This window comes from Lissotriton vulgaris, chromosome 3_1 (genome assembly GCF_964263255.1).
Source record: "Lissotriton vulgaris chromosome 3_1, aLisVul1.2, whole genome shotgun sequence".
NCBI lineage: Eukaryota > Metazoa > Chordata > Amphibia > Caudata > Salamandridae > Lissotriton > Lissotriton vulgaris.
In genome coordinates, this window is record NC_141689.1 from 1,289,691,924 (window position 1) to 1,289,764,012 (window position 72,089).

Consider the following 72,089-nt stretch of genomic DNA (forward strand, 5'->3'; position numbering starts at 1 on the left):
ACAATGGAGTTAGGCCCAGATCTCTGTACTGGGGTGAATGTATGACATTGTTCTGCATTCTGTCCATCAACTGTTGTTTTTGCATCTGTATTATGGATGCCAGATTATTCAAAAGAGTTTGCATTATTTCGTGATGCAAGAGATAATTGTGCTCTTTCAGTCCTAACCCAGACCCATGACCTTATGTGACGTTCTGTGGTGTATTTCTCTGCCACATTGGACCCAGTGGCATCTGCCTTACCAGGATGTTTAAAATCTGTAGCTGTAACTTGCATGAGTCTAGAAAAAAGTGAATCCATTTTGATGCGACATCCTGTGACAGTGTATGTTCCACATTCAGTTGTGATCCTGTTAACAAGAACCCATACACAGTACCTAACTTCTATTCGGCTGACTAAGTATGAGCAAATTATTCTAGGTGCAGACAATGTGACTATAGTCAGATGTACTATTCTGAATCCTGCAACTCTGTTGCTAGATTCACATTTTGAAGAGGTAACGTGAAAAGAAGAACATGATTGTATCAACCTCACTGAATACAGTACTGAACCACTACCAGACATACAGGAAGAACCTTTAAAGGATCCAGAACATGAACTGTTTGTAGATGGCTCATGCATGCGTAATGAGGAAGGAGGATTTAGTGTTGCTTACGCTGTGTGTACATTGGCTGGTGTAGTCGAAGCTTCCTATTTACCAGGAGTCAAATCTGCACAAATAGCCGAATTAGTAGCTGAAATCAAAGCCTGCAAAATTGGGAAAAATTGGAGATTGACCATATATACTGACAGTCAGTATGGTTACGGGGTTGTGCATGATTTTGGCCAGCTTTGGATGCAAAGGGGATTTATGACTTCTTCCGGAACCCCAAAAAGAAAAATGGACATTTTGTAACAGAATTATTTGAAGCATTTCAATTACCAAAAGAAGTGGCCTTGGTCAAGTGTGCTACTCACCATTCTGGAAATGACAAAGTGACATCTGGTAATCGTTATGCTGACCAATTTGCCCAACATTGTACCAAATACAAAATGGCAGTAAACAAGACAATCGATGCCTGTGGAATCAGCTGCCAACTTATGCTATTAGGGGGCATAGGAACATGGGAGGAAGTGAGAGATCTACAAAATGAAGCAGAACCCAAAGAAAAGGAAGAATGGGAGAAAATAGATTGTCAAAGTAGATGGTGTGATAATTTACTTAGATGGGAGACCTGTGTTACTTGATTGTATGCTTGCACCTATGGCTAGAATTTACCATGAAGACACACACAAAGGCAGAGATGCAATGATAAGACTGTTCCAACAGGATTGGTTAAATGCGAGGTTCAGAACGTAGCAGAGAGTCTTTGCCAGAGATGCTTAATTTGTCAGCAAATGAACCCAGATAGGCGAATTGTCATTTACCCAGGAAAAGTTGGAAAAGCAGAGGGTCCATTTATAAGACTTCAAATCGATTTCATACAGTTACCTGCTTATCGAGGATCAAAATGTATCCTTGTCATTGTTTGACTATTTTCCAAATGGGTGGAGGCTTACCCGACCAGGAGGAATGACAGCCTAACTGTAGCCAAACTCTTGTTAAGAGAGCTTATTCCTAGGTGTGGTTTTCTAGTAACGATTTAATCAGACTGAGGGTCTCATTTTAATAATGAAATAATTTGATTAATTTGTGAAGCATTCAAAATTGAGCAGATGCTGCACTGTGCATACTGCCCAGAGGCTTCTGAAGTGGTAGAACATTTAAATGGCACAATCAAATCAAGATGTGTGAATCCACCCCATTGGAGTGGCCTGATGCTTTACCTCTTGGCTTGATGGGACTCAGAAGTATTTTAGACAAAAACACAGATTTGAGTCTCTATGAGATACTCAAGGGGAGGGCAATGAGACAAGCATGTGTACCAGGACACAAGCTGTTAACTATATCTGATGATTCGGTATTGGAGTACTGCAAAGAGTTGGCTGACCAAGTGCATTCTATCTCTCACCAGGTTGGGGAAGACGCTGTGGCCAGACAGTCGACTTAAGCACATGACCTGAATCCAGGTGATTGGGTAGTGATAAAAGATCACACATAGAGTTGTGCCTAGCACCAAGGTGGGGAAAACCGCATCAAGTCATATTGCCTACCACCACAGCTGTAAAGTGCGCAGATTTTCCAAACTGGATTCATGCGTGCCATACCAAAAGAGTGACTGAACCTTGACGAAACAGAAGCTGAAGGTTGTACAGCTGAAGGATCCTAAGAAATTGATCCTGAAGTAGCTGATAAAGAATGACCTAGCACCAGTCATGATGAATGGATCCCTATAATCGATATACCTGAAATAACAGTACGAACAAGAAGCCAAACTATTTAGACAGACAGAGTGATAATGAGGATGAGATAGGAATAGAAGAACACACTCAGATTGGAGAAACCAAAGCAAATAATGAATCTGAGGAGGACCAGATAAAGAAAGAACAATTTACTCAGACAGAAGAAAACAGAAACAGCCCTCCTGTGTCTGAGGAGGGACAGATAGGCACTTGAGAAAACACTCGGGTAGAAGACGATAAAGAGATTACAAGACATGAGCAGAACCAGATAGGTATAGAAAAACGAGTTGAGGAAGAAGACGGAGAACAAAGCCAAAGTCAAAGCCAAATCCAACAAACTCCTGAATAGGGCCAGACTAGTGAAGAATAACCCATCCAGGCAGAAACGGCAAAGGTAATAAGCGCTGGAGCAAGTCAGATAGAGAGGAAATTTGAAGCTGAGGAGAATCAAAGTGTGCCACAAGTTAATGAAAACAAAAGGACACTTTAAGACAATAAAAGCACAGTGCCAGCTAAAAGACTCAGGAAAGGTGATACTTGGCCTAGTATTATCAAGAGACTGAAACATCGCCTTAAAACAATAAGTGAAGAAACAGACCAAGTAGATGAAATTACAAGTCAGACTGGACCATCCACAGAGAAACCCAGAATGAGAAGTGCACGCTTGAAAATACTGAATAATAAATTCAAGGGTCCTGAATGGACACAAATGATTCTCGAGGACTTTGAGAATCTGGAAATCAGTAATGAAAGTGAGGAACCTAATTGCTGATCAAATTGACGAAGAAGTGAGACCAACTTGAAAATAAAAATTCACAGTTATATTCTGTGTAAAAGTTACAAAGAGGGGTTAATTCTCCTTAGTCAGAAATGGCTGATAGTAGAGCTACTGGAAACCCGAAAAGAAATTGCATAAAGACTTGTTGTAAAATATGCATATGTAGCATATTGATAGTGCTCATAGCATGGCTAGGATTGACAATAGCAATACCTTACTTAATGACAGCAAGTAAACAGAATGACACTAGTGCACATGCAAAGGTAGCTAACCTTAAACAAGGTAGAGTAGAATTAGAAGCACCTGTTGAGATAGATTTACACCATAGTATAAAAAGAAATGAAACAGTTTTAAATGTTTTCACTAATCTGTTAGTACAATATGTAGAAAAAATGGAAGTTAGTGACTGCTATATATGCATGATGTTACCTACATCAGTAACAGAAGGAGTGACATATCCTCATTTACCATTGGCATATGGTATTTCATGTAGCATGTTAGCAAGTTTATTTTACAGAACTGAAAGTTAAAATATTATTAGTCTAACATAGATGCGATTTTTCCTGAAATTCCCTAATGCAGGAACATGAACCCTGTCCTTAGTAGTAAAGATTCACAGTTTATAGGTAAATTTTTCTAAAAAATAAAAACAATAGATATAGCTGAAGCACATAAAGAATATTTAACATGTAGGTTACATGAAGAAGAACAAATATATTTGAATCTAGTAGAGAAAAGGAGACAGGATTTCCATATAAGGGCTACTGAACTGAAACCTCAGATACCTAAGTGATTTGAGAGGGAACATTTTATGGCAACTGGCAAGACTCATGCTGCTATGTCCCTTCATTTTGAAAAAAGGGGAATATCTGTCTCCATAGGTTAAAAACAGAGTATAACAATGTATTTATTGGTCCCAGTGAATGTGATCACAATTCCTTGATAATTGGGGGTTGGGGACTAAAAGGGGGAACTGATCCAGTATTTCCTGGAGTCTATTATATTTGTGGGAACAAAGCTTATTTTAAGCTGCCTGATCATTGGTATGGGAGGTTCTATTTTGGAATAGTATTCCCAAAGATATACCATGTTAAAAGAATCACTGGAAGCAACGAAGAAAATAATGGACTACCACAACAGAAAAGAGCTCGTTTTTCAGAAATCGTAAGTGATATATTTAATGCATTGATACCTTCAGTGGGAGTAATTCTGAATATGCAAAGAATTTGTAAATTATCCACAGTGGTTGATCGCTTATCGACTGACACTGCTGGAGGATTTTTATTGATTAATACAGAATTAGTTACTATAAAATCGACTTGCTCTTTATAATATTGGCAAAAGAGGGCGGAGCCTGTAGAACATTGAAGGCGCAACATTGTCGCATCTATATACCTGACAAAAGTATTGAAATTGGGAGATATGTTAAAAATAACACCCATTTGGAAGAAGAATGGAAACCACTGGAGGTTGATAGTGCATGGAAGAGACTAACTGATGGTCTCTCCTCTGTAGGTAGATGTTTATCTAATGTAGGAAAAAGTATTGTAGGTCGAAAACTGATGCCAATAATGGGAATAGCCCTATTTATATTAGTGATAATGATTTGGTGCAAATGCTGCAGAAACAGAAAGTGGTATGCAGTAAATGAGAAAGAAAAGAAGCGAAAATATAATGAAATTCAACTTGAAGAAATGAAAGGGGATATTTACAAAAGAAGAAAAGGTTATCAAAAGAAAAGGGAAAGAAGAAATTCTAAAGTAATAGAAGAAATTGAATTGGGAAATTGCTAAAGTTGGCATCTGGTTTCTGTAATTAGTGATGGTATAGAATATCATCAAAGAGGGGATTGATGGTGCAAGGTTTCATCCGTAAAGAAGCTTGCTTGGACTCAGTCCTCTCGAAATAAAATGTAACTTATTAATCAATATGTGTTTGTAAGTAATAATACTTGCACCACATGACATTTTAGTATCGAGGGAAATCTTTCCTATGTGCTTTACTAACAGTAACCTGAGTGTCCTAAAATGGCCGCCGAAAACGCAGGAACCTTTCTGTGCATTCGTCTGCTACATCTACTTAGTGTGACATATCTATGCATGTGGTCTGAATTCTTTGCAGCTGCGCAGTAGTGCCTAAGATGGCCATTCAAACTTCACATCCTAATGCACATGCTTCTGCTTGAACTAAACTTTGTATGTTCTGTTTAAATAATAATGCTATAGTTAAAATAATGGGGTTAGTGTAGAACCAAGTGGTATACAGTTCATTCATTTATTTTTGTATTCTAACATGTCTTTCTTTGACTTTATTAATAGTTCGTTTTTGGACCTGAAGTGTGTCTGAAAATTCCATTTTGAAATCGCTGTACATGCGCAAACAAATACTGGAATCTTTGAAAGCCCTGTCATTGTTACCCGCGATGTGCCAGGGAATCTAACCCTGTGACCCGAAGAAAGGAAGAAATACTGACTTCATTTAATACATTGTACATGAATTGAAACTAATATTGCTGGGTGGAATAGAAATCATAGGAAAGTCAATTATGGCCGGGAACATTGATCAATTACATTGAATAGAAATGATCTCATACTGGTATGGTGTGATGACCTCTCCTCATCTTTCAGATCAATCAAATGAAGGGGATACACGAATTTGCAATACTGGGGGGGGGTGGTACATACCCTGGAAAATGGTATATCTAAGGTAGGTTCAGTTAGTTAGATTGTACGACTTGTCACAGACCTGTCACTGACCCAACTTATGCTGAAGGAGATCGTGGATGCCGCAGACCTCAGAGGGCTGGTCGAGCACTCTGAAAGAAAAATCGGAAGGTTGGTGTGGGAGAAGAATCTGTCATCTCCAAGGGGAACGAGAGTAGCTGCAGAGAGGGGTGTGACACTGGCTTTGCACTTAGAAGAGGGTACCTGTCCTGTCTCGCACCTCTCCTGTCCTGTTGGCACCTGATTAGTTGGGAGTCTTTTCTTCTCCCAGCCCTTGGACAGGGGTTGGTCCTCTCACAATTCTAGGTAAATATAATCTGTGTTGTATGTCCTAGTACTGTTCCATTTTTTCACCCTTCCTGGGTACCAATGTCTAAAAGTAAAATTGCTAAGTCTCACAAGATTCTTGCTTTAATAATTATATTCTTACTTGAAAATTCCTTAATTTCTCTGGTTTGGTACTTGGCTCACAAAATATTTAATTGATAAAGTGTTAAAACTTCTCTGAGTCTGTGGTTATTTCATGAGTAAGGTAAATGTTATTCTAACACTTTTTGATCCATCAGATTTAGGAATTAGAGAATAGGTGACAAGGATTTGGTAAGTTATGGTGTACAGGTATAATTCCTAAAGGTGAATAAAACTCCGATAGGTAGGTTAGAAGAATTGATTACCGGTTCAAAGTGTGAATGTGTATGGGCCCAGGTGAGTATGGTGTTCTGAGCCGGTATTCTCGCACCATCATAAGAATCCCAGATACCTCCTTGCACCACTTGTAAATGTGTTTGTATTTATATAGTGCCTTCTACCCAGAGGTCTCGTAGCGATGTATTCATACCGCTGTGGAACCCTTCCTGGCTTTCCTGTGAGATGTCCACTCCTGGCCACCCCGAAGGTGAAGCCAGGCATCCAAGCGCTGCTGAGGCCGTTGTGGAGATTAAGCAAGCTATTGCCCAGAGTCACAGAGTGGGACCCATGATTAGACTAGGCACTGAGGTGAGAATTATCAGGTCCAGGGAGATTGAGTCCAAGAGCCGCCGAGGCGGGAATTGAACCCTGGTCACGGGTCAGACCTCTGCATCAGGGTCTGCCACTCTAACCATTGAGCCACGCTTCTCCACATGATGAACATACTCCATATATCCGGGCAGGGGGGGGGGGGAGAGAGGCCTCAGGCCTGAGGTTTAACTTAACTCAGTCCACACAGGTTCCACTAGCAGGTAGACATTATGACATATCGGCGATGATTAACCTACAGATGGCTGAGGAACACTTCAAGTATCTTGGCATGCAAACAGCTGCCAATATACAGCAGCCATGGGATTTTTATATACCATCTCAAATTTCCCAGGTATGCCTTTATAAGGAGATGTGACGCTGCCATCCTTAACGTAGCCCTTTTTAAAAATGAGAATTATTTTGACCCCTGCCCAATTGTGTGGAATGGGTGCCCCCTTAAGAATCGCTGAAAACAACACTGCAAAGTAAGTACTCCGAAAGGTTTTCTCACTCAAGAATAGGTTGTCAGGGATGTTATTGTGGACTATTTCCCTGATTGCCTAAATTATTTTCTCGACTGAAATATCCTTGGGCATAGGTGGTGGACCCTGAGGAGACAATCGTATCACTTATGACCCCCCTCACCTTGAATGCTATGCAGATGACAGACTTCCCCAGAACCTAACTGTCTCCCAGTGTCATCTTGTTGATCTCTATTCTGCATATATAAACTGGAGAAATGTGCCACCCAAATCTCATGCTGTAATGTTATTTTATATGATGCTGAACCCATCCCTGCTACTCTTTGTTTCCAATTTCCAGAAGAAACAATGATCGTTCAATTTGGCAGCATCTAAGAAGGCCTCCCATGTTCCCTGCTCCCATTCCTGTTTGAACCTGAATAGTGCCAATTTCTAACATAATCTAGTGGCCTAATCAATGGTCTATTACTCTTTCTGATCACAAGGATCAGAGCGCACTTTGATTTCCGACATACTTTATTATACTAGGGTTTAGGGCTTTCCCTTTCAACAAAGCACCCTGTTTAAGCTAGAAAAAAGCTCCCCAGATTCATATACATCCAAGTGTGTGTCTTAATTATCACCCATAATGACCCAGGAGCATTCCCCACACAAATCAGTGGTATCATGCCTTCCATACTTGTAGCAACCATCCTATAAATCTAACTAATTGACTCCTGAGAATGTTTTAATGTACTCCATTTAACTCTATGACTTTTACTAGTGACTCTCATTCTGCTATCAAAGAGCTCCCCTGGGGTGTTATATTGTACATTCAAAAGTAGCTTGAGAGTCAGGCCATTGTGGTCACTAACCGATCATGATAAGACTATCATATCCACCAGGAATGGCCAAAGCTCAATGATCAACATAATATAATCAATTAAGCTGGCATGGTTCACCCTATTAAATGTGTGATTGCCTATTTTATCAGAGACTGATCTGCCATCACAAGCGCATAGCCCCTGGTTTAATGTAAGGTCATTGATTTGGACTGCAAGGGGGTGACCATTTCTTAACGGAGGGAAATTCCAACTCCGGTACAGACCAGGTAGCTTCTTCATTTGCTGTCAAGACAAGGCTATCGATACTCAATGCTTTGAATTGACAGTTAAAATCACACCCTAAAATTTTCATTCTAATAGCTGGAAGTACATATAAATGCTCATTTGGACGATCTACTACAATATATTCCAAATTATTGCTAGTGGGTTGGTAGTGTACATCAAGAATATGATATACCATATCTGAGTAAGCAGCCAAGCTGAGACATATGATGTCAGGTGAGTCCCCTATTGTCGTAATTTGACAATGGCCGGGTTAGCGCTTAGCTTTTGCTACACGTTTTTCTCTTAACTTGGCCATATTAGAATACGCTATTTTGTATGTTACGGCGGCCATTTCAGGGAATGAGCGGCCTCGTGGTCAGCATGCCCTTTATTCCTTTGTCCGTGCCGTTGACCATCCGAGTTTGCCCAGTAACAGGCTATTTTTAGTAACGGTCAAGCCTGTACATGCGCAGTCCCAATTGACCAGTCACCCCTCAGGAATGTTCCGCCAAACTGACCAGTGGAGTTGTAACCCCTCCCATGAGTTGGCTGTGCTCCAAAAATGACCATATATGTACATAAAGCTCTGTAACCTTGTACCGCCTACCTTTTATTACCTGTAAAAATGTATAAAAGAAGGATTTGCAACAACGTTCGGTGTGATACTTCTTGCATTGCCGAAGGGTGCTGTAGGAATGTACCACCACCCCATGGGGTCTTAATAAACTTGTCTTTTGTACTTTTTAGTTTCCGTGCCAACAGTTCTTTGGTGTAAGTGGGTATTTCTGCGGAGCATGTAGGCCTTGGGAACCCAACACCACAAATTGGCGACCCAGGTGGGACTCATCGGCGACTCGGATGCCCGAAGGAGAGGTCGCGACGAAGGATTGGAAACTCGCCATGGACGCGTACGCTGCCACCGAGTGACCCGAGTCTTGGCACCCACGGTGTTTTCTTCCTTTCCTTCTGATCTGACCTTCCAGGGGGTGCCGGTCTCCGACTGAGTTCTTGATCGTCTGCGTTGCTGGATAGTGCCGTTTGGCTGATTCGATTAAAGACCTTGGCAGTTGGAATCTGGACTTTGAGATTTGGGTAAGATTTTTGATCGGTAAGGTAGTCTACGGACGCTTACTGAAGTTCTGTGATTGTGACTATGATTTGAGTTAGCTAACATTTTGATTTTGTGAACTTTGAACCTATATGTGTAGTGCACTTCACATAGGCAGGCATGTAGAGATGTTTCTCTAACTTTGTTGTGTTCTGAGCGGCACATTGTGTGAAGTACTTTAAGTGCCATTTTTATGGTATTGCACTTTCGTGGTACTTTTTGAACATGCCTGTTTTAAGCACGCTCCGAGGGATGTGCTGTTTTGGAAATGGTACCTCAATTAGGTTAGCGGAATCACAGCCGGCTCCCCCAGAAGGAACTCCAAACCGTGAGATGTACGTGAAATTCGGCCTTCCCCCTATACTGTACAGTAAATTATGGCATAAATATACTAGAAATGATCCCGAGTTGCAATGGCCACTACATGGGTCGTTTGATTTACAAAAGGTTCAGTTTGTGGAACAATGTTTGTTTCAGCGCAGGTCTAGACAGAATATGTTTGATTGTGTACGAATGTGGGAGAAAGCGGTGAGTGAACGTATGAAACGTGAACAAGAGCAGCGCAAGGCTGCTCGAGATAAGGCTTTACAGCTTGAGGAAAAGGAGGCGCAGGAAAAGAAAGAGAGGGAGGCACGGGAACGTAATTTGCAAACGACCGGTCAATTTCCTATTCGACGACCACTTTATCCTGTCCTTACTAATGAAATTGATGATTTTTCGTTATTAGATCGATCACCGCCTCCGTACGTTCCTCCTATGGCTCCGACTGAAGATTCTGATGATGAAGGACAGGATAAGTCGGGAAAAGGGGATAAGTCCGGTGTCAGGTTATCTGCGGAGAAAGCCGCGGACTTGCGTAGTTGGGCCTGTAAATTGAATTTAAATTACGTAACTGTGTCTGACGTTGTGGCTGAGAGGGGTAAATGGACAGAACGAGAACTGATGTGTTTTTTTAATACTCTTGCTGACGAAGTTGTTACTACATTTCGTAAATATTCAGAGACTTTAGAACCTAAGGCTGTGTCGGTTCATCGTGAGAATTTGGATAAAGGTTTATTTGTTCTTGCAGATGTCGATACATTTTTCAAACAACTGATCACACTACGGGATGAGACGTCCAAGTTGCGGGAAGAAAAGAAAAAGGAGTCCGCGCCGGGGCCAACAGAGCAGACTAAGCAGTGTTCTCTCCGGGGTCCAGATAAATGTAAATGTAAATGTAAATGTATTGGCATTTATATAGCGCACTGCTTACCCGTAGGGTCCCAAGGCGCTTCGACCGCTGCGAAACCCTTCCTGGCTTCCCTGAGAGATGGTCCCTTAATGGGTATCTCCAGGGTGAGACCAGGCATCCCCGGCGGTCTGGTGGGGCCGTTAGTGAAGATGAGGCAAGCTAATGCCCAGAGTTGCCGAGTGTGATCACTGATCAGAGTGGGCACCGAGGCGAGAGAATTATCGAGTCCGCTGACCCTGGTCCAGAAACCTGCCGCGCCGGGAATCGAACCCTGGTCCTGGGCCGTCCTCTGCTCTCGGGTCTGCCGCCTCTAACCAGTGAGCCACACTACTAACGTGCATGTTATGCCTATGCGTGAAGCTGCACCTTTGTATGTTCCACCAAAAGGGGATGGTACAGATGAGGATAAAACATTGAAGGATGCGAAGGGGTATTTTATATATAATTGGGTGTATACGCCCTGGAATAGAGCAGATGTTATGGCGTTAAAAAATTCTTAACCCGACCTTCGTAAAAATCCAGCCGCATTCTATGAAGGGGTGGAGGGGGCCATATCCTCCTGTGTTATGACTCTTGTTGATATAGATCTCTTTTTTGGGTTAATTCTTCCGCCTGATATGTGGAGATTGATTCGTAAAAATAATGATGAAACAATGCTTGGGGGAACGTGGAAAGAAATAAACCAGGCTGATTTAGACAGGGAACCTGCATGTAAGCCATGTGATTTGATTCTAGGCCTCCCAGCAGCTATCTTAACTAAACTAAAAACGCTTGTTCCTTCTAAAAAGATTGATTGGACCATGCTAGCTTCGTGCAAACAAAGTTAGATGAAACGGTATCAGATTTCTTTACACGCTTCGAAGAGGCGTTTCACGATTACAGTGGTCAATCGTTAACCGATGCTACGGGTAGGCATTTGTTTGTAGATAAGTATGTGGCTAATCTCCTACCGGAGATTGCAAAACAATTAAAGACGAGTGAAAGTTCCTGGGCCACGGCGACCACTGCGTCTTTGTTAACCATGGCTCAGTATTATGAGCGGCAGGAATTGGAGGCTAAAGAAAGTGTTGATAAGAAAGCGAAGGAATTGAAAACGAAGATGATGCTGGCACAGGTTCGTGGAACGCAATCTGGAGGAAATGATAGAGGTAGACGAAGAGGGAGCAATGCGTCGTATGGTCGTACGGATATAGCGGAGGACCAATGTGCCTATTGTAAGGAGTTTGGGCATTGGGCTGAAGATTGTCCGGTACTTCGTGAGCAACGTAGTCAGCGTGGTCGAGGAGGTGGAAGGTCGAGGAACAGTTATTCGGGGGCGAGAGGTGGCGGAGGTGATCGTGGTAGGGTTGAAGAGAGGGGCCGTGGCCAGGATGAACGTAATACCTTTGATAGACGGAACCAGTATCAGATATCAGAGGGTGAAAATGTGGAGCATCAGGATTATGTGCATGCATAGGACTGCGTAGGATGGGGTACGGAATCAGTTGAAGTGCCAGTAGATCAGAGAGGTCCATATGTATCAGCGGGCATTTTGGGTTCTACTGATCAGTTTTTAGTCGACACAGGAGCTACTCGTAGCGCTTTGTCCAAAAACTTGGTTCCGAGGGCTCCCCTGTCTGGCGAAACGATAACATGTATAGGGTTTGATGGCACACCCTCTCCTAGCCCATTATCACAACCTCTTGCACTTTGTATTGACAAATTCTTTAGTTGTGGTCCATTTTTGTTGTCACCTCACACCCCAGATAACATTGTGGGCATTGACTTGCTCAAATATTTTGGTGTTTTGGTGCAGGGGCAAGTGGGAACCTCGACCTGCGGGTCTTCCTAACATATTATTATGAAAACCATGAAAACCATAATATGTTAGTAATAGACCGTTTGCACCTTATCAATTACAGGTGTGTCACTACGGTCATCCATATTTTACGTCCATCCCGGAGCAGGAGGACGGAGGCCACCCATTAGTAATTTGTGGGTAAGCAATATATATATTTGGAAATTATAATTAAGTTCCTATATATATTAAAAATTCCTGACCACTACCTCAATTTACCCTAGGTTACACTTTGAGAATTCTACGGTACAAAAGCTTGTGCTACATCTGTCCTGAGGAAGACCCGCAGGTCGAGGTTCCCACTTGCCCCTGCACCAAAAGACGGGTCGAAACGTCGACGCCCCCCTTTTCTATGTGCAAATAGGACCACTCTTCAGCCAAAACATTATACATGTGATTTATGACTGTATAAATGAAAAAATAGTAGTAATCAATTGTGGCCTTTTGCCAAACAAGCTAAATCTTTTAATACGGTTGCAATACATCGGAATTGTTTAAATTTCTCCCACTTGTCACAATTTTTCTTGAGGCTTACACCCCTTCTCCACAATCACCACCTTGCTCTTTTTTCTTTTTCTTGCACTTCTTTAGAAGCTGATTGCTCTTCTTTTTACCGTTAGTAAGAATAATGTATATAAATGTATAAATGTATATAAAACATCAAGTCTAAATGGAGTAATTTATTAAACTCCACCACTTTTCTCAAATAATCGTTGGTTTTGTGTCAGGTATTTTGTGTTTGATGCTGGAAGAAGCATCAATGATTGATTCAACAGAGCAGTTCAATTTAAGAAGCTCACTAAAATAATCAACTATGTGTATACTTTGTTGGTTGATATAAAATTATTTCGGTTTGGACCACTGTTTTCCTTATAGCATTGACTACCCAGGTCTTTGAACCGTATTGGGTTACCCCATTCCAGTAATGGCTACCATGAAGAACGGCACCGACAGACTTACCTGAACAATAGCTTCATTCAAATCTTGCATCATACTCATAATATGACGAACACTTCTAATTGCTGGGTGTGTGGGATGTTGCCTGGTCATCAGAAGAAAGGGGGCACCCCGCTCATCCCACTCCCATTTTCTCATAATGGTTCCTGTAATGCCTGGTATACTCTCCTATTCACTTTACGATGGCCAACAAAAGGGGGGGTGCTTTTCCGTTTGAATAAAATATGTTACCATGACAGGGATGGTTATCCACGAGCTGAAGGTACTCGATTTGAATGGGAAGAATACCGCCCCGATAATATGTCTGCACCCCGAATTTACAGTAATCAAAGGAATATTAATATGTCCAGCACACATGTTATAAATGTTATAAATACTAAGGCTGATCTGTGCATATGTAATAAAGGTACACTCCCGGTTGGAAAAAGTGAATGTAACACCACACTAACATTTGACAGTCCCAATGGCATCTCGTTTGTGGCATCCCGTAATACCTACTTTATTTGCGGAACTAAAGGTTATCATCAGCTCCCTTTAGGGTGGTTAGGTACGTGCTATGTATCTTTTGTATTGCCTCCTGTATTCATTGCCCCACCAATGTATCACAATGACTACGTGCTTTATCACGATTTCGTGTTAAATCGAGTTAAACAAACTGTAGTTCTGGATGACATTGACCAGACCGATACCGCCCTACAACAATATGTGGACTTTAATTTGGGACTATTTTCCTTTGTGGGGGCTGCTTTGAATAGTCGGAAAATACGACGACTGACTCGTGTTGTTGAGGCCGTAGCTAATGACACTGCTATTGCATTGGGAAACATAACGGAAGAACTTCAGATTTCTAGAATCGTTAGGGTCCAGAATCGCATGGTTCTAGATGTGGTTCTAGCTGACCGAGGGGGGGCATGTAGAATCATCGGAAGTAGCTGCTGCGTGTACGTGCCTGATAATTCGCCTTCTGTTTATGATGCGATCTCAAAGCTCCACAAGATCGCAGCTGAAATACACCCGGACAATGGTACTTGGACTCTTTCGGGGTGGTTCTGGTCGATGCTTACCACTTGGGGTTGGAAACTGCTAACGATTTTATGTATCATTGTTGGGATACTGTTCTTTGCCTGTTTATGTATACAATGTGGCCCTGCCTTATGTTCTATGTGCTCATCGGCTTGCATTCCATCCCGACGAACTCTTGCTCAAAATGAAATGATTCTTCATAAAGAAGTTGCTCAAATAATGTTAATTGATATCGAAGATGAGTATCCCGACTACGTCCACTATGAGGTAGCTTCAGCTAAACGCTAAAAGGGTCGTCTGTCGTAATTTGACAATGGCCGGGTTAGCGCTTAGCTTTTGCTACATGTTTTTCTCTTAACTTGGCCATATTAGAATATGCCATTTTGTATGTTACGGCGGCCATTTTAGGGAATGAGCGGCCTCGTGGTCAGCATTCCCTTTAGTCCTTTGTCCGTGCCATTGACCATCCGAGTTTGCCCAGCAACAGGCTATTTTTAGTAACGGTCAAGCCTGTACATGCGCAGTCCCAATTGACCAGTCACCCCTCAGGAATGTTCCGCCAAACTGACCAGTGGAGTTGCAACCCCTCCCATGAGTTGGCTGTGCTCCAAAAATGACCATATATGTACATAAAGCTCTGTAACCTTGTACCGCCTACCTTTTATTACCTGTAAAAATGTATAAAAGAAGGATTTGCACCAACGTTCGGTGTGATACTTCTTGCATTGCCGAAGGGTGCTGTAGGAATGTACCACCACCCCATGGGGTCTTAATAAACTTGTCTTTTGTACTTTTCAGTTTCCGTGCCAACAGTTCTTTGGTGTAAGTGGGTATTTCTGCGGAGCATGTAGGCCTTGGGAACCCAACACCACACTATAACCTCCTTCAACAAGCCTGAGACAGTGGTTTTCAGCCACAGTGTAAGACCCCCGGAAGGCCTGCCCACCCTGGGGATATGGCTGCCTTGTAAACATTCACATACCCTGTATGGTAGAGGAGCTGCAGAGACCATGTCTCTTGGAAAAGTCAAACATCATATTGGTCAATAGGGGGCGTGGCTTGGGCGCCGATGGCGATGGTCGCCTGAGAGCTCGGCTCCGGGACTGAGCCCGGGATTATCCTGTAAATTGGAGGCCGTGGGGCACCCTAACCCCCGCAAACTGTTGATCGGCCCAACTGGAACCTGCTGAGGCACCTGGCGCAGCCCGGACGAGTGGTGATCCGCCGGAAAATCGAAGTTTGTGGTCCCGAGGAGAGCGACCCAACATGGCGCCCGGACCCCATCTTCCCCTCGGACGGGACCATTAGACTGGAGGAACATCGCTGGTTACAGCGCGCCCTCCACCCTTTTGTCTTCCTGGGATGTGAGGATCTGGACTTTGAACTGATGGGACTCTGGCATTGGAGATTGCGCCTGGATGGTCGGATGCCCCCACCATAGTGGACCTCGGCACACGGACGCCTGGAGGCCCTGACGGTGGCGCCGACCCCCTACACAGCACTTGGCTGCATCTCCCCGATCGACCCGATCCCATGGGAAGCACAACCCCCTGGCGCCACAAAGTCTCTGGTGGTGTGGGTGGCCCTCGCTCCGGGTCCTCGTTAACCAGACGGGCCTGCCCGGCCTGGCGCCGAGTGTCTCCGCCTCCTCCTCTTTGCTCTCCTACGACGCGGTGGTGGCGCGAGCCGAAACTGTGGAGGTCCAACGGGCCCTGGAGAAGAGGATCGCCAGCCCTCAGCCCGAGGGCCAGCAATCGGGAGAGTCATAGCCGACGCCCGCACTCGGTGGCGCCTTTGCCTGGGTCCACACTGTGCGCTTCCCGCGACATGGGGAAACCAAGGGGGGCCAAGGGGACTACCCCAGCCGCCTCTGACTCGGAGGCCCCGGACAAAGAGGACCGTGGAGACCCGGGGAGTGCTGGTGGAGCACCATTGCAGCAACAGTTTGACCGCGTCCTGGAGGCGATCGCGACCACACGCTCGGCCCTTCAGCAGGACATTGCCCAGGTGGCGACGAGCCTGGGCCTCCTTAGAGCGGATCACGGCAAGCTTTCGGACAGGGTCAAGGACGTGGAAGGCTCGGTGAAAACCTTGGAGCCGGCGCAGCGATTCTTGGCCGCGACAATGAAAGATGCCCTGTCCCGGATTTCTGCCCTGGAACAGCGAGCGGAAGATGCGGAAGGCCGTAACAGGCGCAACAACATCTGAGTGGTAGGCCTGCCGGAGAAGATCGAAGATGGCGACATGGTGGCCTACTTGGAAGCCTGGCTCCGAGACACGGTGGCCCCGGAGGGTTTATCCTCCTTCTACACCCTTGAACGAGCTCATAGAGTCCCAGCGATGCCACCACAACAGGGCCGTGCACCGCGTCCGGTGGTGGCACGCCTATTGCATTTTCGCGACAGAGACCTCATCCTCAATGCCGCCAGACATAATGGCCCCTTTAAGGTGGAGAACAGCCAGGTGAACATCTTCCCGGATTACACCTATGAAACCCAACGCAGGCGGTTTTCATTCTTGGCGGTCAAGCGCGAGCTCCGGAGCGAGGGCATCCAATACTCGCTCCTATTTCCTGCAAAGCTCCGCATCATTGTCGATGACAAGACTCAATTTTTTGATACCCCGGAGGATGTCTGTAACTGGCTTGAACTCTATAGAGCTGGGAAAGATGGTTTCACCTCCGCATCTCAGCTAGCGGTGGAGCCGGGACAGCGACGGCGGTCTAAGAGGATACGGAGTCGCCGGGGCCGGTCGGCGGCCCTTCAACTGCGGAGACTTCGACGGAGCGGAAGGGAGTATTGGAGGTGTTATCTGCACTATCTGGTTCACGAGACGGTACCATCGAAGAAGAAGAGGACCCTGGTGACGAGGGAGCACCGACGGACTCGGAGGACTCGGTGACGGATAGCGTCCACACGCCGGTGATCACACCGAAATCGGTTGAGGACCTTCTGGATGGACAGGGTTGACGGGGTGAGCTGCATCCTTTTGGGTGGGGGCCCGAAGCGGGGGTGGCGGGAGCCGATGGTTGATCATGATCTCCGGAGAAGAGGGGGTGGGGTGTCTTGCTCTTGCCCCGAGGGTTTCCGATACTGTTTTGTGCTTGCTTTAGTCCTGGTAACCAGGGCATCGAGGGCCCACTGCCACCGCCCAGCCCGCACCTGGCCCTTAAGGCCTTCCTACGGTGGCGACCGCAGGATTAGTTGGGGACAAGGGGATTTCTGAGGGCATGGTTTGGATGGGAACTGGATGGTGCTATTTGGGTCCTGTTCTGGGGAGGGTGGGCAGGGGTTTGGTTAGAATAAGAGTTGTTGAGTTTTGGTTGGGGAAAATGGCCGCCATCAGTGCTGGGTTGATTGTTGTTCGTTCTTTGTTGGGACCCAGATGGGGAGACTTTGCACAAACAATATGGGACAATGGCTGATGTTGCTAATGTGAAATGTATTACGTGGAACGTACGGGGGCTCCACACCATGTCTAGGAGGCACAAAGTCCACGCTTATTTAGTGCGTAGGGGAGTACAAATGGCGCTGCTGCAGGAGACCCATCTGAACAAGGCGGAAGGGGCGGCGCTACAGCGTAGGTGGAGGGGGCAGGTCTTTTACACATCGTACTCCGCGTATGCCAGGGGGGCGCTAATTTGGATTAGAGCTGGGGTTCCCTTCCAGGTCACAAACTCAGTGGTAGATCCAGAGGGGCGCTACGTGGCCATATCGGGCACTCTGGGGGGGAGGGACCTAAACGTTTGCTGTGTGTACGCACCCAACATGGACCAGATTGCCTTCCTTTCCAGGTTATCGGGCTCGTTGGCCCACTTTTTCACTGGGCCCCTCCTGCTCGGTGGGGATTTCAATTCAGTAGTGGATGTGGAGACCGACCGCTCGCATCCGCCCCTCCCTGACTCTCCGGTCCGCCGTGTGGCTAAAGGTCGTGGGGACTGGCAGTTGCGCTGGGGTCTGACGGATACTTGTAGGGCGCAACACCCCGACACTAGAGATTATTCCTACTTTTCGGGCCTCCACGAGTTACACGTTAGGTTGGACGGATTTCTTGGCTCGACTGAACTGGTTTCAGCGGCGGTCCGCTCCGAGTATTTGACTAGGACCATCTCGGACCATAACCCCCTCCTGCTGGCCCTTCGCTGGTTTCCTGGGGCGCCTGCGGTGCCCACCTGGAAGTTACGTCCCGAGATTCTCGAGGACACTCTATTCAAAGCGGACTTTGGAGACAAGATCGCGGAGTACTTCGCGTCCAACAGGGGCACCGCGAGCTCGAGAGCGCTGGAATGGGACGCTTTTAAGGTGGTGGTGAGGGGTTATTGCATCACCAAGAAGGTAGGTATGAGGCGGGTTATCCTCGATGACTTAGATATCGCCGATCGGAGGCTCCGTGAGTTGGAACTCCGCCGCCCCGGACACCCTGAACTCCAGGGACGCACGGCAGAGGCGAAGGAGGCGGTGGCGGCGGAGGTCGAGCGGCTGCGCTGCTTCGACTACAAGGCCTATACGGTTCGGTCCCTCGCAGAGGGGGATAGGTCGAGCGCATTGCTGGCGTGGCTGGCTAACCCTACGCGCCAGACCTCACTGACGACGTCCATGCGCATGGCGGACGGGACCGTGGTGCACACTCAGCCTGAGATTCTGAACGGCTACCGGCACTACTACGACCATCTATATCGCAGTCGTTCTGCCAGAGACCCTGACCTTCTTGAGGATTATCTACGGCCCCTGGAGCTCCCAACGGTGGAGCCTGACGTAGCGAAAGCCCTGGGGTCCGATATCGAACTGGGGGAGATCCGCAGCGCCATTAAAAAGATGGCGCGGAATAAGACCCCGGGCCTAGATGGCCTTCCTGTAGAATTTTATGCAGCCTATGCTGATCTCCTAGCCCCAAGATTGGTGATCGTATATAGAGAGGCGAAGAGGCTTGGACGGCTCCCCGGCTCGATGCGCGAGGCCTTAGTGGTTCCCCTCCTCAAACCGGGGCGGGACTCGGCAGATCCGGCGTCCTATCGTCCCTTATCGATGCTGACAGTCGATTATAAAATTCTGAGCAGCATCTTGGCCTCGAGACTGCTGGGCCACATGAGCTCCCTGGTACATGAGGACCAGGCTGGGTTCATCCCTAAGCGTAACACGACCATGAATATCCGTAGGTTGTTCCGCTTGCTGGGGGAACCGCTCGTGGACGCTCCGTGCCCGGTGGTCCTATCGGTAGATTTAGAGAAGGCATTTGATAGCCTGGAGTGGGACTACCTGCACACTGTGTTACGGCGGTTCGGCCTCGGCGAGGGTTTTATCAGATGGACCACGGTCTTATATACCTCTGTATCGGCCAGGGTTCGGGCAGGCCCGCTAATTTCCTCACAATACCCGGTGGAGAGAGGCACGAGACAGGGCTGCTCGTTATCCCCACTTCTCTTCGCACTGGCGGTGGAGCCTCTCACGCTGCTACTCCGATCGGGGGCCCATTATAATGGCTTCTGGACACCGTCGGGCCCGCACTACATTTCGTTATACGCCGATGACCTGTTGCTCTTCCTTGAAGACCCGGTTGTTGCCCTGCATGGAGCAGCGACGGCGCTCACGGCGTTTGGGGAGGTCTCGGGCCTCCGGGTGAACTGGGCTAAGACATGCCTTTTCCCGGTTCGCAGAGGCACCCCCAGCCCTGTTCTCGATAGAGAGATTAGATGGGAACCTGACTGCTTTAAGTACCTGGGGGTGTATGTCTACCATGAACCATCTGACCTCCTAGACGGGAACATTGCCAGATGCAGTCGAGCGCTGCGGGGTAGTATGGACTTCTGGGCTACGTTACCGCTTTCGATGGCGGGGCGGATCGCATTGCTCAAAATGGTGGCGCTTCCCCGGTTGCTGTATTATTTCCGGGCACTACAGATCTGGATTCCGCCGGCCACGTTTAGACTCTTACGGTCGATGATAGTCGGATTCCTCTGGGGCTCGGGCCGCCGCAGAGTGGCCCTCAAGACCCTGATGAGGCCGAAAGCTGAGGGTGGGCTTGCGGTGCCGGACTTTGAGAAATACTATCTAGCGGCGCAGCTCCAGACCTTCACCCAGGAGATCGCCAGGGAATTCCGGGGCCCAGAGGACAGGAGAGGTACGGGGACAGCCAGGCATGTTCTCTCCTTCATAGCGCTACGACAACGCTTGGCCTTGCAAGACCTGTCGCTGGAGGAGAAGACCGTTCGCCTGTGTTGGAACCGAGCCCACGCCCGGGGCCAATTGCGATTACCGTATGCGCCTGAAATACCTTTAGGGATGCTGACGGCCTTGCCCCATGGTGGTGATTGGTCACGGTTGGCGGACTGGGAGGACGCGGGACTGCAGTTGGTGGGGGACCTCTATGAGGATGGGGCGCTCTTGCCCTTTCAGGAGCTCATTGACCGCTTCGAGGTTCCCCGCGGAGACTTCCTATTGCACTCGGCCCTGGTCCGAGCGATCCAGGCGCACTGGAAATGCGGGCAAGAGGAGTCCCCTACGTCTCCGGTGTGCCAATACGTCATGATGTCTGCGGGCACGGTGAAGGCGGTCACTTGCCTCTACGGCAGACTGATCAATGAGGGGCTGACCCCCCTCACGACCTTGAGAGCCCGTTGGGAAGCGGACATAGGCAAGGAGATTCCGGAGACGACCTGGTCCCAACTCGTGCGGCGGGCTTGGAAGGGCACGCGCCATGCCCGCTTTCAGTTGGTCCACTAATACGTACTCCATAGGGCATATCTGACTCCGGCGAAAATCCAACAGTATTTCGCCACGGGCTCGGCGAACTGCCCTAGATGCCCGGCGCCGGAGGCGGACTTCCTCCATATGTTGTGGGCCTGCCCGGGATTGTCCTCCTACTGGGAGGAAGTGGGGAAGACCCTGGAGGAGGTGACAGGGAGATCCTTATCGGTTGATGCGGCAGTGGGACTCTTGCATTGGTTTCCACATACCCCCAAAAACAAAATTTCCAGTAAATTCATTGATTTGGGGCTTCTCCTAGCTAAACGAGAGGTGACCAGGAACTGGAAGGCACGGGCTGGTCCGACCGGGAGCAGGTGGCACAGCAAACTCTTGAAGTGGGCAGCGGGTGAAAGTACGCTGAGATACCAACTAGCTGGGAGACAGCATAACGAGAAGGCACAGGAGGCAGCGCTAGAATGGGAAACATTAGTGCAGGCCCTCAGGGATTATTGCGCCCCCAGCGACTCTGACAGTGAGGGAGCAGCGCGCCCCGAGTCCCGTTAGGCGATTGCAATTCATGTTTCTGATACTCTCCTCATGGGTCCTCTCATGAATCCTATTGCGGCTGCTACCATACACTGATGGCGGGGTTGGGTTGGGTGGGGATTGATTTGGGTCATAGTGTTTTATGGGAGGGGTTTTCTTTGGGGTTTTATAGGCTTGTTTAGAAAAGCAGATGACGGGCAGTGAATTATCCGGACCAGCTTTGCTTCCCTGCTGTACCCCCATTGGATTTCGCCGCCCGACCGTTGGGTTGTGGGCTGAATGGCTGTATATGGGTACATGCTACTGGGGGATGGTGGGATGCATTTCATTGATTTTATTGGATCTATACTGCTGGTCGTATATGTAACAATTTGCTAATTCCTGCAATAAAAATATATTTCAAAAAAAAAAATCATATTGGTCAATAAAATGACACCACTCTGGAATGACTAATTTAGATGCCGGACCAGCTACATTCCAGGCTATAAGCCTTATTAGTGGAGTAACCTCATTGGGTCAAAAATCAATGATGGGGGGAAAATAAATTATAGTACATTCTGCTTCCTTAGGCTAGAGCAAAGAATCAATGGGGGAGAATGAACCACTTGTCCTGTGTTACCAGGGTCTATGAGGACGTGGGGCGGGCCATCTTTGTTAAAAACCCTCATATGCGAACACAGGCGTAAGGCGGTATATCTTGGTTCTCCGCAGTTAAGTGTCACAACAGCATTATCATTGGGTCTTTTCCTTAGTATGTAATGCTGACCTCCACCTGGAGGAAGACCAACTGGTGTTACAGTAGTGGCCAGAAATGAAAAGATAAAAGGGGTGTGTTTTGTGCTCAAGTTTTATTCTACGAATCATTGGTATATGAAATTAAAAACAAGAACGTGCGTCTGTAGGCCTACTTATTAGCTTTACGCACTGGAGATTATGAGCAACATGTTTCAACCTTCTGGTTACTCTAGAGGCTTTTGTCAGGATCAGTATTTTAAAAGCCTATTGTGTCTCCGAATTATGAAAAAGTGGGCTACTCACCACTTTCGTATTTTGTACAAAGATAAATTGTATCCGTACCTTAAAAGAGTGGGGCTTTCGGCCCCATCAAAGAAACTGGGCCAGATGGCCAGACCTGTTGCGGTGCTGCTGCCACTCTGACTTGTGGTGGATCAGGTTCTTTGGGTGAAAGCTTCTGATCCTGACAAAAGCCTCTAGAGTAACCAGAAGTCTGAAACATGTTGATGATACTCTCCAGTGCGTAAAGCTAATAATTAGGCATACAGACGCACGTTCTTGTTTTTAATTTTCTATACCTATGATTCGTAGAATGAAATACCAGAGTCTTGGTACAAGGAATTTTAATTAACTTATTTTTATTCACTTGAGCACAAAACACACCCCTTTTATCTTTTCGTTTCTGGCCACTACTGTAACACCAGTTGTTCTTCCTCCAGGTGGAGGTCATCATAACATACTAAGGAAAAGACCCAATGATAAAGCTGTTGCGACACTGAAGGGCGGAGAACCAAGATATACCGCCTTACGCCTGTGTTCACATATGAGGGTTTTTTACAAAGATGGCCCGCCCCACGTCCTCATAGACCCTGGTAACATAGGACAAGTGGTAACCTCATTGGGGACAGCCCTGACTGAATCAAACAGGGATTAAAATAAGGGAACAAAAGGGCGGGTTACAGTGGGTTCTAAGATTCCTAGTGGAGATTAATTAGTAACTTGGGATCTTTGGCTACTTTGAATCACCCCTGAAAAAGAGGAACCATAAGTTCCTTTACGGGCATCAGGGTATCCTCTTGCTTCTGTGACACCAACTGATTCCATTACCATATCCTGCGCAGCACTAGAAGAGAGACAATCATTATTCTTCAAACCAGATAGCAGTGTAAATCTGTTACTAATTGGGACAGCATGATCCCATGCAGCATTGATTGATGGCTAACAGACCTTCCTCTACTCAACTGGCTGGGAGGAATTGATCTATAAAAGAACCCAAGTGGAACAATGCTAATTACATCATCAGACTTGCCTAGTCTACATTCAGTTTTAATCAATCAATGTGCCAAGTCTGTATATCTGCAGTTTATGATCAGACAGTCCCCTCCAATGGTTTTGGAGTTCTGATCAATCCACCAAATTCTACTTACTAATAGGATATCCTCATACTCCGCATTGGAACATTTGGTATTCAGGGATAGCCAGTGGCACACATTGTGTTCTTTAGTTCCCAGTGACTTTCCTTTCTACTGCCAGACAATGATAGCACTCCAACTAAAACTGCCACGTAAGGGCAGCAATCTGGAGATAGATCAGTTTGGGCTGGTGCAGACAATGATGGAAATGTGTCATCCGGTCCTGTGAAATCTACCTGCTGCCTCTATTATCCTCTTCTTGGTCCTGTTTCTCCCTACCATTGCAGACCCTGGAAATTACAGATGGACACACCGACAATGTGGCTAACCTAGATGGATTTACAGATAGAAAGGGAACAGATGGAACAGCAGGCAACTGGGATGGCTGGGATTTCTAATCTTCTAGATTTGTGGCGATGTTTTCATTACTTCGAGTATTGGGACACAGTTGACCAAAGGGCTGCTTAACAGTTGGGAGTGCCAGCAGAGGCTCAACTTTAGATCACATGTCCCTCAATGTCCCCTCCAGGGCATGCAGTCTATCCGGTAGAGGAGCAATGGCAGATCTCAATACGGATTTTATTTGATCCATGACACTGTCCCGACCCGGTATTGTTTAACCTTCTTTCCCCCTTTCAATAGGAGCCAATGCTGAACCAACCTGTAATGTGCTTGGGCCTGTTAGTTTACTATCGTGGGTGAGTGGATTATCAGTTGTCCTAGGCTTTTTGGAGTGGCCAGTTATTGTGTCTTGTCTTGGTTTCCCGTTTCTCCTGACCACTGTCTTACTAGGGGATTTTACCACATTATCCTCCAAGGTTGAGGACCATTCTGTCATCACTGGTTCACCTGGGTTATTGACCTCAGACCCCTCTGTACAGCACCCTTCCCTTGGCCAGTGGGAAGGGGTTCCCTACAGCTTCAGACATAGTTGGAAATACACAGTCTATGCAGTCTCTTGCAGGGGACACCATCAATGAATGATCCCCACTCTGCTGGGGAAGACTTTGCACCTCCCCCCGAGACCAAGGGATAGTCGCTGCTCCACCAGATCAATCTCCTTGATGAGGATGCTCCCTGTTTGGGCCAGAAAAGAGTCCAGGGTAATACCACTTTATGGTTTAATAGTGGTGCAGTCTCTTCCACTGGCCTCTTTTTTCATACCCATATATCTGGGCTGAATAAGGAAGCAGTTAGCAGACTTTAGTGTTTTCAGTGTCTTCCACATACAGAGCACAACCGATTAGGATAATTTACCCTGCACACTTTACTCTGTGTGCCATTACCACGCAGTTGTTTCACAGCAAAATCTTTTACAACGCATGGCTTTACAACGCAATCCATTAGAACGCATTCCCCATTGCAACACAATTTACTATTCTACATCCATGGGGGCGTTACTTTAGGGCAGGCGTTGTAACAGTTTGCAGTGTAAATTCCTGGGTTGAAAAACATTTTGTGATGTAAAAAATGTGGGGTAATGGCATGTGGAGTAATGCATGTGGGGTAAAGGATGTTTACACGCACAACCAATTCAATGTGTAAGAGAATTGCGGGAAGAAACACCAGCTCACTCTGGGACTTATCTAGTGCTTGCTCTATCACTCTAGAGCGCAACCCATACAGGATCTTGCCCTGCCTTGCAGATAAAAGACTGAGGATGTAATCTTATCCTAGTCCGCTAGACACACACAGTTTCAGACGGCAATTGGGAGTCAGAGGGCATTTGAAATAATGGCCAAACCGATGATGAGCTCAGAAACAGGTAGGATAGCAGTATATCAAGTAACAGGTAGCAGGTAAAATAGTAATGCAACACAACAATACCACAAAGTGGCTACACAACTTTGTTTGCCAGTTGTACCACTTACCTCCTCCCCAGGACCTACTGCTGCCTCCATCCACACAGAAGGTACATTGGCTGATAATGATGATAAAGTGGTACAGCAGCTAGGTACAACAGCTAGCTCGACAACCTGAGGGGGCAAAAGGCGTGAGAAAGTCATGAAGAGCACAAGACAAGGACTACCGTAAGGACCACCACAGCATGGCACAACCCTCACCATATGCGCCACAGCTTCTCCACTCCACCGACCTGCGGTACACCCGAACCTGCTTGCTTCCACAAGCGAAGCGAGTCCGGCACAGTGACAGTGAATGGAGCTGAGCGGGAATGGCATCTGTATCAGGCTGTTACTGACTGCTGTTGCAGCAGTGGGACCCTCAGGAGAGGAAAGAAAGTCAGTCAAGTGCTGGCTACAGAAGAGTCAAAATGGCCGGAACCCCCCAGCATGTCTCCAATACTGTTGTACTCAATCAGCCATCAAACAGCAGTGCAGAGAGGTGCAGGGCCTCCCTCACGGCTCCCCTCCTCCTGGCAAGCAGCTTGTGACTTATGTGGACAGGCACAAGCACTGCATTGAGGTGTGAAGGGAAGGAGTGCTGTCCTGTGCTAGATGTGCTTCTTTGCCTCTACTCCATTCGGCCACTGGACGAAGGTTTTCATTGACAGAAGCAATGGGGTCTTTATTGATGGAAATCTCAAGGTCTGCCTGTCTTTGAATAAGGTGGGCAGACCAGGGGTTTTGCAGGAGGGTACTCAGTTGCCTTTTAAAAGAGTGCACTGTCCTTCAAACTCTACATAAGAACCACGTTTATACTGCTTGTTTTATCATCTCTGTAGCATCAAGATGCCCACATTGGTGAAAAGCTCCTGCATCTAAAAACTCAACAAATCAATCAATCAATCATAGTCAGTATGTGTCCAGCAAACCTACAGAACTGTAGGCTCTGTCCTAGGCAGTTGAGCTATGCACTAGAAAAGCCAGCTCGAACAAAGGTCATCTTGCACTATGAATAAATATCCTAACCCCTTACCAGAGTGCCGGTTGGCGTCTTCAAAACGTTATAAGCCCACCATTTCGCCGTTCACAGCTGCTCCAGGAGTGTTGTTTGGGATGCATCATTTTATCTCCTGCTAAATTCTTGCAAGTGTTTTTCAGTGGCATTCTCCTGTAGAAATGGTCTACAGGAAGATATGTATCCAGAACAGCTCCTTCTTGTCTGGGCATGCAATGGCATGGTCACGATGTCCCAAAGATGTTGCAGAACCGAAAAAATGGTGGACTCGCACAAGTCAGGGTTCTTGTAAAAAAGATAACAATATTGAGTCACATTAGTCAAGGCACTTTGGTATATCCTTTCTTTGGGTTCTATAGTGGGCAGGAATCTTTATCAACTTCTCATGTCATTACTTTATTTCAACGACAACGGTGAGGCCCTGTCAAAAGAATTTCCACAATGTGATCTGCTGCACAAAACTAGGCTTCTTCTTAACCACCTACCTTTGACAGTCAAGGAAGTGTACCCCTCGACCAAGAACGTCTCTTCGAGGCTCCTCCAGATTGTCCTTCATTAACCCTGAAAAAACAGTTTGGGACTTGGTGCACCTTATGTCACGATATCGCCGGGATTTCTATTTCGAAAATGTTTATATTGGCCTTCCATTATTCCATACCCAATTTGCTAATAAGTCTTTGATATGTCGTCAAACAGAAATGCTTACTGTTTGAAAGTGCAGGACTGGAAATCACATATTCGACATGGACTCTCAGCATGCCAATCAGGGCTAATGCTTTGTACCACCCAGCAACAGAATATACTTCAGTTCTGTGCAGCGGATGACAGGACCCGGTGCAAAACCCTACAGGTCTTATATTGAGTCCTTCATGCGTCCCAGGATAAAGATGTTATCCAAGCTTCAACACAACTTGCATTTTTTGTCTTGGGCAAGTAGCCAAAGAGAAATCTTGCTTTATACATACATAGCACTTGCATTTACAGGCTAGGGTTGGCTACCTGTGATAAAAAAAATCTACTGAAAACTGGCATTTCGCCTTTACTTGCCTCCCAAATTGCCTGTACATCATTAGGTTGATCACTTGTGGGCACCCCTCACTCATTGAAAACCCACGTCTCATATCCCATCCTCGAGAAACCCAGAAGGCCGGGAGGCTTAACTTCGTGCATGAGGGGGACTGGACCACGTTTTGAAAAACTATTCTGAAAATATGACAAATGACAGGTGTTTTTACTCTGCTCAGCAATTCAGATCAAGGGCGGTTTCCCACTGTTTCTGTATGTCCTGGGGTAATAACTTTGAGCAAAAGACGGATACACCAAAGTTAAATGACATCTTCAATTGCTTCTGAAACCTGTATTACTTTCTAATTTGTCATAGGATGGATGTGTATAGTTAAATGAGCAATACACGTCAAAAAGTTATTGTACCACAATTTAGTGATATGCGCTGGAGTTAAATAATTGATTGTACAGACCATATCTAAGAAAACTCACATATGTTTGGTGTTGCAAACTCAAAATATCTAGGATAATATTTCTACTGGTAGGGCTTCAGAATGTATGTTTGTCCGTTTGAGGAATACAAGAAAATATTTAGCAATTTTGATAAAAATTAAAAAAAAATCTTCACATTTTACAAATAACTCCACGTGTGTTAATGTAGGGTGTGTCCAATTCGACAAACCTTACATTTCCCAGAATTATCAATTTCCATGAGTGCACAAAAACACAAATAAGGTACATGTGTTTAAACAAACTAACTCTGAAATAAAAAATAAAAATAAAAGAATCTGGCACATGGGTGCACACACACATCGACAGTGAAGGGCTACATTAATTGTGCACCATTCTTGGAAATAGTTAAATAATGTTAACATTTTTGGAGAGATATTTACATAATCTCTTATTTTCCTTTAGGAATTTTTTCCTCATGATACATGGTCAAGATCAAGAGCAAACCCAAGAACAAGGTAAGACGTGCATAATATACTTGTAAACGAATATTAATCAACAAACCGGGTAAAGTTTTCAGAAATTACTTAATTCCCTTCCTTCAGTAACTCCATACGTATTATGCATTGAGAATGAAAGAGGAAATGTGTTAAACAAACAGGGGCAGGTACAATTGGCTTGACATTTGGGCAGAGTTGGCACTGAAACATTCAATGAGTACATTGACATACATTATACAGACAGTATATATAAATAGGCAAACAGACTAACACGTATAGGGAGGTGCAAGTGACCTACAAATACCCATGAACATTAGGAGAAGCACACAGACCTCCAAACATACCGACACACACACAGACATAGTCCATGCAGACAGTTATACTGGCACCTAGGGATACTTAAAACCAGACTAGCACGCTTCCACTCACACAGAGCACCAGGCACACAATCATTTCTGCTAAAGAAAACCATGCCACTCAATCACACAAAGAATCCATGCTCTCAGACAAAGAGGCAAAGGGGCAGATTTATGAAGGACTTGCGCCGCAGGTGCGTCACCTTTTCCCATGTTAAAAATGACGCACCGGCGGCGCAAGGCCTTCATAAATCTGCCCCAAAGAATCTAAAACAGTGAGGACATAGAGACCCAGGTACAATCCCGCACAACTTTCAGGAAGTTCGAGCATGCTGTCCTGATTATATATGCTCGGCTATGGATAGGCAGAGAGGCCAAATGGTCAGATAAATGAAACTTCGTTTATCTCTTCTGCTGAACATAACATTTGATTTGATGAAAAGAGGAGTGTTATGGGTGTCAATGTAAAAGAGAAAATACGGTTATCTCCATGCTAATCCCTTGGAAGAGATGTTGAAAATCAAAGTATTGCAACTAAGAGCAGTAACATCATGACACTATGTGGGTCTACTTCTCAGTTTCTTTGCGTCAAAAAGCGTTTAATAATTTGGGAGGTAGTAACTCTGCCAACCTAATAAAATACGCTCAGGTTACCTCGCATGACTTCAGTGGGAATACTACCTTTCTGTTTGGCTCTGAGGTAGCGCAAGATACACGGTTTATTACATATCTTTCCATAACAGATATCGAAAAACTGCTTTCATCTTTGTTTAGATTTTCCATAATCAGCAAAGTATACCTTTCAAGCCTGTTCCTAACAACCTTGCCTTCACGTCGTGACATACTTTTCTTTAATATTTAGTATTTGGTACTTTTATACATTACGCCCCATGGGCTCACATGACACTCATTAGGGCTACTTGGGACGAAAGAAGGGTTTCACCCTCCGAGGTCACTCTGCCTTCTTTATGTTAATGCAGTGTTTTTTTAAATAGCAGCCAGCTAGGATACAATAGAGCTCTTTGGAATGAGACATTGGAGTCATTCATGTCGCATGTGTAAATATTTATAGGAGCCCACATGCAACATTTAACATCCACATCACTGGTGCATTTCCAGTGACAACTTACTATGACCTGCTGGAAAGGTAAATACATTAAATGTGTGTAACCAATTGTACATTATATCATTAGAGACAGCACTGTGACACTAATTATTAGTGTCACAGTATACAGAGTCACAATTCAACTTAAGAAGGTGGGGAGACCCTGAGCGTTACTAAGCGACGAGACACACATCAGAACTGGTATTGAGGATTATTATGTGACTGGTGGCAAAGCTAAGCATGTCCTCAGGAATACTAAACAAACTGCTGTTTATCTGAGTAGTCACTATTGCTTAGTGACAGTGCACACATTTGGACACGTACTGATGATGGTTGTCTAGCGATTGGCACAGTTTGGAAGCCTAATTTTTACTGGAAGTGTTTTTCCGAGTTCATCTGAATCTAATGGTGCCGTATGGAAATGAAGATGAAAACCTCGATCATAACTGCTATGAGAGTGTACATATTAGCCTGTCCAGTCATCTATTAACAGCTTCCTCGTGAGTGTTGTATAATCAGGTCTCGTCATTTTATTTAAGACACACCTTCAGGCTGACACCTCTGCTCCATTCGCTGACTATCTGGACCAACCAACGTTTTCATTTACTTGAATAGAATGTAACTGATGCTTTACCTGGGAAAAATCACTGGACATCTGACATACACAATAAGGGGATAGGTGCAACCACTTTGTCCACTTACATGCTTTTTATTACACTTGAAGAGAACATTTGGTTTCAGAGGCTTTTCATGACATTGTTTGGTGGTGGGTGGTAAGGAAAGAGGAGATGCCATTCATATGTTTCTGGAGTGTCCTGCTCTCCAGCAGTTCTGAGAGGCTGTGAGTAGCACAATATCTTTTATACTTGGAGATCCACTCCAGGTAAGCACAATTCTTGTATTTTTTGGGATGTTGGAGCATGGAGAAGCCGTGACAAATAACATTAAAAAAAAGATTTTTTATTTGATACTTCTGGTTAAATCTACTTCCCAACAAAGATAGAATGGTTAATGGCTATAAAGTACACCAACCAGTTAGACAGATCATCTAAAAGAAAGCAAAATTATTTTTGGCGTCCTTATGAGGATTGGGTGAAACATTGTATTTTAATCATAGTCCAATGATTAGGCCTCTATAATATACTGCTGGAATACTCCTTTGGTGACTTTGTAGCTATTTTCTTAGCTGGAAAGAAGTTTTCCTGTGATTGGGAATCGAGGCTAACGAGGACAAAAAAAAATGGACAAAAAAAAAAGATGTAGGAAGCAAAATAGCGAACAAAAACGCTGAAATTCGCAGAATTTCAGACTTTGCGATCACAATTTGGATTAGAGCAATGTAGGTTAGATTAATCCTGCTTATAAAATAAGGAATCACAAAAGTTGCGATTTCCTTAAATGCAATGTAAGTAGCACAAAAGAAAGTGCACTTTAGCCTTAAGGAATCACTAATTACCACCAACTTCAAGTTGGTGATGATTAGCGATTTCCTTTAAAAAAACGCCTTTTTGCTTTTTTAAAAGTGCCATGTGGCATGGGCATAGGGCATGTATGTGCGCATGTATGTGCGCCACATGTGCACACATGCACATTTCAGCGGTGCAACAGGGTGTCCTTTTGGAACCCTTGCACCCTTGGAATTGTGCCCTCAATTTGCGAATGCCTCTTGGTTACTCGCAAATTGCGGGCGCAAATCCTATTCATTCTTATGGGCCTCTTGGCCCATAAGAATGAATGGGATAGTATTCCTTAATTGCAAATCTCAAGTTGTGATTCGCTATCAAGGAATTTCAACGAATCGCAAATATTTTTGCGATTTCTACCTACATTCAATTTTGCCAGTCCTTAATAGCGATTTAGTACAAATCGGTATTAGGGACTAGCAAAATTGAATTTACCTACATCTGGCCCATTGTTTGGTGGACAGAGAAGTAATGAGTTGTTGAAACCTTGAATTCCAATAAAAAATTGACAAGATCCAAAATGTTACCTTTTACTGACCCACTGGGGGCCGTATTGATCATCATTTCACACAACACAACACAGCAAGACACCTTGCTGCATGAAAGGGAGAGGGCAAGAATATGCCATATCAATCAAGATGTTATGCATTCCTGCTCTCTGCCTGCACTGGCGCACAAACTGCTGCCTAGGATCAATGCAGGCACCGTGCACCGTGATGCATGGGTGCCGTCATTACAGGCAGGATTGTTTTGAAGGAATACCTTCCTGCACAAAAACTATCCACTGAGACTTTTTCCTTTTTCTAATTGTGCTTCATAACTCAGCAGATGTAGGAAGAGGAAAAAATGAGGAGCAGAAATAAATATATTTCTTCTCTTCTTTTTATGACTCCCCTGGGAAAGTGTAGAATTCTGACATTTTAGATCTATCAGTATTGGAAAATATAGGATTGCTTTGGAAAACATGGATGGATGCACGGGAACACCCACACTCCACCCATGGATTCACTGGGGCAGAGTAACGCAAAGCAGTTTTTCTGCCCTAGCTATGATAAAGCCAGGAAAAAGTGGATAGTCCCCTTGTGCCGCAACATTGGCTCTACTTCCCATAGGGAAGCTGGCAGAATCCTAAGTACGGATACCAGCCAAGTAATTGTGTTCGGTATTAGCAAATTTTTATTGTCCACTTACTTTGTCAGAAGGAAATTAGCTCTTTCCTTCTAAATTATGAAAGTTGTACTTGTACTCCCCGGAACCATGAATCAAGCCAATGCATTGTATATTAATCCGGGTTGTAACCCAAACTAATGTTTAATGTTTTTTTAACTTTTTTACACTTTTTAAAACATTTTAACTATTTATTGATACTGCGTCAAACTGAAGTATAAATCATGTGCTTTTATAATGAAATACTAGCTAATATGCTAAAATTTGATGAAATGTAGAAGAGTGCCCTTATAATGGATGTTATATTGTTGTATTTTTTATAATGAATTGTATTTTATTGTTATCTTTTATGTTGCAATGCAACGAAATAAAGATTGAATTGAAATAAATGCATATAGTGAAAGTATCTACACAAGAATAAATGTATAGAAAGATAACTGCATGTACACAAGCATAAATAATTGGAACTGTGAATTCTTTACCGGCTGTATGTTTAGCATCATCCGTGCCTGCACAATGGGGCAACTCCTTGCCAGTCTAAGCAGGAAGTCTCAACTGGGCACAGAAGCCCTGGGAAGTGCGTCCACTCCCAGAAGAGTTCCTGTCAAACCACCAAGAGGTCTATGTCTTTATACTGTTGTCTAACATGGAGACAGACTTCTAGAAGCTCCTCCTCTCTTTATCTGCACTGTAGGTGCTTGCAACACTCTCTGTGTCGAGACCACTCAATGGAGTCGGCTAGGCTCCAATGAGAGCTGAGGCAGAATTTTTCATAGTCTCATCCTTGGACACTGTACGCATTCCACATCTTCTGTTTTAGCAGGTTTTCTTTCTCACTCCGTGAAGTGTGGGCAAGTAACTTGGGCCTGCCTGTGTTTGCAACTGAAAGACAGGGTCAGACAGTCACAAGTTGAAACTGTACTCACAGAAGTAAAGCAACATGGAGTCAATGGTCAATACACCATCTCACAATGTATAATTGCCTGTAGCATTACAGGGCCCTAGCCTCCTCTCCCTTATGAAGCCCGCTCAGCAACCTCGCAGAAAGCTCTAGTAATGTTGTAACAGTGTATAACATATCACAATAGAGATGCTATTTTTAGGGTCTGGCTATTGATAGATGTAGGTGGCTGTCAAGATCCTAATATCACCACAGCACACAGCAACTCAAAGCACACAATATTACGTACCACATAAAATACAATATACAGAAATTAGCTTTGGATAATTCCTATTCAGCTATTAGCTGCTACATTGCTCTGTAAATTATCTTCAGTTGAAGCACGGAGGAATGATGGGAATTAGAGATTATGTTTTTATGATTAAACATATCTAACTTAAAAAAATATATATTATTGGGAGGAAGCGTAACATTTATCCTTAGAGCCCCAAGTTGTGCAATTCATTACCACCCGATATTCATAGCCATCACCTCCTATCCTGAAGCTCTGCTCACACTATGCTCAGGCACAGATCCTACCACCCACAAAGCATGCATAGCATTGAGCAGCAGCGGGAGGGGTACCAGAGTCTCCTCCTCGTAGGCTCGCTCATCTCCTCCCTGTCTGCTGCCAATGCCCATCAGTGTCAGCTGCAGAACGGGGATATCTATTGACCTCATAGGTGCAGCAGAGGTAGTCACTACACTTTGTCAAAAAATATACCCGCTGGTTGATAAAGAGCTGCCTGGTTAGGACACAAAAAAATAAATAAAAAGCTGCCTGGTTTTTGGAACAAAAAATTAAGAATATAGATGTTATACCTTATGTCAACTTTTACTATTGAGCCAACACAGTAAACCTGTTACATCAATATAGCTTTTAGCCATAGGAATGCAGAATGAAAGACAAAGGTCTGCCGGGATTCAAATCAGTCACTTGAAGGTTGCAATTAGCAGCAGGCACATTGTTTAACCTACTATGCGTTCATGACAGTTGTCTATTATACCAAAGTCCAAAGATGTGAAATGCGTAAGAGCTGTAATATTGCTAATGAGAGACACAACAAACGGGTTTGCACTGAAATCAAACCCACACAATACAGAAGGACCTATGGATTCATGAACTCAACAAAACTGAATTCACAAAAACACAGATTACAAAATACACATGGAGGCACATAATACTCTGGAGTCCTGGGTGCAGAGTCACATTGTACAAAGTCATCATGAGGTCAAAGTCACAGTAAACTTGCCAAACTCCAATGTCAAGGTCACAGAGTACAAAATTCCCTTGATCGCAGGATAACAAAGCACTCGGGGACCACACTCAAGGCTACATTCAACACAGTGACTAGAGACACAGAAAAAAAGTGGGGCTTATGCTGAATTAGGGTCTAGAGTTATGAGACTTTGATTCTAAAAAAGGTAACCTTAGTATATGTTTGGAATATCTCGGTTGAGGTGTGACGAGCCTGCTACAAGATGGCCAGCTCCTTTGGCCCCTGCTAAAACCAAGTGCGAATGTCTGCATAATCTTGGTATGGAAAGCCCAAAACAATGCTTGGAGAATGCATGAAACTCCTGGGGTTTGAAACTGTCTGGCCCTGCATCTATTGCGGAGAATGCACAGACCCAGAAAAAGCACTGCTGTGGGGCCACAATCTGAGTGTCTCGGAGGAACTGGAGGAGCCGAGCAAGAGGGATGTGGCCACCTAGCTGCACAGAGGGCAACTTGGGCCATAGTGGCCTCTGGGACTACCAGACATGGCTGAACAATAAGAACTGCAGCATGTGCAATTAACAAATGCTTCCAGTTGAAGCCCAATGTGCAAGAACACCTCTTGAAGAGCCAGACATTGAGACCGAGGTGCATGAGCACCTGAATGATATTATACATTAATTGTGTGAAACTTGCAAACATAAAAAATTGTATCTGAGATTTTCTGCTGTGTATTGAAGACTCTTGACCCCGTACAATGGTGAAGTCTGACCATAGACAGGCATGGTTGCAGTACAAAACCAGGAAACTGGCCGAGCTACAGGACAAAATGGTGCAGCAAGATCCTCCAATGACACCCCTAGGGGCCAAAGACACAAGATGCGTTTTGCTTGAAATGTGCAATAGACTCCCATCCACAGCTGGTAAGCTGGATGACTCATGAGCGATTAGATGGCCTAAAATAATGGCTAGGCTAATGTAATGCATACATTGGCACAATAGTACAGCCATTATGAAATGTGGAATATGAGACTGCAGCCTAACCAAAGTGCTGGAAGAGATTGTAAAAGATCTTGAGAAACTTCAACTGCGCAACAAGGACTTGGAGGCACCCTCGTGTAGAAGCAACCTGTGCATCCTTGGAATACCAGAGACAATGGATACTGGAAGAATGGAAGACTATGTCAAAGATATGCTGGCCATATTGTTGGGCTGATGAGGTCCATGGAGACCCGCATGGGCCAAATTGTGAACCTCTTGGGCATGCTAGTGGCGGTATTGAGGGACAGGCCTGCGCCACAACCAACAACTCCACTTACCTCGGGTGAGCCGCAGGATGACAGTTCCCCATCCTCCCCTGTGGCACAGACAGGGGTGAGTCCTCAGACCCCACTGGCCCTACAGCATAGGCCCCACCTGCCAAGTGATGAAGGGGTCATCCCAAAAAATCCCTGGGAGTATCCCGTGGCAAAGCACCTGCCAAACATCAGACACAGAGACAGCATTTATTTATTTATTTATTTTATTTATTTTGAAAGTTTTATATAGCGCGAACAGGATCTTTGCAGATATCAGAGCGCTTTACACGGCTGGGAATGCCAGCAAGAGAGTGGGGTTACACATAAGTAGTACAGCACATCAATAATACAAATATAACAGTTAAATGTGTGCATAGATAGTCAGTAGCATCAATAATCCAGGTGGGATACATAGTCATAGAGTTCGAACAGCGAGTTAAATGTGTGTGTAGATAGTTAGTAGCGACAATAATTCAGGTGAAATACATAGTCATAGAGTTCGAACAGAGTAATACAGGTCGGAGTAGGGTCTTTCCAAATCCACGCTAATAGGTCAAGTGTATTTGGCCATAAAAATAGCTTTTACTTCCTTCTTAAAAAGTGTGAAGGAGGAGATGAGTCTGGTTTCAGGAGGGAGTGAGTTCCAGATCCTGGGTGCCATTCCTGAGAAAGAGCGTTTATATGTTTTTGCCTTCCGGAATCTTCGAGGTTTTAGCAGAAGATTGTCTGTGCCTCTAGTGATTCTAGAGCCGCCAGAGATTGACAGCTTCTGAGTGAGATATCCGGGAGAGCTCAGATGTAGAGCCTTGTGTGTCATGCAGGCGATTTTCAAATGTATTCTGGCTTCAAAAGGCAGCCAGTCCAGTGTTTTCAAATCAGGGGTGATGTGCGAGTGTTTTTTTGATCCAGTGATGAGTTTGGCTGCAGCGTTTAGAGAGGCTCTTAGTGGTGCAGTGCTGGTTAACTGGAGACCGCAGAGGGCGGTGCTGCCGTATTCAATTCGTGGGATTACTAGAGCTTGTACTGCAGTTTGGAAGTCTTTGGCTGGTAGGAAGGGTTTAAGTTTCCTCAGTGTATTGATTTGGAAGTTCGCTCCCTTAGTAGCCTTGCTGATATGATGCTGCATGTTAAGGTTGGAGTCGAGGGTTATGCCTAAAGATTTCGCTGAGTCCACTATGATGGGTTGGACATTAAGTGCCGTTAACTGTTTAAGCCAGGTTTGCGTGATGGGGATCTTCGCGGGAGGAGTGATCAGCAGGAATTCTGTTTTCAGAGCATTGAGTTTGAGGTGATTATCAGCAAGCCAGGATTGTGTGCTTCTAATCGTAGAGTTCAGTAGTAAAATGTCGTTGGGGGATTGTAATCTGAGATATAGTTGGGTGTCATCTGCGTACATGTGAAAAAGTACATTGGATGCTTGAAGCAAGGTGGTGAGAGGTTCCATAACTAGGTTGAACAGGGTTGGTGATAGGGAAGATCCTTGGGGGACGCCTAACGACACAGGTATTGGAGAGGACATCAGGTTGTTACTCTTGAATTTCTGCGACCTGTTGTGTAAAAAGGAGGTGAACCACTTGAGAACAGTCCCAGAAAGACCCATTCTTGTGCTCAGAAGATCGAGTAACTTCTCATGTTTGACGGTGTCGAATGCCGAAGAGAGATCAAGCAGGATGAGGAGGCAGGTATCACCTTGATCTAGGATTTGAAGGGCGTCGTCAATTATGTGAGTCATAGCAGTTTCAGTGCTGTGTCCTGCTCGGAAGCCTGATTGATGCGGGTTGAGGAGATCAAACAGGTCGATATGTTTAGTCAGTTGTAGTTGAACGCATTTTTCCAGTAATTTGGCGAGAGTGGGAATATTGGTAATGGGACGGTAGTTGTTTAGGTCGGATGGGTCGGCAGTAGGTTTCTTTAGCAAAGGTGTGACTTGTCCAACTTTGAGGGAGTCAGGGATGGTTCCTTCTTGGAGCGAGCTGTTGATGATTTTAGTCCAGAGAGGAAGGAGCAGTGGGATGAAATCTTTGACAGCGTTAGCAGGGAGGGGATCTGTGAGGTGATTGGAAGGTTTCAAGGTGTTGAGCAGTTTGCCTATTTCTTCTTCGGAGTAGGTTTCAAAGGTTGCCCATGTTGCATTGTTTTTAGGTTCGGTGGGTGTTATGCAGTTGAGTGTGTTGTGGAGTATTGCATCAGCGCGGAGATCCTTCTTTATGTTGTCAGTTTTTTGGGTAAAGAAGGTGGCGAAGTCTTCACAGGAGGGTGCTTCGTGCAAGGTACTGAGAGGTTGGGGCTGTTCCTTGGCTTGTGTTCTGATTAACTCAAAGAGTTTTCTAGGGCGATTTTTTGCTTGGTCGAGCTGGAGGCTGAAGAAGTTTGCTTTTGAGCGCTTTATTTTCCTGAAGTAGGCGTTTCTCTTTTTCTTCAGGGTTTTCAGGTGTAGTGCAGAGGGAGCTGACCTCCAGGTGCGCTCTGCCAATCTCATGGCTCGTCTATCTTCATTGAGACTCCCGTCGTACCTTGGGTTGGAGATTTTAGCGGAGACTCTTTTTAGCTGCATGGGAGCAGCCTCATTAATTATTGAGGTCACGGCGCTCAGATAGTGGTCAGTCAGGGATTGGACATCTGTAACGCCAGCCGGGGGGAGTAGGAGGTCGCGACTGTTCGGGGGTAAGGATAATGGGTTGAGTTTTTTCAGGTCTCTTTTCCAGACTTTAGGTCTGGTGGGTTGAACCGAGTTGAGTTTGACTTTTTCATTGATGTGAAATGTAACAATATGATGGTCTGACCAGTCACAGGGTTGAATAGTCTCAAGTTGAGTAGCGCCCTCTTTGGCGATGATAAGGTCGAGGATAGAGCCTTTCTCGTGGGTCGGGCTGTTGCATAATTGTGTGAGGTCCAGTGCGCTGAGGAAGCTTTTAAGACTATTTACCACCGCATCGTTAAGGTCGTTCCAATGGAGGTTGAAGTCACCCAGGTATATTTGGGTGAGCTGTCGTCCTGCGTTGGTTGAAATCAGGTCCATCATTTGTTGGGCGAAGATGAGGTGGTCTCTGGGAGGGTGGTAAATGCCATGGAGAGAGCATATCGGTTTGCCATCACTGATGATATCGAGGCAGATGTATTCGTAGGAAGTTGGGGAGGGTAGGGACGGCACGGAAACTGTCAGTACAGAAAGACTGTTCCTGTATATGCATGCGATTCCGCCACCTATCTTGCCAGACCTGTCAAGCCTAATGATGTGGTAGTTAGGGGGGACCAGAATGTCCATTATAGGTGTAGAGGATTCGGTTAACCAGGTTTCAGTCAGGATGATTAGGTCAAGGTCCAATCTTAGGATGAGATCAGCGATGGCGGAGGAGTGTTTAGAAGCCGATCTGCAGTTTAGGAGAGTGCATTTGAGACGGGGTGTGTCTGAAGAGGAAGAGGGTACTAGAGAGAGGGGGACTTTTCTAAGGTTATTTGGGACGGATATTCTGTTGTTAAGAGTGGAGGATCTACGGGGATTTGAGTGTATTGTGGGGATGGGGAGCTGCGAAGCAGTTGTGATGTTTAGGGGAGCTTGGTCGTAGGAGCGGAGGAGGGAGAGGGTGTCGAGGTCCGAGAGAGGGTTGCATGTACGAAGGGGGCGGTTGTTGCGATTGTGGGCGGGGATCGCGGTCCAGTGAGTGCGGCGGTTGTGCTTGTTGCGATTGTGGGCATGGATCGCAGTCCGGTGTGAGGGACGTGGCTTAGGAGCGTCGTCGGGACGGGAGGGTAGCAGGTTGAGAGGGGGGTGGTGGTGAGTGAGGCGAGTCTAGGGGGTGTGGTGAGCAGCTCTTTGATGGTGTGCATGTCTTCCTTGATGGTGTGAATTTCTTCTTTGAGTTGTAGGAGGAAGGACATAATCTTGTCTAGCGTGGGGTGAGTATTAGTGCTGGGGGTGGACGTCATGGTTGGGTGGATGACCTGGGGCTTAGCGTGCCGGTGGGAGGGAGGGTTAGTGTTCATGCAGGGCTCCGGATGTAGTCGTGCGGGTTGGTGTTAGGGAGAGAGGGTAAGGGGGCGATGGGAGTGGATGAAGTATGGAGGAGGTTGGAGGCGTGGAGACGGGGATTCATGGCAGGGGGAGAGGGTGGGGTGGAAGTGGAGTGTATGATGGTGGTGAAAGGGGAGCCTGAAGGGAAGTGAGGGCTGAGAGTGGGGGGGGAGTTGAGGTTGGAGGTGGTCCTGTCGTGGGACTGGGGAGTTAAGATAGTAGATGTGGTGTGCTCTGCATGCTTAGTTAGCGTGTGGAAGTGGGGGCTGAGAGAGGGGGGGACAGGGTGTGGGATTTGTCGCTATGTGTGTCGATCTGGTGCTGAACTAGGTTAGAGGGGTTGTGGGCGGGGTCTATGGTGTCAGGGGGGAGAGGATGGGTGGGGGTATTATGAGAGGGGGTCACCGGGGTGGGAGTGTGGGGTCGGTTGGTGTGTGATGGGAGGTTATTTATGTCTGTGATTGCGGAGTGTGGGGTGGTTGCAGCAGGTGGGTGAGTGACTGGTGTGTTGGGGGAGGAGGTGAGGTGCATGTCGTTCTGGTGCTGAGCCAGGTAAGAAGAGTTGTCGGTGGGGGCTGTGAGGTCTGGGGTGATAATACTGGAGGGGATGTGAGTGGAGGTCCGATGGTTGGAAAGGTTCTCTTTGAAAGTGGGGAACAGGTTGTCTAGTAGTTCCAGGTTCCTGTCTGTGGATTGAATTAGGACAATCCCGTTATTGTAGATAGTAATGGTGGTTCTGCCTAGGAAGAGTTGGGAAGGTGTGATGGAGAGAGTTAAGCAGTGAGCGGATTTCCTGGTGGTGGTGACAGTGAGTAGGGCGAGGAACGTTTCTCTCCATTGAGCTCTGCGAGAGGTGTGGAAGATGATATCGATGTTAAGGGATCCATTGACTGGTGAGAAGTAGGTGTCGACAAATGGGATTTCAGGGTGAGACCTCAGGAAGTTGTGTTTAAAGCGTTTAGCGGCTTTTTTGGTGAGTGCGGATGGGTAGTTGATTTTATATGTGTGCTGGCCGATGGGCTCCATGCTGGGATGGCGGTATATGTGTAGGTGAGTGTGGCGGTAAAGGTGTGGGAGGGTAGATGATAGTGTGACACGTGCGCAAAGAACAATGCAGACAGTAGGTTACATGGTACACAAGTGACCTTAGTGAGTAACAAAAATAGCCAACATATAGGGGTAGCAATCTGAGAAAAGCACTATGCCGACAGTAAATTACGTGGTACACGAATGCCACTAGTGAGTAACAAGATAGTCAAAATACTCAAGATAAGGAGGTAGCAATCTGTGCCAACCAAAAATAAACAGTGTGAATGGGTGTAGCTTACACAGTGTACACTAATGAAAGAAGAAATATGAGGTAGCAGTCGGTACAGCTTACACAATGTAACGAAATATAGAAAAATATAAAAATATAAATGGCGTCAAACGGTGCATATCGAGCAATATCAATACAAGTTATTCGCCAGAACAATTTGAGGTAGCGCTCGGTACATTGACAGTGAAGAAAAGTGAGAAATGTGCAAGTTTACAAAAAACGAAAATATACACAATACATATAGAGGTATAATGTTACACTACAATGCAGGCACTTGGTCACACGAGTGTTTAAATACACAAACTAATTGTAGGTAGCAAGGTACAAGATACAAGTTGAGGTAGCAGACTGCAAAAATAGGCAGACACTTATGAGTTAGCAGTCCGTAAATTACATGAGAGAAAAGTGATAAGTGGGTGCAGGTTGCAGCATTGTGCAAAGTGGTGCAGAGTATACTTGGAGGAGAAGTTTTGATAAAATAAAATATAAACCTACACTATATGGGGTAGCAGTCGGTGAATTACAGGAGATAAAAGTGAGAAATGGGTGCAGGTTGCAGAAATGTGTAGAGTAGTGCAGAGTACAATTGGGGGAATAGTTCGAGCCGGCCCTGTTCCTGGCTTGCTGAATACAAATGCAAACCATCAGCTACATAACTCAACAATCAAAAAGTGACATTAGTGAGCAACTCAAAATATAAGAGGTAGCAATCTGTGCAGTAAAGTGAACTGAGTATAGCTTACACGAATGTACAAAATACAAGTAGGAGAATAATACTGCAATAAAAGGCAAACATTCTGGCACCATATGCCAGTAGGAATATAATACTGCAATAAAAGGCAAACATTCTGGCATATGAAGGTGTAGATACAGAGCTGCGCAAAGTACTCAGTATTTGAGATTAATCTAAAAAGATACGTTCTTAGTGTATGTTCAGATAATGAAAATGAAAACGACTAATCCAGGATGGCCGCCCAGGAGAGAGACTAGTCAAAGATGGCCGCCAAATGGGTGAGATAGAGAGAGTAGTCCTCTGTTTGTTACTGTTGCTTTGAGAGCAGGGAGGAGCAGTTTCGATTCCCATTCATGCAAGCCCCATTTCTAGCTTGTTGGAAGGGAGTCTTATCTGGAGTTGTTGAGGAGCCTCGTGGGCACCTGTATGTACAGGGGGGATTTATTGCTTCAGCTTAAGACCCCCGCCATTTTGAACAAAGGAGGTTTAAAATGAGTACAAGCTGATAGGGTGCAGTAAATACCTTAGTTGCGATTTCAGCTCAAAAAGTACGCAGAAATTATTGTTGAAGCTTTGCAGAGATCGGGGCTTTAGTCAGAAGTTTTGCAGACATCGAGGCTTTAGACAGAATGTACACCGTTATCGTGTGCTTCGGCTTCTAGCAGGTTTGGCAGCTGGATGGGCAGTTGGGCAGTTGAGGCTAGACTTCGTGCTTCTATGGTGAAATCACAATCTTTACCATAGCTTGGGTCACATCCAGCCTCCGGTGTAGTAAGAACCAGTGAGTGCACACCCGGGTGGGGGGGAGACACCGTGCTCACCCTAGCCACACGTGCCAACTGCCAGCAAGCGCTGGGACGTCCTCACTCTTCCGCGCTCGGCTAGACCGCCATGCCTCTCACCTCCTCCTCTGCTTACAAGCCCACAGGGCGCCTGCTCCCTCTGATGTTGTGTGCAGGATTCAGCCCCGGAGCTGCCAGCCCGGCACAGAGCTCAGCGGGCGGGACCGGGTGCACAGGTCCCAGCGCGAGCGGGACACTGGGGGTCCCGGCAGCAATCACAGGCGGGCAGCACCATTCCAGCCAGTCATCCGGCTCGGCTAGACCGCCATGCCTCTCATTTCCTCCTCTGCCTCCAAGCCCACGGGGCGCCTGCTCCCTCTGATGTCGTGCGCAGGAATCAGTCCCGGAGCTGCCAGCCAGGCGCAGAGCTCCGCGGGCAGGTCAGGATGCACAGTTCCCAGCGCGCACGGGACATCAGGTGTACCGGCAGGAATCACGAGCGGGCAGCACCAATCCACCCAGTCATCCGTAGCGATCTCTAGGCAGTCGTATCCTTATCGGGTTCCGCCAACTTGTCAGCGGGGAGCCCAGGGTCCGAGGAGGAAGGCGGGAGTGACTCGGACTTCTCCTGCGAGTCTCAGCCTCAGGTCGGGGATCATCTACAGCTTTCTTCGGATAAGGTAGCAAATCCAATTACTCGTTCTAGTTACTTTTTTTCAGCTTTGCTCAAGACGTTGCAGCTCAGGGCTAACGGGAATAAAGTCCAAAAAATGGGATCCCCAGCACTGGAGCTCTCACCGAGGGCTCCTACCCGGCGGCCATCTTGGTAATCGACATAATGCATAATGCAACCCTCTTCAATACTGCTTTGACCTTTTGGACTGTCCTTACCCACACTGCCTTGTGAGTGGCATCTGTCTGTTAGACTGGGTCACCATATCAATGTGGTGACTACTAGATTCTCTCATTTACCATAACCGTCAACTCACTGCTTCACCAATAACCTCAATGTGAATGATTACCACCTTACATGTCACCATTGTAAATAAATACTCCTTACACAAATGTCGTCATTTCTGCTCCGCATTTATTCCAGGATGTGCAGTATTCACCATGATTACAATGTACCAGGAGCATGGAATGTATGTAGTCAAGGAGAGGCTGAAGGGTCCTGGGAAAACACAACAGAACAAGATTCTGTAGTCAGGGGTTGGCATCACAGACATCACACAACCCCTAACATAAAGCTACTCAATCATACACACATCATAATGAGTAACAGTGCCAACATACACATTCTGTAGATGTGCCAAAATTCCCTGTTCCGGAAAAATTGTCAGCCAGCGCTGAGTCAACAACCGGCTGCAGTCACAAAGCTCACATATGCCTTGCCAACAACAGTGACCTTATCAGACAATTGGTCCATTGTAAAACATCACTCACCTTCAAGTGAAGTAGTGGGTGATGAGCTGATGATGCAGGTTGACACCTTCCTCCTCTCCGCTATCTTCATCAATGGACACAGGCTGGTCTGCAGGCTGAGGCCTTGGCTGCTTATAAGCATCCAAGAGCAAGGGGATCTCCTTTTGAATTGCCTGGTTGTGGAGCATGCAGCATGCAACTACAATCTGACACCCCTTCCTGGGCGAGTACATCAATGCACCTTCAGTCTTATCCAGGCAGCGAAATCGTGACTTCAGGAGACCAAAAGTATGCTCCACCACATGAAGTGTCCTCCCATGGGCATCATTGTAGCGACCTTCAGCTTATGTCCTGGGATTTTGCAGTGAGATCAGCAACCAAGGTCGGTTGGAATATGCAGAGTCACCTAGGTGTGAGAAGCATAGAGAAACTTTGCAGTGATACTGTGGCAGAGGACAGCATGTCACACACACAGCATGCTAATTGACTCTGCATACTCACCCACAATCCATGCACGTTCAGGTAGCAGTTTAGCCATCAGCTGTGGTACAATGCTGTTACGAATGATGCATGAGTCATGGGCCGAGCCTGGAAATTTGGCACACACGTGCAAGATGATCACATCCGCCTGGCACACCACTTGCACATTTATGGATTGGAAATGTGTATGATTCCTGTAGATGTGCTCACGTGCCTGTGTTGGAACCAGCCCAACATGTGTGCAATCAATGGCACCAACAACATTGGGGATGTATCCAGGGGCAGAAAAATCACCCTTAAAACCTGCCAAATCATGCCCCCTAGGTAAATGAATATATGTGTCCTTGTAGATCATCATAGCGGACAGAACATCACGCAGCACCATGCTGAACATAGGTTGCGACTAACCGTGGGGGCAAAATCCGTTCTGTTCGCGGAATTTGCGGATTTTTGTCAATTTTGCGGTCTACGAATCCCGCGAATTTGCCCAAAAATCCGTAAATTCGCAAACTGGCGGATTTATTTTCTTGGTCGCGCTTAAAAAATAAAATATCACGCTTGCGGCGTTGACTTACCGTGATTCTGTGTTCGCCGAGTTGTTTTTCTCCCCGTTTGCATGTGCTGCGCCATTTTGGATCTTGCCATTTCTATTACACAAGGGAACCCAAGGAAGCGATAGGCTAGGGACCTTGGGTAGTTACATTTTTTTAAAGGACAATGGTCCCTAGACAAATAAATTATTCACAAAGGATACATACAGACTAAATAGAAACTATATTTATTGTCCAGCCGGACAGTATTTAATTTTTCATAAGGGGATTTCAAGGTAATTGTGGTGTGATACAAGCAGGACACCAGCCGATGCACAACTAACACACTCAAGGGAAAGACAAACAAGGAAATCCAGGCAATTGAGGTAGTCTGTGTATCATAATTCACAATCAGACAGTACAAATAACACACTATTGCTTGCGAACATTTGCATGATAAATGTGCATATAGTGTGAATAGGTCGACGATGTTTTGAACCCTATATAAATTCAGAGTTCATCTTCAGGACAAACAATGCATGCCTTTTTTTAAAAAAAAGTTCATAGATAACTTTTTAGTACAGCCCACACTGTGGGTACCATTTGCCAAAACATATAATAGTACAGAGGCAAGGAGAAAAACAGGAAAGAAAGCATATAAAACAAGATTAGGGCATTTCAAAAGACAACACATTTTAAACTCATACATACGTTTAAGTACCCCCTTAGGTGATTAGTACAGTTCTTAAGAGATCTTGCTGCGTGATCACGCAAGAGTTTTTTTCGGCCGTGATTACGTCATCGCGGCCCGCCATCTTGCACAGCGAGAGTTTGACAATGCGAGTACGTCATAAGGGCCCGCGATCACGCATCACTGGAGTAAACAACTGCAAACACGTAGATGAGTCGCGCAGCTGAATTCCGACGGGAGATTTAAACAGCTCGCTTTCCCGAAATTGAAAAAATTGCAATTCTGCACAAGAAATCCACCGCAGGCAGCATAAACCTTCTGAAAATGATGATTTTGATCAGAATAACTCCTCAGATTGACATTTGGCTGCACTTTTTTGTGCAAGGAGTCCATTTTGGGGGGGGGGTGGGAGGAAGGAAGTGCCCCGGAGTCTCCATCTTCCTGTTCCTGTCCAACAGGCTCCTCCCAGTGCTTTTTCCATGCCCTGGTCACTTTTGAGTTGGATCTGGGGCTGGAAGGATTACTTTTTTTGGCTACTGCTGGATATTTGTATTTGAGGACTTTTGGGACTTTGGAGTTTGGATCACTTTTGGATTTGAGATTTTACAAGTAAGTTGGTGTTGTTTGTTTGGGGCATTGCAGTTGCTGCAACTACAATTTTAAAACTTTTTCACAACTTTAGAAAATATATATTGTGGGTAGCCACAGTACCCAGTAGGCCTAGGGTTAGTCATTGGTGCATGATAGAACTGTTTCTGTGAGTTTTTTATTTACTTAAATCTCATGTATGTCATGGAATTTTAGCTCAGTGTTATATGTGGATTTTTTTTTTATTTTGGGGTGCCTGTAAAGCCTCACTAGCCAGTAGGCCCAGGGGTAGTGAGTGGTGCATGCACCAAGTCTTTCTGTGGGGTGTCTTGAATTTAAACATAATTGAGGGCATGGATGGCATTGGATTGTGGTGATTTTTGTGTGTTTTTTTACTTTTTGGGGTGTTGTTGGGGCATGGCCATGTGGGTGGGGGCCATTTTGAGGCCTGGTCCAGGCAGGGCCTGGTCATGTGGTGGGGGTCAAAGAGCCATTTTGAAGCCAGGCAGTGTGCTCAGGCTGGCACCCAGTTTGCCTTGCTTTCATCCATTATGCCCAGGGGTACTCAGTGGTCCATCAACCAAGTCTTTCTGTGGGGTGTCCTGAATTTAAACATCCTTGAGGGCATGTATGGCATTCGATTGTGGTGATTTTTGTGTGTTTTTCAACTTTTTGGGGTGTTGTTGGGGCCTGGCCATGTGGGTGGGGGCCATTTTGAAGCCTGATCCAGGCAGGGCCTGGCCATGTGGTGGGTGTCAAGGGGCCATTTTGAAGCCAGGCAGTGTGCTCAGGCCTGTACCCAGTCTGCCTTGCTTTCATCCATTATGCCCAGGGGTAGTGAGTGGTGCATGGACCAAGTCAAGTCAAGTTTAAATTTGTATAGCGCACTACTCACCCAGAGGGTCTCAAGGCGCTTGAGGGAGGGAGGGAGCTTTACTTATCAAATATCCAAGTTTTTAGTTGTTTTCTGAAGGAGAGGTGGTTCTGTGTGAAGCGGAGGTGGGTGGGGAGGGAGTTCCAGGTCTTGGCCGCTAAGTAGGAGAAGGATCTTCCTCCCATGGTGGATCTTTTGATGCGTGGAATTGCGGCAAGGGCTTGATTGGATGAACGAAGATGGCGAGTGAGGGTGTAGAAGGACAGGCGCTTGTTGAGGTATTCGGGTCCTAGGTTGTAGAGGGCTTTGTGTGCGTGGGTGAGGAGGCGGAACGTTATTCTTTTGTTGATGGGGAGCCAGTGGAGGTCTTTCAAGTGACAGAAAATGTGAGCTTGTCGGGGGATGTCTAGGATGAGTCTGGCTGAGGCGTTTTGGATGCGTTGGAGTTTTTTCAGTAGTTTGGATGTGGTTCCTGCGTAAAGGGTGTTTCCGTAGTCTAGTCGGCTTGTGACCAGTGCATGGGTGACCGTCTTTCTAGTTTCGGTGGGGATCCAACAGAAAATTTTGTTGAGCATACGTAGGATGTTGAAGCATGATGATGAGACGGCGTTGACTTGTCTGGTCATCGAGAGGGAGGAGTCCAACATGAAGCCCAGGTTACGTGCGTGGTCCGTCGGTTTGGGTGCGCTGCCCAGGGACGGTGGCCACCATGAGTCGTCCCAGGCGGAGGGGGATGATCCTAAGAGGAGGACTTCCGTTTTGTCCGAGTTAAGTTTTAAATGGCTGTCCTTCATCCACTCGGCTACTTCTTTCATCCCTTCGTGTAGGTTGGTTTTGGCGGTGTTTGGGTCTTTGGTGAGGGATAGGATCAGCTGGGTGTCGTCTGCGTAGGAGATAATGTTGAGGTTGTGTTGGCGCGCAATGGATGCGAGGGGGCTCATGTATACGTTGAAGAGGGTGGGACTGAGTGAAGATCCTTGGGGTACGCCGCAGATGACTTCGGTGGCCTCTGATCTAAAAGGGGGGAGGCGGACTCTCTGGGTTCTTCCGGCGAGGAACGAGATTATCCAGTCCAATGCTTTCTTTCTTTTCTTTGTATTCCGACGTTGCTGAGGCGTTGTATAAGGGTGTTATGACAGACTGTGTCGAAGAATGCGGAGAGGTCGAGTAGGATGAGGGCAGCAGTTTCTCCGTTGTCCAGTAGAGTTCGAATGTCATCTGTTGCAGTGATGAGGGCGGTCTCGGTGCTGTGTTTTGCTTGGAAGCCGGACTGTGAAGGGTCGAGGGATTTGTTGGATTCGAGGAAGGCGGTGAGTTGACTGTTGACGGCTTTCTCTAAGACTTTGGCAGGGAATGGGAGGAGCGAAATGGGGCGGTAGTTCTTAAGTTCAGTGGGGTCTGCTGTAGGTTTCTTCAAGAGGGCGCTGAGTTCGGCGTGTTTCCAGCTTTCCGGGAAGGGAGCAGTTGATGACGTCTCGAAGATGGGGTGCGATAATGTAGTCTGCTTTGTTGAAAATGTGGTGGGGATATAGGTCGGTTGGCGATCCTGAGTGAATGGTGTTCATCAGGCGGATGGTGTCTTCAGTTTTGATCGGGTTTCAGGCGTAAAGGTTGTTGGAGGGGGATTTTAGTTCGGAGGTAGGTTGGGTGGGCTGGTCTCCAAAGCTGTTATGCATGTCAGCGATTTTGTTGTGGAAGAACGAGGCCAGAGAGTCGCAGAGGTCTTGGGATGGATTAATGTCGTTGGTGCCGGCGGTGGGGTTGGTAAACTCTTTGACGATGTTGAATAGTTCTTTGCTGTTGTGGGCGTTGTTGTCCAGTCGATCCTTGAATGTTGATTTCTTGGTGGATCGGATCAATTGGTGGTGTTTGCGGGTGGCGTTCTTGAAAGTGGCCAGGTTGTCAGTGGTTGGGTTTTTTCGACAGGCTTTCTCGAGGGTGCGACAGATCTTCTTGGATTTCTTAAGGTCATCATTAAAGCAGGGGGCTTTTTTGCTGCCTTGCTTCATTTGATAGTTTTTCAAGGGTGCTAATTCGTCAGCGCTGTGGGTGATCCATTGTGTGAGGTTGGTGGCTGCTTGGTTTGGGTCCGATGATTTTGCAGGGGGGTTTTGGAGAAGCGATGTGAAGAGCTGGTCAGTGGTAATTTTATTCCAGTTTCTCTTACCTGTCGCCTGTCGTTGTGTGAAAAAAAAGAAAAACACATCTCTACCTTCGTTACTGGACTCATATTACATAAACAGATGCTGAATTCTAATTAAGCGAGCGCTAGAGGGAGCTTGTGAGCATCGTGACGGGTGTGGTTCCGCAGCTCTGCAGCTCCGCGGCTTCCAGCGAGCGGAGCAAGCAGAGCTGGTGAGCGGACGGCAGACGGCAGTGCAGGCTGCTGGTTGTCAGAAAAATTCGGGTTGGGCGCGTGCCCTGATAACCTGGGTGCTCCGAGTGCTGTTTTGGGTGATCACACCTCAAAAGGACCAAAAAGACGACGGGAGGACGACGGAAAAGGACACCACAAAGGGGGATGAACATATAAAACAGGAAACATGAAACTACTTAATAGCTCCTAATGGGGGCATGTTAAGGAGTGTGGAGGTCGAAGTATTCCTCCTACTTGCAAGTTCTCCTACTTGCTGAGTCCTACTGGGAAAAACGGAAAAAAAGGAAAAAAACAACAGTAAAACAACAGCAATTTACTGCAATTGTGGCGAGTGAGCCAGTGTGCCTGTGAGCTTACTACCTTTTTCCTGGTGCTACCCCTCAGCAGACACAACTCAGGGGTCACAGTAAGTACAATTGGGGGTGATGGTGACCTGTATATTGTGTACTGTGTACTGAGTATTGTGAACTGTGGTGTTGTAGGTGGGGTGAAAGGCTTTGGAAAATACTCGGGAAAGACCTGTGAAAGACCTGTGAAAACTTAGACAGCCTGGATAGCTTGGACAATTGGAGAGCAGGGGGGTGAAGTGTGCCGGTCTGGGTGAGCGAGGTCGAGTGAAGTCGAACATAAAGGGTCACCATTGTCCCCATTGTCTCGCTGAGGATCCGGGTTAAACTCATACAGTTCTTAGCTTTCCTCCCCGCACTTGTCATTGCCCCCTCCCCGAGGCAGCTGTCCATCATTTATAGGGCAGGCGGGCTTGGGAGGGTGAACACTAGTGGGTGTACGGGGTTATAGGAAAGACACAAGGAATAATGCGCTCTGGCAAAGTGAGAAATACAGGAACAACTGTCAGACGTATTAAGAGAACTCAACAGCCAAAGGTGAAAGCAAATACGGCAGGAGCAAATCAAACTCTAATTTCCCCAATAGCCAGAATGTTTGTAAAATCAGGAAAAATTCCGGATAAGTTTGAGTTTATGAAAGATCCAGCGGGAGCTCTCATCACCATGCATACGGATAGGGAAAAAGATAAACTTCAAACTCCAATAAAGCCGACGTGTATGGAAAAATACAATAAACAAGCGATCCAAAGTACTCCACAAAACGGAGATGGTAAAATACTAAGGGAGGACCACGAATTCCAAATTACAGACCAGGATATCTCAAATGTAACTATCTACCCTGATAAAAAAAAATGACAAACCAATCGAACTAGAGGATTTAGAATTGCAGGACATACAGGATATACAAGGTGTACCTACTAAAAACAGTATGATGGAAATAAACCGAGTACCAATTCCCATAGAAGTAAATGTGGAAATTATGAAAAAAACTCCAATTGAGGATGTGCTCTCACAAGCAAACACCTTCCCTACATCAGATTGCGCTTTCTTGACAGGTCAAATAAACGGATTCCCAACTGAAAGTGATTTAAAAGATCCAAAAATCCCAGATGTTGGAGTAAATTGGGACATATTCTATCAAACATCGACGCTAACTCTAGAGGCGTTAAAATACTAGTCGAATAAGATGGACATTCAGATTGACCTACTCACAATGATGGCAAATGCGGTTACAGGGATAGATAACAAACTCGCACAGCTCAATAATCTGATAATCAGAGTCCAAAATGATAAGCAAAATACGGACATTGAATGTATTTGCACCCCTCTTATGGATAAGCTTGAAGCGATACCTGATGTTTTCCATACTATAATAGAAGACACAAAAAGAGCTCTAAAAAAATAAATTGGCCAGGAAGTGAACACAAACAAAAATAAGTGGGAGAAGACAAAAACAATAAAAAAGGAGGAAAAAAACATCACGCTAACAATGGATAAAAAATAATTGGTAATATCAAGGAAGTCCCAGGAAAAAGAAAATGTACATGATGAAAGAGACTTGTCAATAGAAACCCATTTAAGGGATGAAACACATGAGGACGCAACCAGTATAATAACAAAGGTCAATCAAGTTTACAAAGAGCAGGATACAACCAATTACATCATGTCAAAACGGCAAAGGAAAAAAATACGTAAAGCAAGGAAAAATCATAAGCCGAATCAACAAAAACTGATGATACAACAAAAAATAATAGAATACAACGTGAAAAATCAATTGAAAAGAAAATTCCTTCAACAACTAAAAACGAGCAAAAAAAAGTATTCCCAATATTTGTACAGCAACCATTACGCGAACAAGCATTGAACAAAGAGGCTAAAAAACAGCATGAAGTGATTAAAAAGAACCAAATGACTACAATTAATCCACCACGGATCACAAGTCAGATAATAAGGGAAGAAGATTTAATCCAGGAGGATAACTTAAAATACGATCAAAACAATGGAATAATTGACAGTACGCCATTAAAAATAACAATAAAACCGAATGAGCAACTATATCAGCATCATAATGTGAAGGCAGAAACAAGTTTGAAAGTCAATAAAAATGATGTAGCAAGATTGTGTATAGAAAGAACAGTAGAGCCTAAAACCAAATCTCCGTACTGGGATCAATTGACAATTGAAAAACAGGAAGGAGAAAATCAAATAAGATATAAAACAAATCACACAACAACTTCGTAAAAAGAAAACAAACTGTCAGTTGAACAAACACAGCTCATATTTAAGCCTGAATATGAATCCAGAGGTAGATATGACATATTGAATAGAGGGAACATCCTCAGGTTATTCAAATCAATTCCACCATTAAACAACATTAGGAACGATGATATTACTTCTATTGAATTCATTGCCGATAAAAATAATTCCCAAGAATTGACTCTGGTAACACTCAAATCAACATCAATTGAAGAGCAAATAATAAAGGAGTTTTCAACATTTAAGGCCTGGGGAATATATATCACAAAGCAGGCGCCGAAAGTGTATCCTACTCCATTTATCAATGAAATAAATCTGCTCCAAACAGAAAAATATAGTAAACAAAAAGGAACAGTGTTAAGGAATGCCCGGGGGAGATCCACTAGCACTTTGAAAGTGGTTTCACCACCTACCACAATAGAAACACCTACAGGAATAAATGAAAAATGGATTGCACAGGCTCTGCATAGCAATATAGAACAATGAAATAACTACACTGCAACCCCACAATCAAAAGTAACAGGGTTGAGATTGTGTTCATGGAATATAAATGGAGTAGAGTCAAAGCTTTCCAATACACAAATAAAGTCTATCCCTTTACTATGTCACATTTTATTTCTTCAGGAAACCTGGGAAGAACATCCTTTTATTTTGGAAGGCTATGTAGGATACTATGAAAATGCAAGTAAAATTCATAGATATGGACGTCTGAGTGGAGGGTTAGCAACTTTCATCTCCTGTGACGTACAAGCTGAGCATGAGCAACTAGTATCGCATAGTAATAACATTCTTGTAGTTAGATTGAAATATAAAAATGCAGACCAAAAAGATAGGTTTTTAATTATGATGAAGGTATATATCCATCCAACAAAAACAAGTAGAATATCTACATGTGCAACCCTTAACACCATCCTATTGGAACAAATGCTAGAAAACCCATTAGTGGACTATGTGATGACTGGAGATTTTAACATTAATTTACTAACACCGTTCCTAAGGGATGATGTAGCACAATCACAAGACCTTCAGTGGTCAATTCCACACCAGGATCACCAAGACGTCATGGTACAATAGGCAGGAAATCAAATTGGTACAACATTCATTAAGGATATAGTAGCGTTGGGATTATGAGTCCTTAATGGCCGATTTAAAGAGGATATACCCCCTGCATTCACGTATGTTGCACACACTGCGAGTACTAGGATTGATTATACAATGGTCTCACTGAATATATTTCAAAACATAAATTCCTATAGGGTAAAGTTGGAGATAGTGACCACTGCCAGCAGTTAATAACTACCAACATTAGATATAATATTTACCAACCATATCATACTGTGCCGGGGCACATTGGAACAATAAATTATAAAAAACTAATTTGGACCAATCTGAATAAGAATAGTATGAATGAAAAAGTTGAGAACATTATAAAGAGCTGCTTTTCTGAAAATACGACGGAAACAGCAGTTGAGCAGTGGGAGGAATTCACTAAGAAACTAGTAAAACCACAAATCTGGGTTAACCCCAACAAAAGAATGGTAAAAAGGAAAGAAGGAGACAACTCATATATGAATCTTCCATACACAATAACTAAGTTAAAAAGAGCTCGGAACAGAATAAGGAGACAAATTAGCACCACAGCTATTAATGACGAAATGTTGAACAATCTAAAAGCATTAAATCAACACCTGAAAAAGCTAATATGGAACCCGAAATACCAAGCTAACCAGGAAATGTGGACTAAAATATTCCATGCAAGCAAACAAGCAAATGCAAGAGAATTTTGGAAAATTATAAATAAATTAGTACGGCCGAACAAATTGGAAGTTTCATCAACTCTAACTGAGCAAGAGTGGGTTACCTATCTTGGAAAGCATCTACACAGTAATGGAGCTATAAAAATCATTACAAACTACAGCATAGCTCAAAAAAAGACACTGACGAAATGCAAGAACAAATTGTAATCTCAAAAGAACAACTTGTAAAATTAATAGGGAAGCAGAAAGATGGGGCACCCGGCCCCAATGGGATACCGTTTGCCCTTTTTAAAGAAAACCCTGACTTTTGGTCGATTTACTTGGAAATAGTATTTAAAGAAGTTATAGAGACAGGTAACATCCCGGAGTCCTGGCGAGGATCTTTAATCTCCCCCATATTCAAGAAAGGTAATTAGGCGCTTGCGGAGAACTATAGACTCATCACCCTACAAGACACGGATGCTAAACTGTTTGCTGGAATTTTACTGATCAAATAAAATGAATGGGCATCAGAAAATAAGATCTTGCCATTCAATCAAACTGGTTTTATTAAGGGGCTTGGAACAATGACAAACATTATGGCACTAACACTAATAATTGAAAAGTCACTCAGACTAAAACAGCCCCTGTATCTATGCTTTGTAGATTTTAAATCTGCTTTTGATTGTGTGCAAAGGAACTTATTTTGAAAAAAGCTTTTTGAAAAAAACATTCCAAATGAACTATTGAAACTGATTCAATTACTACACAGTAAAACTTGGGTAAGAGTAAGAATGGGGGACGGCCGATCACTAACAAAGGAGCTTCTAGCAATAGACGGGCTAAAGCAGGGATGTGTGTTGGCCCCTCTCCTCTTTAATTTATTCCTTGGAGATCTATCAGGGAACTTGGATGAGCTCAACGCACATCCTCCGAAGCTAGGGGACAAACATATCTCTAACTTAATGAATGCAGATGACGCCATCCTTTTAAGTCATACTAAAATCGGTCTTCAACGCCTAATTAACAGAATAGCTTTGTATGCTCAAGAAAATGGAATGATAATAAATGAAACCAAAACAAAAATCATGGTGATCACGAGGAATATAAAACTAAGACAAAAAAAAATAAATGTTATATGGAAAACACCCAACTGGAACATATAGAAGTATACAAGTATTTGGGTGTACTATTTGACCAAAAAGGAAATTTTCAATCACAAAAACTGGATATACAAAGAAAAGCTAATTCACTTACTGCAGCATTTAAGATAGCACAGAAATCGCTCCGAAATCTGACCCATCCACCGCTTTTGAAAATTATAGGGGCTAAATTGCTCCCAACAATATCATATGGTAGTGAAGCATTAATGGGGATGGATGCGGAAACGATAAATAAAATGCTTTCTAAAACGTATAAAACGCTTTTCTATCTCCCAAATAACGCTTCACCGGCACAAATTAGACTGGAGTTCGGTTTAAACAATCAAGAATTCGCAAGAAAAGGCTAATTTATTAAGGATTAAAAATGACCATGATAATCATTTATCCCAATTACTTTGGCAAGAAATAAATAAGAACACGAAATCGGTTGCATGGAAATACCTTAATGAGGCAATAGAAGAGTTTGCACTAATGCCAATCTGGATAAATATGATAAGCAATGGATCATTTAAAAAAATAGTAAATCGAACAACAAACCACCTATCACTAGTAAAGGACAAAGATACGTTGGCAAAAAGAAAGCATTCGTGGTCAGTAATAAATGGATACGAAAAAAAGAAAGTACAAGAATATCTGGAGACACCCTGGTCTGAAAAAAAAAACAATATCTCATAAGAGCAAGATTTGGAATACTGCCAGGCCTCAGTCATGCCCCGCCGTGGAAAAAGACCAACAGCAGAAGAGAATATTGTCCACCTTCTATGTATCTGCCCTGGACTCCGAAATGAAAGATGTGCACTACTGAAACCTCACTTTAATATGCGTGGAACAAGGACATGTAGGCAGGCTTTAAAAATCTGTCTTCATTCAAATGATATAGTCATGAACACTGCCTTTGTAAAGTTCCTAAAGATAGCATCTACAAAACTGGGAGAATGATTTAGAAAAATTGTTTTTAAAATAACTTTTTGTAGACATTTTTAGGATATAATTGTTTTGTTACTGTATTTTAAAACTATGTTTTTGTATTGGAAATATTGTAAGATTTTAAATAATCAAACAATAAAGAATTATCACAGTTATTCCAGTTTCTCCGGGATGTCTTAAATTTAAACATCATTGAGGGCATGGGTGGCATTGGATTGTGGTGATTTTTGTGTGTTCTATTTCTTTTTGGGGTGTTTAACTCATGTTCCTCTGGCTTCCTTTGCTTTTAGGTGCACAAGAGAACCACCAGTGCCAGGAAGAAGTCCCGCAGCAGTGTGTGCAGCACAACGTCACGTGCGTCACATGTGGCCACAGGCAACTCTGCAACTCGTGCAACTGTGGCCTGCTATTCTGACAGGGGAGCTCCGTGTAATCTTGGGGGCAAAAACCAACGCTGCACACTAACCCACCTGGGTCCCACAGACACCGCTGCTCTCCCCCGCTGCTGCTCTGGTCATAGCAGCCACTGAGCGGGGAGAGCTGGACTTCAACATCCAGCAGCCCTTGCTGGACCGGGACGCCGTCCATCAGCTGCTTTTCGCGCCCGGAGGTGCACAAGAGGACGCTGCTCCTTCGGTGGAGCGGGAGCTCCATGTAATTTTGGGGGCAAAACCCAATGCTGCACACTAACCCACCTGGGTCCCACAGACACCGCTGCTCTCCCCGGCTGCCGCTCTGGTCATCGCGGCCGCCGAGCGGGGAGAGCGGGACTTCAACATCCAGCAGCCCTTGCTGGACCGGGACACCGCCCATCAGCTGCTTTTTGCGCCCTGAGGTGCACAACAGGACGCTGCTCCTCCCGCGACGCGGGACCGCGTGCGGGAGAAGCCTGGGACAAGGGTGGGCCGTCTGTGGCCATCCAGGGACGGAGAAGGATGGGACGGGCCCGGTCCTTAACATCTGTGGACTAGGAAGTGCCTGGAAAGACTCTCGGCCAAGATTCGGGTTAGTACAAGACATATCCCATGCCATATGATTTACGGGTGATAGTGTGAGGCACCTTGAACTAGAGACACTTGGGAGTAATAGTGGGCAAGTGCCACTGCCTGGATATCTACTCATCAAAGTTTGGTGAATTCTGGAAATACTCTGTAGCCCCATTTATAAAGAAAAACGATTACCACATGGACGTGGCAAGCACAGTGCAAACAAGGTCATCAAAATTATCTAATGATACCCCTCTAGTCTCCTCTAATGGCAGTAAATCTAAAGGTATCCCTACATCGATTCCGGACAAACCTACTGCCATTGATAGAATGCTACGTCAAGTATTAGGGAAAGTAGCATCGGAGATTGAGCGAACAGAGAGAAGTCTCTTATTAACTCCCCAACCTGTTTCACTAACCCTGGAGCTAGACTCAGAAGACCAAACATTGTTACTAGCTTCATCTGATCTTGAGACATTTGATATCCCTTGTGCTCAAGATGGGACTTCATTGGTACAGGAGATAACCTCCAGGGGGGATACACCACAAACTAGCAAGGCTAAGAAAACTAATAGGAATAAGTGCAGGCGCAAGAAACTCACCCCGAATAAGGCCCAGTTAGATAGTCCCACCACAGACACAAGGCCTACTGGGGGGCTGTATCAAACACACAAGAGCCCCCAATGTGGGTAGCCCAAATAATCACCAACTTACAAAACCACCTAGAACAACGCATCGCCAATCAGACTAAATTGATCCTTAGCAGATTGGATAAAGTAGTAAGTTTGGTTAAAACAAAGGGGATGCCAGGTGGCAGTAATCCTGCCCCAGGTAAAAATCAATTGAGGGAGGATACTATTACTAGCTTAGAAATACCACCTATAAATATACCCGGAAATGGCAAAGGCAACACCATTCAACAACCCTTGACTTCCCTGAACACACAACCAGAAGGCCCGATATCGGTTCCTCCGACTTTGCCCGCTGCCAGTAGAGATGCACCTCAGGGAGCGTCAAACGGCATACACCGAGCAATGGTTTACAGACAATCCACGACCTCCCCGTAAGCCATAGCCCTGCAGAGAATACCATCACTAAGGGGCATTCTAACACATCAGTAACACTCAATTTACCTTCGGACGCAGCACCCTATGTAATTATCCTTACAGGAGTTCCAGTGCTGAGGCCAGAACAGGTGGAAACTTATGGCGTACTTAAAAACAAAACCATGTTCTGGTTAAATAAGTGCAGGCCCCTGGTGGGCACGGAACAGGGGGAAATAATAATGGTTCGGCGGGTGAATTGGGTGGGAACCAGACCTAAGGAGGACATAGGGGATTGTGTGGTGGTGAACTTTAGAAACATGCAGGTGGTGGATCAGATATTAAGTTGGGGTCCAACCACAGAGGTTAGTAACATCAGATCCATGCCTCTTAGTTTCTTTTATCCCAAAGGGGTTTATAATCGGGGGAGAGCCATGGGCGGATTGAAAGCTAAGGAGTGGAATTTAGTTTGGCATAACCGCAGACCGCACTATGTAGGCATGCGGAATAAGGGCGGGATTGATCTCCAGAATAGATTCGATCCCCTGTCCACCCTAGAAGGAGTAGACTGACTGGGTATAGATACAAACCCTAGGCGTATACAAGTTAGGTACAATAATCATGGACAGATTAAGACACCTTTGACTAAAACATCTCAAAATGAGTTACCGCAGTGAGGGGAAAGTAAGGGGGCAAATATGGCAGAGAGTAACCAACCATGTACTGTAAGGGAGATCGAGTCAACGGGACTAGATAGCATTGATTAAGGCACCCAATTAATAAATATAAATAAGGCAGCTGACCCTAATGAAATTAATATAATGGAAGAAAACGCACTTATTCATCCCCCCAGGGACAGGATAAAAAGAACAGTTGGACGGGATGGTCTGAAAATACTATCCTGGAAGGTAGCAGGACTTGCGGCCAAATATGAAGATCAGGAATGGAGGCAATACATCGCCGGGTTTCATGTAATATGCCTGCAGGAGACCTGGATGATTGATTGTAACCATTTCTCCCTGGAAGGGTTTAAGTGTTTTTCAGTCCGTGCACACAGGTCAGCCCCAGGGAGAGCTATTGGAGGGCTGATCATATATGTAGACCTTCTCATACAAGGGGTCTGGTCCAACCTCAACTGGGCATCACAGAACATGATGGCAGTGGGCTTCCGCTCAAAAGGGTTAAACATCATCCTGGTTAATTGGTACAATGCGGTGGGGGCAAATGGGAAAGGAAACACAATAAGAGAACTGGATTCCCGCCTAAACGCCCAGCTGACGATGGTGCCAACAGCAAAATCGGCAGCAGCTCCATCTGTAGTCCTGGTAGGGGACTTTAACTGTCATCTTTGCGTAAACCTTAGGCCATTGAATAAGGATTGGTCACGGTGTACAGTGGAGAAAGGGCCACACTTCTCGCATTCTATGGAAGGGGTGGAGCTAGATAAGGTGCTAAAGGGCCACAATTTGGTCCATACAATGGACCTGATAGAAATGGGCAGTGGTGAGGAGCTCAACCCTACTTTCAAGGGCAGAGGATGTCGGTCGTACATTGACTACATTATGGTGTCACCTATACTCAAAAGCTGGGTTAGTAGGGTGGACATAGAAAGTAGCATATTTAGCGATCATTACCCCCTGGTGCTAGAATTAAAAGGTGCAACCATTAAAAACATATCATGTGGGGTAGGAGCAACAGAGAAGACATCAGACCAAGGGAGAAGACTTAGATGGTCTAAAATAGATGGGGTAATTTTTACAAAAATGTAATAATAACAGGGGCAGACCCTCTAAATACATGCCTCGACCCCAATTTTGAGGGGGCCGCAGTAGTAATTGCATTTGAAAAGATGGCGCACCTCATTGACGGACTATTAAGGATCACTAGGATTAGGATATCTAAGACCCCTGAACCTAGATGGTTCGATAAAGAATGCTCAAAGGCACACAAAGATCTTAAATCTAGCCTAAAAATAACCCCTAGAGATAGTATTTACATAGCTCAATGCAGGCTGACCTACAAGAAGGCACTAAAAGCCCGTAAAACCAGTCTTCAAATACAAGCTTGGGCGGATCTAAGGGAGGCGGCGGAAAGAAGAGACATGACTGAGTTCTGGAAAATAATAAATAAACCATGTTTCCAGGACTCAAATGCCCCACAAATTTTAAACACTATTTAGCCAGAGCAGTGACACTCCCATTTCAGAAATGTATACAATAACACGGGAGAAATAAACAATGATGAAGGGCAGAGGTTAAAACTGACTGCACGGCCAGAGATTACCCTGGCTGAAGTAGAAGGTGCAATCCTGGGGCTAACTAAAAATAAGGCGCCTGGCCCGGATGGAATTCCTCCTGACCTATACCTCAGTAAAATAGAGCTGTGGGCGACCATCCTCACGAGGGTCTTCAACACAGCAGTGGAGGCGGGTCTGCCGCGTTCTTCGTCCTCGGCAACCATAGTTCCAATTTTCAAAAAGGGAAACCGAGATGACCCCAATTGCTATCGCCCGATCTCTTTGATTGATGTCACGGCAAAGGTCCTGGGTAGGGTGGTTTTAAATCGCCTGACTGAAAGGGCATATACCCACCGGGTAATAATGGACACGCAATATGGGTTCAGGGAGGGAAGGTCGACCACAGACCAATGCCTGAATCTTTACTTGTTGGTCGCTAAGTACACCATAGCCAGCAAGCCAGCAAGGAAGCAGTCTACCTGGGATTCATGGACCTCTCTACGGCATTCGATCATGTGAACAGAGAGAAGCTATGGGCCCTGATGAAAGGTTTAGGGGTGGACCAGGATTTAGTTAACATCCTAAAGGCTTTGTACTGGAACACAACAGCGTCCCTCCGTTTTAACCAAGACGGAATCAAGACCTCACCATTTCCATGCACTAGTGGAGTGTGGCAGAGCTGCATTATAGCTCCTTTTTTGTTTTCACTTTATATTAATAATTTAGATAGAGATTTATGCAACCTTGGTGTGGATTCCCCGCAAATAGGCACCCGACAAGTTCTCGTCCTGCGGACAACGCGGTGTTATTGGCCCGGACACCGCGGGTGTTACAGAGGCTCATTGATGGATTTGTGAGTTTTTTGGCCTCACTTGATTTGATGGCAGATATGGACAAATCATATGTTATGCTCGCGGGAGCCAGACCAGACAAGAAATTTTCTTATAAGATAGGAACCCTCAAAATTTGTCTGGTGCAGTCCTTTTCCTATTTAGGTGTACTATTTGATGGGCGTCTAAAGTTTAGATCTTTAGTGGATAAACATTGTGGAAAATTGGTGGCCTCATCTGGTGCTATGATGGGGTATGGGGTAAGGGTACCTGCGGCTGCGACAACAGGTCTCCGCAGGATACCCTTCATTTTGTTTTGCTGTGCCCTTTTTATTCATTACCTAGGCGAAAGTTCCTGGTGGGATTACTGAAAAAAGTCAAGTTTAAACATGCTAAGGTAGCATTAATGTTTTTGCAGAAGGCTAATGATGCATATACCCTTTGTTGTATTATGAGTTTTATTAAGATGGCAGTGAGGCTAAGGAACTCAAGCGAGATGAGCTGAATATGACGCTCTGCAAATTGAGACTTTGGATTAAATGAAACAAAATGTATTGGATGAACTATTTTTAATGTATTTTTAACTGTTTTTATGTACTTTTATGGTATCTTTTTAAGTGCTGAATAAAGAAATATTTGATTTGATTTGATTTGACATCTGAAGAAGATGGGCCCAAAGAAAGGTGGCCGTAGCGCCTCTACGAAAAAAGTTGCCAGTGCCACTGCCAGTAAGAAGGAGCAGAAGAAGCAAGTGGCACCACCTACCAAGGAGACTGGTGTGCCCACAGACCCCTTTTTTGGGAATAAAAAAACTACGCCTGCAGCAGCAGCGGTGTCGGCCAGGGACCAAGCTGGTAGCAGCACCTTCGCTTCATTGGGCTCAGTGCCACCACGCCGAGTTAGGCCCAAGCCCATGAGTGTTGCAGAGGCAGCCACTTTAATGGTTCAAAAACCATCGACCAGTGATGTTGCCTCATCGCAAGAAAGTAGCATCCAATCAACACCGGGTGTTACTCAGCTGACGAGTGTTCAACAACCACAGCCGCAATGACAACCACAGGTGCAACTAGTACAAGTGCAAGTACATGGGCAAGGAGAGGCACAAGTCCATGCGCAAGGAGAGCGCAAGTACATGCGCAAGGAGAGGCGCAAGGAGAGGCGCAAGGAGAGGCGCAAGGAGAGGCGCAAGTAGAGGTGCAAGGAGAGGCGCATGGAGAGGCGCATGGAGAGGCGCATCAAGAGGCGCAACTAGAGGCGCATGGAGCGACATAACTGCCCACAATGATTGTTCCTCCAGAAGTAGGGGCACATCAGGAAATCGAGATTGAAGCAGAGGTATCATCCGAGAAAGCCACTCCTCCTGATGGTGATCCATTTTCTTCCAGAACCCCAGCAAGAAAAAGGTCAAGGAGGGCTACTAAAATGTCTTCTTCAAGCCCCCTTCCTTGTGATGATATTGATGTTGATTGGAACCCACCAATGCAGTCTGAGAGTGAGGCACGCCATGATGAGCCGACAAAGGTAGCTAAGCCTAAAAGGAAGGTTCCCGCAAGACTTCCACTTATGGGTGATGACGACGAACAAGAAGTGTTGTATTCTGCTGCTGATGAACAGTCTGACGACGACCCAGTCATCACAGTCATCACTCCAGGCCCAGCGGGCATGCAGCAGACAGACATTTTTACCCTATCCCAAATTGCTGCTGAGCCTGATGTGGGCGGCGTGGCACTGGTACCACCACCAATGCAGTTAACTACTACACCAACAAGACCTACAGCTTCCATATTTTCTTGTCAGAAGGGCCGGCAGGGACCTCCATCCAGCTCGATCTCCATTACCTCAAGTAGTGCTACTGTAAGTGCACAACAGAGTCAAATTGAGCCACGCCCATCCTCCAATACATCTGGCATTGAAAGTAGCACCTTCACCACCAGCAGACATCTCCAGTCCCCAGTTTGGGACTTTTTTAGTGTTAGCAAAAAGGCGGAAAACATGGTTGTTTGTTCGATTTGTAAAGCTGTAGTCGGGGTAAGCTTGGTACCAACTATTGTACCGGAGGCCAGAGAGGTCATCTCCAAAAACACCACACTATCATTTGAGAGGCGCACATGAGGAATATCTGGGAAACTATACATACAACAAATCCAAATGTATCCATTCATATTGCATCTGATGATGACAAGGGGCTGATCGTGCAGGGGGAAGTGAAGAAGCGACAGACTTTTTTTCTGGTACACCCAGTACCCCTGGCAGCAGCACTGCAGTGGTAGGGCCGACACTCTCTACCCCAGCAACATCTATGAGACACATGAAGAGTTTGGGAGAGACACCAATGCGAAAAAGTACATTAATGAGCCTAACTGGTTTGAAGAAGTCTGCATCATCATCATCACTTAAAACGGTCCAGGCCTCCATTAGAAGCATGTTTTGGTCGGAGGCGCCATTTGAACGCAACCACCCAATGGCACGTCTGTATAACGAAAAGCTGGCTAAAATGCTAGCGCTGGACCTTCTCCCTTTTTCTTTCGTGGAAGGGGTGGGTTTTCCAGAATTTGTGGCAACAGTCTGCCCTAAATGGAAGGTTCCTAGCCGGTCCTATTTTGCCAGAGTTGCTGTTCCAGCACTACATCAAGATGTGCTGGAGGTGATTGGCGCAGCTATTCAGAAGAGTGCTGTTCACACTATCCACCTGACAACAAACATGTGGACCAGTTGCCAAGCCCTTGATTACATGTGCATCACTGCACACTGGGTCTCTGTTGCAGGGGTTAAAGACAAGTTAAAAGCAGGTGTTGTTGACACGGACACAGTTTTTCAAGCAAATTGGAAACATGCAATAGTAGCCATGTTTGCCATGGAGAAATCTCCTACTGCACCTAACCTTTTGGAGGAGTTTGATAGGAAGGTCTATGAATGGCTGCATCCAAGAAATCACATGATTGGTTATGTTTCCACAGATAATGGCAGTAATATGGTTAAGGCCATGCAGTAAGGTGGCTATTTCAGAGTGCTGTGTTTGGCGCACAGTATTAACATTGTTGTGCAAGATTTCTTGAAAAAGAAATTACAGTCAGCAAGTTTCTGACCACCTGCCGAAGAATCTGCACGCATTTCAGCCATTATTTTAAGGCCCGGAAGAAGCTGAGGAGCATGCAATATGAACGTAGACTGCCAGTCAAAGGACTCATCCAGGAGGTGGCAACACATTGGAACTCAACCTTCTACATGCTTGAGCGTCTGTCTGAGCAGTGGGGGGTAATCAATGAGTATGTATTTGCACTGGGTTCTTCTATGAAAGACATGAGGCTAGAGTTGGAGGAACGGAAGCTAGTTGCAAGCCTGACAGACATGCTTCATCTTTTTGAGATCTTCACGTGTGAAGTCAGCAGGGAGGACTGTTCTTTGGGCAAAGCTATCCCATTGTTGCGCATGCTAGAGCAGCAACTGAAGGCATTCCAAGATGATGCCTAAAAGCAAGACGCATATCAGTTGGCGGAGAGGCAATTAAGCCGCCTAGTTGACAATGAAAGGCTTAAAAAAATACATACAGAACAACATTACATTTGTGCCACTATTCTGGATCCACGGTACAAAAAGGCCGTGGCCAGCAAAGCATTCATTCCTTTTGATGAATCATATGTTTCAAAGTACAAACATTGGCTAGCTCTGTCAGCCACTGGGTTAGAAAAAGAGAGGCAGAAAATTGAAGGAGCCGGCAGAAGTACTACTGAATCAGCAGGCCATGCGGCTTCAAGTTCCACTTCTGAATCTGTGGCGGAAGGGAGTCAATTTCCCTCACAGCCGTTAACGATACCAGCAACCGTATCATCATCCTCACCTGCACCAGGCACAGCCATAATATTGTCGGAAGCAGATTGGCTAACTAATCAAGGGTTTGCTCGTTCCAGTGATGCAAAGGCCACAGATGGTACGCAAAGTGGAGCAACCTTGGAGAACCTTGAGTCGATGGTGCATGCCTATCTGGATAACCCAACAGAAGTCTTTGTTAATCAGAACCCATTGCTGTTTTGAAATGGGAAAAGGCCTCTATGGCGACTGATCACCAACCTGGCTCTAAATTATTTGTCTTGCCCACTCGCAAGCTTGTCTTTTGAATGTGTTTTCAGTGCTGCTGGTGCAATTGTAACTTCAAAAGGGACGCGCCTCCCACCAAAAAATGTGGAGAGGTTAACACTGATCAAGATGAATCAGAACTTCATACCACCAGATTATAAAATACAAGAATGCACGCAGGAAGAAGAGGACACCGACTTAGGTGACGGAAGTTCTTCTCTGTTAGCTGACCTACTCCTGTCTCAATTCATAGAGTTTGAGGACAAGCTCTACTTCCCTGACACTGAGGCCTGAAAATTACTTCCTTTTTTTCGTGCTTATTCACTTTTATTCCTGGGTGTCTTTCTTTGTTTTGCAACTTTTACCACAACAAAACTCTAATCACCTAATCACAACAAGTCCATCAGCAGCACTGTATTCATCTTATTTCCTTATTGATTTGAAGGTGCCGCAGTCTGCATTCCTAAGGTTCACAAGTTCACAATTCAATCATGCTCCTCTATCCTCCTCCTCCAGAGTCCCCTTTTCCATTTCCTCAAGGCAGATGGCTGGATTACGCAGAATAAAGAAACTTTGTCTTCGTAGACAAGTCCCCTCAAGTGGGACTGGAATTACTGACTACATGCTTGTTGATTGCTGACAGTTACTTCTGAAATTGACAGGAGAGGCTGCCCTGTGGGCCCTCACTTTCAGAAGAAGATGCGGACAAAAAGTGAACAGGTAATGAATAATGAGAAGAAGATGGCATGCAGTCGACAGCAATGGCTGTCTGGCTCTGATGAAAGCAATTGCTGTTTGTTTGTTGTGCATGAAATGAATCATATGTCTTCTGTTAATATTTAATCTTTTACACACTAAATGTAACTCAAGTCTACTCTGCTGTTGTTTTACCTTGTTTAATTCAAATTGTACTTCAACTGTAGGGGCCACTACGTTGCATTTTCCAATATGCAAAATGTCCTTGTCTTACTGTTTGCCAATATACCATGATGATTGATTAGATAATATATCTTTTTTCTTTACAGCCACTCACTGGGATGGATGGATCATCAGCGTCGGTTTAAGGAAGAACTATAGCCAATTCGTGAGTTGCAAACAGGTAAACCAGTCTACAACAACTACGACAGCAGAACTACATGTCTGTCTAGTCGTGGTATGGAGTGGTCGAGGCAGTGTAGTGTTGTTATGCCAGGCAGCAGTCCAGACAGCAGTTCATGTAAAATTGGGGCTATGTGGCTTGCTGCATACTATTAGATATGCTTTGTCTGTTTGTGACAAAGAGCCTAGGTATGCTACATCAGGTTGCTTCACTCAGAGGTGTCTGCCTTGACCATCTGCATGGCCCTGCCGCAAGTATGGGCCAAAAATCCGTTCCGTTCAAGAAATTTGCTGTTTTTCGGCAGCAAAATGTGCAATCCGCAAATCTCGCGAAATCGCCGAAAATTCGCAAATTCTTGAGGTTAACGGATTTTTGGCCCATGCTTGCAACAGGACCTTGCAGATGGTCAAGGCAGGCACCACTGGGTTAAGCAACCTGATGTAGCATACCTAGGCTCTTTGACACAGACAGACAAAGCATATCTAGGGTTTAGGGTTCAGTGCGGTTTACTAGGGTTTTTAGGACTAATTTTGTAGGGTTCCCGCGGAGTCTAGGGCTCAGGGCCCGATGCAGGATCGTTCATAATGATGTTGGCAAGGTTTTGGGGGGGTTGGCTTTTTTTGGTCCAGAATTGGCCTTTTTTGGCCTTTTTTGGAGTTTTGCGGGTGCTTGTGTTTGGGTGAAACTAGTCGTACATCTTCCAGTGGATCGATTTTGTTCTGCCTTGCAGAGATTCTTGGGAATTGCTGGAACAAGTGTCCTGGTAAGTTTCAAGTGGATCGAAGTAGTGGAAGGGCTGAAAACAGCACATTTTTGTCAAGGAGCAATTTGCCATATTTTGGGGATAGCAGTAATGCATGTTTTTGGGGGGGTGTTCTAGATGTTTGGGGGTGGGTTGAGTGGTCTGGGGAATCTGCTGGGAAGGTCTAATTTTGTTTGCAAGTGGTTTGAAGAAAATCCATGGTGAAAAGGGGTGGTTGGGCCTAGTTACAGAGAGCGTTTTGGCATGATTTAAACTTAGGCCTAGCTGTATTGCATGTTTTTGGGGGGCTGCTTGGGGGTGTTCTAGATTTTTGGGGCTGGGTTGAGGGGTCTGGGAGCACTGCTTGGAAGGTCTAATTTTGATTGCAAGTGTTTTGAAGAAAATCCATGGTGGAAAAATTGTTGTTTTTAGCAGTATTGCATATTTTTGGGGGGCTTTTTGAGGATGTTCTAGATTTTTGGGGCTGGGTTGAGGGTTTTGGGATCAATGCTGGGAAGGTCTAGTTTTCATTGCATGTGGTTTGAAGAAAATCCATGGTGGAAAAGGGGGGGTTGGGCCTAGTTGCAGAAAGCGTTTTGGCACGATTTTAACTTAGGCCTAGTAGTATTGCGTTTTTGGGGGGCTGTTTGGTGGTGTTCTAGATTTTTGGGGGTGGGTTAAGGGGTCTGGGAGCACTGCTGGGAAGGTGTAATTTTGATTGCAAGGGGTTTGAAGAAAATCCATGGTGGAAAAGGGGGGTTGGGCCTAGTTGTAGAGAGTGTTTTGGCACGATTTTAACTTAGGCCTAGTAGTATTGCGTTTTTGGGGGGCTGTTTGGTGGTGTTCTAGATTTTTGGGGGTGGGTTAAGGGGTCTGGGAGCACTGCTGGGAAGGTGTAATTTTGATTGCAAGGGGTTTGAAGAAAATCCATGGTGGAAAAGGGGGGTTGGGCCTAGTTGTAGAGAGTGTTTTAGCCAATTCGTGAGTTGCAAACAGGTAAACCAGTCTACAACAACTACGACAGCAGAACTACATGTCTGTCTAGTCGTGGTATGGAGTGGTCGAGGCAGTGTAGTGTTGTTATGCCAGGCAGAGTCCAGACAGCAGTTCATGTAAAATTGGGGCTATGTGGCTTGCTGCATACTATTAGATATGCTTTGTCTGTTTGTGACAAAGAGCCTAGGTATGCTACATCAGGTTGCTTCACTCAGAGGTGTCTGCCTTGACCGTCTGCATGGCCCTGCCGCAAGTATGGGCCAAAAATCTGTTCCGTTCAAGAAATTTGCTGTTTTTCGGCAGCAAAATTTGCAATCCGCAAATCTCGCGAAATCGCCAAAAATTCGCAAATTCTTGAGGTTAACTGATTTTTGGCCCATGCTTGCAACAGGACCTTGCAGATGGTCAAGGCAGGCACCACTGGGTGAAGCAACCTGATGTAGCATACCTAGGCTCTTTGACACAGACAGACAAAGCATATCTAGGGTTTAGGGTTCAGTGCGGTTTACTAGGGTTTTTGGGACTAATTTGGTAGGGTTCCCGCGGAGTCTAGGGCTCAGGGCCCGATGCAGGATCGTTCATAATGATGTTGGCAAGGTTTTAGGGGGGGTTGGCGTTTTTTGGTCCAGAATTGGCCTTTTTTGGCCTTTTTTGGAGTTTTGCGGGTGCTTGTGTTTGGGTGAAACTAGTCGTACACCTTCCAGTGGATCGATTTTGTTCTGCCTTGCAGAGATTCTTGGGAATTGCTGGAACAAGTGTCCTGGTAAGTTTCAAGTGGATCGAAGTAGTGGAAGGGCTGAAAACAGCACATTTTTGTCAAGGCGCAATTTGCCATATTTTGGGGATAGCAGTATTGCATGTTTTTGGGGGGGTGTTCTAGATGTTTGGGGATGGGTTGAGTGGTCTGGGGAATCTGCTGGGAAGGTCTAATTTTGTTTGCAAGTGGTTTGAAGAAAATCCATGGTGGAAAAGGGGGGGTTGGGCCTAGTTACAGAGAGCGTTTTGGCATGATTTAAACTTAGGCCTAGCTGTATTGCATGTTTTTGGGGGGCTGCTTAGGGGTGTTCTAGATTTTTGGGGCTGGGTTGAGGGGTCTGGGAGCACTGCTTGGAAGGTCTAATTTTGATTGCAAGTGTTTTGAAGAAAATCCATGGTGGAAAAGTTGTTGTTTTTAGCAGTATTGCATATTTTTGGGGATTTTCTATATTTTTGGGGCTGGGTTGAGGGGTTTGGGATCAATGCTGGGAAGGTCTAGTTTTCATTGCAAGTGGTTTGAAGAAAATCCATGGTGGAAAAGGGGGGTTTGAGCCTAGTTGTAGAGAGTGTTTTGGCACGATTTTAACTTAGGCCTAGTAGTATTGCGTTTTTGGGGGGCTATTTGGTGCTGTTCTAGATTTTTGGGGGAGGGTTAAGGGGTCTGGGAGCACTGCTGGGAAGGTGTAATTTTGATTGCAAGGGGTTTGAAGAAAATCCATGGTGGAAAAGGGGGGTTGGGCCGAGTTGTAGAGAGTGTTTTGGCACGATTTTAACTTAGGCCTAGTAGTATTGCGTTTTTGGGGGGCTGTTTGGTGGTGTTCTAGATTTTTGGGGGTGGGTTAAGGGGTCTGGGAGCACTGCTGGGAAGGTCTAATTTTGATTGCAAGTGTTTTGAAGAAAATCCATGGTGGAAAAGTTGTTGTTTTTAGCAGTATTGCATATTTTTGGGGGGCTTTTGGGGGATGTTCTAGATTTTTGGGGCTGGGTTGAGGGGTTTGGGATCACTGCTGGGAAGGTCTAGTTTTAATTGCAAGTGGTTTGAAGAAAATCCATTGTGGAAAAGGGGGGTTTGGGCCTAGTTGCAGAGAGCGTTTTGGCACGGTTTAAACTTAGGCCTAGTAGTATTGCATGTTTTTGGGGGGCTGTTTGGAGGTGTTCTAGATTTTTGGGGGTGGGTTGAGGGGTCTGGGAGCTCTGCTGGGAAGGTCTAATTTTGATTGCAAGTGGTTTGAAGAAAATCCATGGTGGAAAAGGGGGGTTTGGGCCTAGTTGCAGGGAGCGTTTTGGCATGATTTAAACTTAGGCCTAGTAGTATTGCATGTTTTTGGGGGGCAGTTTGGGGGTGTTCTAGATCTTTGGGGGTGGGTTGAGGGGTCTTGGAGCACTGCTGGGAACGTCTAATTTTGATTGCAAGTGGTTTGAAGAAAATCCATGGTGGAAAAGGGGTGTTTTGGGACTACTTTCAGAGTGCGTTTTGGCACTATTTTAACTTAGGCCTCTTTGGGGATAGCAGTATTACATGTTTTTGGGGGGTGGGGGTGGGTTGAGGGGTCTAGGAGCACTGCTGGGTAGGTCTAATTTTGATTGCAAGTTGTTTGAAGAAAATTCATGGTGGAAAAGTTGTTGTTTTTAGCAGTATTGCATGTTTTTGGGGGCTGTTTTGCGATGTTCTAGATTTTTGGGGCTGGGTTGAGGGGTCTGGGAGCACTGCTGGTAAGGTCTAATTTTGATTTCAAGTGGTTCAAAGAAAGTCCATCGTGGAAAAGGATATTTGGGCCTAGTTGCAGAGAGCGTTTAGGCACGATTTTAACTTAGGCCTAGTAGTATTGCATGTTTTTGGGGGGATGTTCGGGGGTGTTCTAGATTTTTGGGGGTGGGTTGTGGGATCTAGGAGCACTGCTGGGAAGGTCTAATTTTGATTGCAAGTGGTTTGAAGAAGATACATGGTGGAAAAGGGGTGTTTGGGCCTAGTTGCAGAGAGCATTTTGGCACGATTTAAACTTAGGCCTAGTAGTATTGCATGTTTTTGGGGGGCTGTTTGGGGGTGTTCTAGATTTATGGGGGTGGATTGAGGGGTCTGGGAGCACTGTTGGGAAAGTCTAATTTTGATTGCAAGTGGTTTGAAGAAAATCCATGGTAGAAAATGGGGTTTGGGCCTAGTTGCAGAGAGCATTTTGGCACGATTTAAACTTAGGCCTAGTAGTATTGCATGTTTTTGGGGGGTTGTTTGTGGGTGTTCTAGATTATTGGGGGTGGGTTGAGGGGTCTGGGAGCACTGCTGGGAAGGTCTAATTTTGATTGCAAGTGGTTTGAAGAAAATCGATGGTGGAAATGGGGTGTTTCGGCCTAGTTGCAGAGAGCATTTTGGCACGATTTAAACTTAGGCCTAGTAGTACTGCAGGTTTTTAGGGGGTTGTTTGGGGGTGTTCTAGATTTTTGGGGGCGGGTTGAGGGGTCTGGGAGCACTGCTGAGAAGGTCTAATCTTGATTGCAAGTGGTTTGAAGAAAATCCAGTGTTGAAAAGGGGTGTTTTGGGCCTACTTTCAGAGTGCGTTTTGGCAGGATTTTAATTTAGGCCTCTTTGGGGATAGCAGTATTACATGTTTTTGGGGGGCTGCTTTGGGATGTTCTAGATTTTTGGGGCTGGGTTGAGGGGTCTGGGAGCAATGCTGGGAAGTTCTAATTTTGATTGCAAGTGGTTTGAAGAAAATCCATGATGGAAAAGGGGGGTTTGGGCCTAGTTGCAGAGAGCATTTTGCCATGTTTTAATCTTAGGCCTAGTAGTATTGCATGTTGTTGGGGGGCT